Genomic DNA, 60,948 nt, shown 5'->3' on the forward strand with positions numbered 1-60,948 from the left:
GGTAATGTGCTCTAGAAATAAATGATACAAATGATTGAGATGTGGGCTTCTCCCCGCCCCCCGCTCGTCTCATCAGGATTTTTCTGCAGTAAACAGATGAATCCCCTTAGAATCTGTAAAGCCCCAAAATCTGTTAAAATTCTAAACCCACCCAGGAGCGCCATCATACATACAAGACAATGCCATCTGGATGTCGTGGAGGGGGGCGCCACCTAGTGGCCAAAATATCACATCATCCACATCTCACCCAGAGACACCAAGAGAGGCAGCGGATAGAAGTAGCGGGGATTTCGATTTGAAAACCGACTTGGCCCCCATTCACACCCCCACAGTGGTGACACCCAGCTTTACAAAGATCCTAAATAACCATTTAGTTTTTCGTCACCTGTTCCTGAAATACTCTGTGCTGCTGCAAACTTCTGTCCTGAAATACTTTGTGCTGCGGGGGATTCTTAACAGTCTTTTAGTCTGTGGACACTTTCTCCCATTGCCCTCCTAAAGTCAAGACACTCCATCTACCATATACAGTCCTGTCCTGAAATACTCTGCACTGCTGTGATTGTTTATGTCATTTACTAATCTGAAATACTCTGTGCTGCTGGAAATTCTCCCCCCCCCCTTTATCGTTTAGTCTGTAGACTCCCAATTGCTTTCCTCCTCAAAGCTTAAAACTTCTATCACATAAAGTAATCTCCTGAAATACTCTGCACTGCTGTGATCATATGATAATCTGAAATCCTCTGTGCTGCTGTGCGGACCCTACTCCTCCACTATTAGCCAGGACTGACAAGTTTCAGGCACCACTGACCTCCATGGTGAGAATGGAAGAGGTTGTAGCTTTTCTATCTTTGTGTATTTTGGGTTTAGTTGCTTTTTCCATGGAATGTTCAGGAAGTTTCCCGAAATGATATGGCGACGTCACATGTTTTCCCTGCCGCTATCTTGCGGCCCCCGAAGCGTTTGGCATTGCCCTGGGACCTCAGAGATGCAGTCACATCCCTGGAAACCATCAATGGGTAGAAAACATTGTAACAATCTATGTGCAGCACAAGGGTCTGTTCACACTGGACAGAAATGCTGCAGATTTGTATCTTAGTTTTAGAATTCTGAAAATTGCAACAAAACCTGTGAGCGTCCATAGAGCGATGTGTAAGCAGATCTTTGAGTATGTTCTTAGTAGCAGCAGGACTGTGATATATGGATTTATATTCCAGGATTGTACTGGGGGCGTGTCCTCACACTGCTGTGCTCTGTACTCTCTCCAGCCAGTGTTAGGTATAGTCCCTGGAGAGATGTGTAATCAGACCTTTATGTATGTTGTTAGTAGCAACAGGACTGTGAATGTGGATTTATATTCCAGTATTGTAGCATCTCCAGGTGTCCTCACACTGCTGTGCTCTCCCCTCTTTCTTCAAGCTATTTTATTCTTCTTCTTGAATGCTACAGCTGTCACTCCGAACAGTAAGGAAGGTCTGGGAAACAGAACAATACAGAGAGATACACACGGAAGCTACTTACATATAGAACGGTCTGATTACACATCTCTCCAGGGACAATTCCCTACCCTGGCTGCAGAGATCACAGAGCACAGCAGTGTTAGGACACACCCCCAGGACAATTCTGAAATATAAATTGATACATCACAGTCGTGCTGATACTAACGGCATACACACAGGTTTGATTACACATCTCTCCAAGGACAATTCCTAATCCTGGCTGCAGAGAACACAGAGCACAGCAGTGTGAGGACACTCCCCCAGGACAATCCTGAAATAGAAGTTGATATATCACAGTCCTGCTAATACTAACATCATACACAAAGTGCTGATTACACACCTCCAGGGACAATTCCTAACAATGGCTAAAGTGAACAAAGAGCACAGCAGTGTGAGGATACACACACATTAAATGTGGAAAAGCTACAGTCCTGCAATATAAATTCATATATCACAGTCCTGCTTTGTCTAACAACATACACAGCGGCGTGATTATATATGTTTCGGAGGACAATACCTAACACTGGCTGCAGAAAGCACAGAGCACAGCAGTGTGAGGATACACTACATGTGGAAAAGCTGCAGTCCCGGAATATAAATTCATATATCACGGTCCTGCTGTTTATAACAACATACACAGCAGTGTGATTATATATGACTTGGAGGTAAATACCTAACACTGGCTGCAGAGAGCACAGAGCACAGAAGTGTGAGGACACGCCCCCATGGCCAATCCTGAAATAGAAGTCGATACATCACAGTCCTGCTGCTACTAACAGCATACACAGAGGTCTGATTACACATCTCTCCAGGGACAATACATAACACTGGGTGCAGTCTGTATGGTCACACCTGCTGACAGGTTCCCTTATATTGTCATGATGATAATTAGAGAATAAGATACAATGTCTAATGATCAAACCCAGAGGTGAATAGGTTAAAATTTGCCTCCCCCACCCTGTATATCACTTCCATCTTTCTCATATATACAGAGACTTATGCAATAAATGACAATACGCAGAGATCACAGAGCGGCACATAACAAAGCGATAAACCAGCGCGCCTATACGAGCGCGGCCAGACGCGTTTTATGTCAGCCATCAGGGCTCAGACGTGACAGCGTAAAAATCTGAGAAGTTATAAGGATCCGGCGCGGCTGAGGTCATAGAATACCAGCGACAAGACGAGGAAACTTCAAAGAGGACAAGAAAGAGAAAGAAGAAGATAAGAGAACGGAGCCCGGAGAGATGGAGGAATCGTAAAGAGGGATTATTATCCGCAGCAGCAGGGAAATACAATATATGGACATCCCATCCCCCCGCTACACCCCGATATACTGCATATAACATCATCCACATGTAGTCATAAGCTTCTTATACATAGGGGCAGTATTATAGTAGTAATATTCTTGTACATAGGGGGCAGTATTATAGTAGTTATATTCTTGTACATAGGGGGCAGTATTATAGTAGTTATATTCCTGTACATAGGGGGCAGTATTATAGTAGTTATATTCTTGTACATAGGGGGCAGTATTATAGTAGTTATATTCTTGTACATAGGGAGCAGTATTATAGTAGTTATATTCCTGTACATAGGGGGCAGTATTATAGTAGTTATATTCCTGTACATAGGGGGCAGTATTATAGTAGTTATATTCCTGTACATAGGGGGCAGTATTATAGTAGTTATATTCTTGTACATAGGGGGCATTATTACAGTAGTTATATTCTTGTACATAGGGGGCAGTATTATAGTAGTTATATTCCTGTACATAGGGGGACAGTATTATAGTAGTTATATTCCTGTACATAGGGGGCAGTATTATAGTAGTTATATTCCTGTACATAGGGGGCAGTATTACAGTAGTTATATTCTTGTACATAGGGGGCAGTATTATAGTAGTTATTATCTTGTACATAGGGGGCGGTATTATAGTAGTTATATTCTTGTACATAGGGGCAGTATTATAGTAGTTATATTCTTGTACATAGGGGGCAGTATTATAGTAGTTATATTCTTGTACATAGGGGGCAGTATTATAGCAGTTATATTCTTGTACATAGGGGGCAGTATTATAGCAGTTATATTCTTGTAAATAGGGGGCAGTATTATAGTAGTTATATTCCTGTACATAGGTGGTAGTATTATAGTAGTTATATTCCTGTACATAGGGGGCAGTATTATAGTAGTTATATTCTTGTACATAAAGGGCAGTATTATAGTAGTTATATTCTTGTACATAGGGGGCAGTATTATAGTAGTTATATTCTTGTACATAGGGGCGGTATTATAGTAGTTATATTCTTGTACATAAGGGCAGTATTATAGTAGTTATAGTCTTGTACATAAGGGCAGTATTATAGTAGTTATATTCTTGTACATAGGGGGCAGTATTATAGTAGTTATATTCTTGTACATAAGGGCAGTATTATAGTAGTTATAGTCTTGTACATAAGGGCAGTATTATAGTAGTTATATTCTTGTACATAGGGGCAGTATAATAGTTATATTCTTGTACATAGGGGGCAGTATTATAGTAGTTATATTCTTGTACATAGAGGGCAGTATTATAGCAGTTATATTCTTGTACATAGGGGCAGTATTATAGTAGTTATATTCTTGTACATAAGGGCAGTATTATAGTAGTTTTATTCTTGTACATAGGGGGCAGTATTATAGCAGTTATATTCTTGTACATAGGGGCAGTATTATAGTAGTTATATTCTTGTACATAAGGGCAGTATTATAGTAGTTTTATTCTTGTACATAGGGGGCAGTATTATAGTAGTTTTATTCTTGTACATAGGGGGCAGTATTATAGTAGTTATAGTCTTGTACATAGGGGGCAGTATTATAGTAGTTATATTCTTGTACATAAGGGCAGTATTATAGTAGTTATATTCTTGTACATAAGGGCAGTATAATAGTAGTTATATTCTTGTACATAAAGGCAGTATTATAGTAGTTATATTCTTGTACATAGGGGCAGTATTATAGTAGTTATATTCTTGTACATAAGGGCAGTACTATAGTAGTTATAGTCTTGTACATAGGGGGCAGTATTATAGTAGTTATATTCTTGTACATAGGGGCAGTATTATAGTAGTTTTATTCTTGTACATAGGGGGCAGTATTATAGTAGTTATAGTCTTGTACATAGGGGGCAGTATTATAGTAGTTATATTCTTGTACATAGGGGGCAGTATTATAGTAGTTATATTCTTGTACATAGGGGCAGTATTATAGTAGTTATAGTCTTGTACATAGGGGGCAGTATTATAGTAGTTATATTCTTGTACATAGGGGCAGTATTATAGTAGTTATATTCTTGTACATAGGGGGCAGTATAATAGTAGTTTTATTCCTGTACATAGGTGGCAGTATTATAGTAGTTATATTCTTGTACATAGGGGCAGTATTATAGTAGTTTTATTCCTGTACATAGGAAGCAGCATTGTAGTAGTTATATTCTTGTACATAGGGGACAGTATTATAGTAGTTATATTCTTGTACATAGGGGGCATTATTATAGTAGTTATATTCTTGTACATAGGGGCAGAATTATAGTAGTTATATTCTTGTACATAGGGGGCAGTATTATAGTAGTTATATTCTTGTACATAGGGGGCAGTATTATAGTAGTTATATTCTTGTACATAGGGGGCAGTATTATAGTAGTTATATTCTTGTACACAGGGGGCAGTATTATAGTAGTTATATACTTATACATAGGGGGTAGTATTATAGTAGTTATATTCTTGTACATAGGGGGCAGAATTATAGTAGTTATATTCTTGTACATAGGGGGCAGTATTATAGTAGTTATATACTTATACATAGGGGGCAGTATTATAGTAGTTATATTCGTGTACACAGGGGACAGTATTATAGTAGTTATATTCTTGTACATAGGGGGCAGAATTATAGTAGTTATATTCTTGTACATAGGAGACAGTATTATAGTAGTTACATTCCTGTACATAGGAGACAGTATTATAGTAGATATATTCTTGTACATAGGGGGCAGTGTTATAGTAGTTATATTCCTGTACATAGTGGGCAGTATTATAGTAGTTATATTCTTGTACATAGGGGGCAGTATTATAGTAGTTATATTCTTGTACATAGGGGGCAGTATTATAGTAGTTATATTCTTGTACTTTGGGGGCAGTATTATAGTAGTTATATTCTTGTACATGGGGGCAGTATTTAGTAGTTATATTCTTGTATATAGGGGGCAGTATTATAAGAGTTATATTCTTGTACATAGGGGGCAGTGTTATAGTAGTTATATTCCTGTACATAGGGGGCAGTGTTATAGTAGTTATATTCTTGTACATAGGGGGCAGTATTATAGTAGTTATATTCCTGTACTTTGGGGGCAGTATTATAGTAGTTATATTCTTGTACATGGGGGCAGTATTATAGTAGATATATTCTTGTACATAGGGGGCAGTATTATAGTAGTTATATTCTTGTACTTTGGGGGCAGTATTATAGTAGTTATATTCTTGTACATGGGGGCAGTATTATAGTAGTTATATTCTTGTATATAGGGGGCAGTATTATAGTAGTTATATTCTTGTACATAGGGGACAGTGTTATAGTAGTTATATTCCTGTACATAGGGGGCAGTGTTATAGTAGTTATATTCCTGTACATAGGGGGCAGTGTTATAGTAGTTATATTCTTGTACATAGGGGGCAGTATTATAGTAGTTATATTCTTGTACATAGGGGACAGTATTATAGTAGTTATATTCTTGTACATAGGGGCAGTATTATAGTAGTTATATTCTTGTACATAGGGGGCAGTATTATAGTAGTTATATTCTTGTACATAGGGGGCAGTGTTATAGTAGTTATATTCTTGTACATAGGGGGCAGTATTATAGTAGTTATATTCTTGTACATAGGGGGCAGTATTATAGTAGTTATATTCTTGTACATAGGAGCAGTATTATAGTAGTTATATTCTTGTACATAGGGGCAGTATTATAGTAGTTATATTATTTTACATAGGGGCAGTATTATAGTAGTTATATTCTTGTACATAGGGGGCAGTATTATAGTAGTTATATCCTTGTACGTAGGAGGCAGTATTATAGTAGTTATATTCTTGTACATAGGGGGCAGTATTATATTAGTTATATTCTTGTACATAGGAGGCAGTATTATAGTAGTTATATTCTTGTACATAGGGGCAGTATTATAGTAGTTATATTATTTTACATAGGGGCAGTATTATAGTAGTTATATTCTTGTACATAGGGGGCAGTATTATAGTAGTTATATTCTTGTACATAGGGGGCAGTATTATAGTAGTTATATTGTTGTACTTTGGGGGCAGTATTATAGTAGTTATATTGTTGTACATGGGGGCAGTATTTAGTAGTTATATTCTTGTATATAGGGGGCAGTATTATAGTAGTTATATTCTTGTACATAGGGGGCAGTGTTATAGTAGTTATATTCCTGTACATAGGGGGCAGTGTTATAGTAGTTATATTCTTGTACATAGGGGGCAGTATTATAGTAGTTATATTCCTGTACTTTGGGGGCAGTATTATAGTAGTTATATTCTTGTACATGGGGGCAGTATTATAGTAGATATATTCTTGTACATAGGGGGCAGTATTATAGTAGTTATATTCTTGTACTTTGGGGGCAGTATTATAGTAGTTATATTCTTGTACATGGGGGCAGTATTATAGTAGTTATATTCTTGTATATAGGGGGCAGTATTATAGTAGTTATATTCTTGTACATAGGGGACAGTGTTATAGTAGTTATATTCCTGTACATAGGGGGCAGTGTTATAGTAGTTATATTCCTGTACATAGGGGGCAGTGTTATAGTAGTTATATTCTTGTACATAGGGGGCAGTATTATAGTAGTTATATTCTTGTACATAGGGGACAGTATTATAGTAGTTATATTCTTGTACATAGGGGCAGTATTATAGTAGTTATATTCTTGTACATAGGGGGCAGTATTATAGTAGTTATATTCTTGTACATAGGGGGCAGTGTTATAGTAGTTATATTCTTGTACATAGGGGGCAGTATTATAGTAGTTATATTCTTGTACATAGGGGGCAGTATTATAGTAGTTATATTCTTGTACATAGGAGCAGTATTATAGTAGTTATATTCTTGTACATAGGGGCAGTATTATAGTAGTTATATTATTTTACATAGGGGCAGTATTATAGTAGTTATATTCTTGTACATAGGGGGCAGTATTATAGTAGTTATATCCTTGTACGTAGGAGGCAGTATTATAGTAGTTATATTCTTGTACATAGGGGGCAGTATTATATTAGTTATATTCTTGTACATAGGAGGCAGTATTATAGTAGTTATATTCTTGTACATAGGGGCAGTATTATAGTAGTTATATTATTTTACATAGGGGCAGTATTATAGTAGTTATATTCTTGTACATAGGGGGCAGTATTATAGTAGTTATATTCTTGTACATAGGGGGCAGTATTATAGTAGTTATATTGTTGTACTTTGGGGGCAGTATTATAGTAGTTATATTGTTGTACATAGGGGGCAGTATTATAGTAGTTATATTCTTGTACATAGGGGGCAGTATTATAGTAGTTATATTCTTGTACATAGGGGGACAGTATTATAGTAGTTATATTCTTGTACATAGGGGGCAGTATTATAGTAGTTATATTCTTGTACATAGGGGGCAGTATTATAGTAGTTATATTCTTGTACATAGGGGCAGTATTATAGTAGTTATATTCCTGTACATAGGGGCAGTATTATCGTAGTTATATTCTTGTACATAGGGGGCAGTATTATAGTAGTTATATTCTTGTACATAGGGGGCAGTATTAAAGTAGTAATATTCTTGTACATAGGGGGCAGTATTATAGTAGTTATGTTCTTGTACATAGGAGCAGTATTATAGTAGTTATATTCTTGTACATAGGGGCAGTATTATAGTAGTTATATTATTTTACATAGGGGCAGTATTATAGTAGTTATATTCTTGTACATAGGGGGCAGTATTATAGTAGTTATATCCTTGTACGTAGGAGGCAGTATTATAGTAGTTATATTCTTGTACATAGGGGGCAGTATTATATTAGTTATATTCTTGTACATAGGAGGCAGTATTATAGTAGTTATATTCTTGTACATAGGGGGGAGTATTATTGTAGTTATATTCCTGTACATAGGGGCAGTATTATAGTAGTTATATTCTTGTACATAGGGGGCAGTATTATAGTAGTTATATTCTTGTACATAGGGGGCAGTACGTATTATAGTAGTTATATTCCTGTACATAGGGGGCAGCATTATAGTAGTTATATTCCTTTACATAGGGGGCAGCATTATAGTAGTTATATTCCTGTACATAGGGGGCAGTATTATAGTAGTTATATTCTTGTACATAGGGGGCAGTATTATAGTAGTTATATTCTTGTACTTTGGGGGCAGTATTATAGTAGTTATATTCTTGTACATGGGGGCAGTATTTAGTAGTTATATTCTTGTATATAGGGGGCAGTATTATAGTAGTTATATTCTTGTACATAGGGGGCAGTGTTATAGTAGTTATATTCCTGTACATAGGGGGCAGTGTTATAGTAGTTATATTCTTGTACATAGGGGGCAGTATTATAGTAGTTATATTCTTGTACATAGGGGGCAGTATTATAGTAGTTATATTCTTGTACTTTGGGGGCAGTATTATAGTAGTTATATTCTTGTACATGGGGGCAGTATTATAGTAGTTATATTCTTGTATATAGGGGGCAGTATTATAGTAGTTATATTCTTGTACATAGGGGACAGTGTTATAGTAGTTATATTCCTGTACATAGGGGGCAGTGTTATAGTAGTTATATTCCTGTACATAGGGGGCAGTGTTATAGTAGTTATATTCTTGTACATAGGGGGCAGTATTATAGTAGTTATATTCTTGTACATAGGGGGCCAATATTATAGTAGTTATATTCTTGTACATAGGGGCAGTATTATAGTAGTTATATTCTTGTACATAGGGGGCAGTATTATAGTAGTTATATTCTTGTACATAGGGGGCAGTGTTATAGTAGTTATATTCTTGTACATAGGGGGCAGTATTATAGTAGTTATATTCTTGTACATAGGGGGCAGTATTATAGTAGTTATATTCTTGTACATAGGAGCAGTATTATAGTAGTTATATTCTTGTACATAGGGGCAGTATTATAGTAGTTATATTATTTTACATAGGGGCAGTATTATAGTAGTTATATTCTTGTACATAGGGGGCAGTATTATAGTAGTTATATCCTTGTACGTAGGAGGCAGTATTATAGTAGTTATATTCTTGTACATAGGGGGCAGTATTATATTAGTTATATTCTTGTACATAGGAGGCAGTATTATAGTAGTTATATTCTTGTACATAGGGGCAGTATTATAGTAGTTATATTATTTTACATAGGGGCAGTATTATAGTAGTTATATTCTTGTACATAGGGGGCAGTATTATAGTAGTTATATTCTTGTACATAGGGGGCAGTATTATAGTAGTTATATTCTTGTACTTTGGGGGCAGTATTATAGTAGTTATATTGTTGTACATAGGGGGCAGTATTATAGTAGTTATATTCTTGTACATAGGGGGCAGTATTATAGTAGTTATATTCTTGTACATAGGGGGAAAGTATTATAGTAGTTATATTCTTGTACATAGGGGGCAGTATTATAGTAGTTACATTCTTGTACATAGGGGGCAGTATTATAGTAGTTATATTCCTGTACATAGGGGCAGTATTATCGTAGTTATATTCTTGTACATAGGGGGCAGTATTATAGTAGTTATATTCTTGTACATAGGGGGCAGTATTATAGTAGTTATATTCTTGTACATAGCGGGCAGTATTATAGTAGTTATGTTCTTGTACATAGGAGCAGTATTATAGTAGTTATATTCTTGTACATAGGGGCAGTATTATAGTAGTTATATTATTTTACATAGGGGCAGTATTATAGTAGTTATATTCTTGTACATAGGGGGCAGTATTATAGTAGTTATATCCTTGTACGTAGGAGGCAGTATTATAGTAGTTATATTCTTGTACATAGGGGGCAGTATTATATTAGTTATATTCTTGTACATAGGAGGCAGTATTATAGTAGTTATATTCTTGTACATAGGGGGGAGTATTATTGTAGTTATATTCCTGTACATAGGGGCAGTATTATAGTAGTTATATTCTTGTACATAGGGGGCAGTATTATAGTAGTTATATTCTTGTACATAGGGGGCAGTACGTATTATAGTAGTTATATTCCTGTACATAGGGGGCAGCATTATAGTAGTTATATTCCTGTACATAGGGGGCAGCATTATAGTAGTTATATTCCTGTACATAGGGGGCAGTATTATAGTAGTTATATTCTTGTACATAGGGGGCAGTATTATAGTAGTTATATTCTTGTACATAGGGGGCAGTATTATAGTAGTTATATTCTTGTACATAGGGAGCAGTATTATAGTAGTTGTATTCTTGTACATAGGGAGCAGTATTATAGTAGTTGTATTCTTGTACATAGGGGGCAGTATTATAGTAGTTATATTCTTGTACATAGGGGGCAGTATTATAGTAGTTATATTATTGTACATAGGGGGGGTAGTATTATAGTAGTTATATTCTTGTACATAGGGGGCATTATTATAGTAGTTATATTCTTGTACATATGTCTGGCCTATTGGTAGCATGTGATATAACAGCTCATCCCAATTTGAGCGATTGGAACTCACTTGCTGTACAATCCCAACACATAGACAATTCTAGACTTAAAAAGTGTTGTATTTCAATTCTAAACTCCTCCTCAGGTTTTGACTTGCTATATCCTGACTCTGTTTAAATCTGTTGACATTGTTTGGTTTCCCTGGTAGCAGTAATATCTCTTCTGTCTTTTACCTCATCAGTCAGACATTCCTGACCATAAAATGGCCGCAGATGGAGGGTCATTTGATTTGTAACTGTCCATGAGCAGTCGCCCTGCCAGGACCTTAATCTTATATTCATTCAGGGCGATTGTTCATGGACAGAGATCACATGACCCTCCATCTGCCGCCATTTTATGGTCAGGAATGTGCAACATCCCCCACCGGGGCCTAGCCTTTTCTTGGGGCCTGGAGACAGCCTGGGCCCGCAGTACCTGAGTGGCTGGCGGTTGCGGCCTAAGCACGCTTGTGTCACGGTGCTTGGTATGGGGAACCGGAGGGCTGTCCTACAGCCTGGCAGGTCTCCAGCAGGGTGGTGTTGGCAAGAAATGATGAGGGAGAGACTGCTATAGCGGATCTCCCTGGGGCAACCCTTTGGTGTCTAGAGTATGAGTCTCTGTGTGGTGGACAGGGTGCCCGTGATGGTGACAGCCGGAGTAGCAGGGACCAGACGGAGGCAGAGGTTGAACAGAAACACTTACAGTTCTTTATTGGAACCGACAGGAACATCAGCAACGTGCCTTTAACAAGATGGTGGATTGCTGGAGAGGTATTTGGAGGGAGCCACAGGATGTAGATCACCAGCCTGGATGCAATGGCAGGCTGGGAGGTAGCTGTGTCCTGGAAGGATGCTTCAGCTTGTCCTGGATTGCTTCAGGTATCACCCTTGAAGATAGGATGATACCCCTTTCCTCTCTCTCTCTGTCTAACTTGTTCAGACTCTCTGGTCTGACTGGAACTCCTCTAAGAGTCTTCTCTAGAACATTCCTGGCCAGGGGTTTTATTATCTCCCCTTGGTCAGGTGGTGGCTGCTCCTCCAATTACCTCTCAGCTCACAGAGACAGGATGCAATACATGTGATTGGCTGACACATATGACATCACATAAAACAATTAACTCCTGCCTTACCAGGCAGGATCTACCACTGCAATGTTCCCCTGTGTCCTATAAGGACTATGTAGTGTGATGTAGTGACATGCTGTGGGGCTGACTAGACCCTACACAGGCTGCAAGCTACATGGGGGGACATATTCGCAAACACAGCTCTGCCTTGCATCGGCGAGGGTGTTGCATACCCCCGGGGCAATTGAAAGAGCCGCCCTCGGCTCGACTACGGATGGATTGGGGTGCAGAGGAAGATAGGGGCACTTCTATGAAGTGCAGGCTACATGATATGTAGGGACAAACCGCCCATGGTCCTGGAGACAGGCACCTGGGTTGGTGTCGGACTAAGACACGGATATGTAAATGCTAAGTATGACAGTTGGTCGCTAACGCCATTAAACCAAACTGTACAGTAGGAAAGGTGTGGTGTCATGTACTGTAATCCACTCCTTGCACCAGGGCCTGTATATTTGTTATATAAACACTTCTTCCCTAGCGACAAATATATAGGGTGTATATGCATTACATTAGCATATGTGACACAATTAAACATTATACTACATAGAGACGGTCCGACACAGCCAAACTACAATCTGAAAAGCCTATCAAAGGTTAGTGCAATATAAAAATAAATAAAGCAACAACTTTTCCTTGAGGTTTGCAAAAGTCTCACAGAAGGTCTCTAAGATCAAAGTCCATCTTCTGGGTACAGCCCTTGAGGTGGGAAAAGTGCAATAAAGATGCAAAGGGTCTCCTCTAGGTGGAGAGGGACAAAGTCCTTTGAAGGAATCTCTGCTGTGGCAGAGGAAGAGGTGCTATCATAGCACATTACAATGGGCAGTTCAAGGAATGTCTCTTGACTGAAATAAATAAGGGTGAGAGTCCCAGGAAAGTCTCTGGCTCTATAGGGTTAGCGGGCACTCAGCCCAAATGGGAGTAGCAGAAATAAATATACATATGAACAATAAGCACAGTACCTGGTAAGGCTTTGAGCCCATCAGGAGTTACTCAGAATCTTCTTCGGTGGTAAGTACTTCGGTGTCAGAAAAGCGTACCTGCCTCCTCCTTCTGTGTGACACCAGTTGATACTCCTGCAGGTACGCAGGAGCTTTACCTTTTGTCTCCCTTTGAGACCTCCGAAGTTCCGGCTGGGAGAAGATAACAACCTCCTCATCGTCCTCCTCTGAGTCAGGCGCTGGAGTCGGAGTCTCAGCTGCCTCTGATGCTTCAGGGGTTGCAGACTCTGGAGCCGGATCATCCTCCACAGGCAGCAGTATTGGAGACTGCGGTGGGGATGATGGTCTCCCTGGGGTACCTCTTACTGGAGTGGAAACAACAAAACAGAGTTGAGGCACAGTCACAAGTTCTAAGAAACTGGGGGTAGGTGAACACAAGGAGGTCTGTAAGTTGGGGGTCGAGGTGAGAGGTGTGGACATAGGAGCAAAAGGACGAACACATCTCTTCAGCCGGTTCCTATGTACCCGGAGTGGTGGACGGTCTCCTCTTGAAATCTCGTAGACTTCAGGGGAGAGACTGTCCCTAACTAGGTATGGCTCACGCTCCCAACGCCCATCTAGCTTACTGGTAGGATGGTTGTTGCGCAGCCACACTCGATCTCCTGGGGCAAAAGGGTCAGCATAGGCATTACGATCGAAGTCCCTTTTTTGTTTCTCTCGGGCCTCTTCCAACCGCAGATCCACAACTTCTCTGGCATCCGCCAGGCGCCTCTGGTGTTCGTGAACCCAGTCAGTCTTGGGGAGTAAAGACTGGGAATCAGGGGACTCCATGTCCCAGGTCATATCCGCAGGGAGATGGCCGTGCCTCCCGAACATCAGATAATATGGGGTGTATCCTGTGGAGCAATGAGTGGTATTGTTGTACAGGTACACTAATTCGGGCAACAGTTTTGGCCAGTCAGCCCTTTTTGCAGGGGTCAGAGTCTTCAGCATATTGATTAGAGTCTGATTCATCTTTTCACAAAGCCCGTTGCCTTGGGGATGATAGGCTGTGGTCCTCAGCTTTTTGCAGCCGTATAGAGTGCACAGCTCCTGGAAGACTTGGGACTCAAATGCTGTTCCTTGGTCCGTAAGGATCTGGTCCGGACAGCCATAGGGGAGGATGAAGCTCTTCCACAGGGCCGCTGCGGTGGTCCTTGCAGACAGATCTCTGACAGGTACTGCAACCACAAATTTGGTATAGTGGTCGATGATCGTGAGAGCATAACTGTGACCGGATCTGCTGGGCTCCAACTTCACATGATCCAATGCCAGGATCTCTAAGGGCCATTGGCTCACAATGGGATGTAGAGGGGCCCTTTGATTGTGTCGCTCTCCTCGAGCGATGGCGCAGGCTGGGCATTCTCGACACCAGGCTTCGATGTCGGGCTTCATGTTGACCCAGTAGAAGCGCTTTCGGAGGGTGGCTTCAGTCTTCTGAGCGCCAAAGTGTCCGGACTGGTCATGGTACATGTCCAGTACTATCTTGGCGTCCCTCCTGGGAATCACAATCTGGTACAGCCGGTCATAAGTGATAGGGTCCAGAGTTCTTCTCTTTAACAGACCCTGATGCATGTTCAGAGTCTTTCTCTGGCGCCACAATTGAGACAGTTCTCCATCAGCTCTTCTGCGGCGGATTCTTTCAGGCACTCGCCCACTAGAGAGATAGTCCATTACTTCTCCTATGGCGCGGCTATCCGCCTTAAGACTTATCCAGAGGTCCTTTTCCGCAGGGGGCTCTGACTCTTCTTGGGGAGTAGCTGGCGCTGCCTCTGACGGTAAGGAGTAAACTCTCTGGGCATCTTGACGCACAAACCGGGCATAGAACGCTGGCATCTCGACATCTTCCCACTGAGCATCCGTGGAGGGTCCCTCCCACTGGTCAGGGAGACGGGACAGAGCGTCGGCGTTGTCATTGGTCTTACCAGCCCGGTACTTGATGGTAAAGTTGAAGTTGGCAAGTCTGGAGGCCCACCGTTGTTCCAGTGCTCCAAGACGAGCGGTGTTCAGATGCGCCAAGGGATTATTGTCTATGAAGACAGTGAAGAAGGATGCAGCCAGGTAGTCCTTGAACTTTTCGGTCACAGCCCAGACTAACGGTTCTCGGAGGGAACGGCTGGCGTAGGCTATGACCCTTTCAGTTCCGTTTTGGAGCTGGGATAGTACAGCCCCTAGGCCTTGCTTGCTGGCATCAGTGTATAGGGTGAAAGGCAGACTGTAGTCTGGATATCCCAACACCGGAGGCTCAGTCAACCGTTGTTTGAGCATCTGGAAGGCAGCTTCTCGTTCGGCTGTCCACTCAATGGATACTTGGGAACGTTGGCTCTCTTTTGGGAGGCCCCTTAGAAGTTCTTGCAGGGGAGCCGCCTGCTGGGCAAACTTCGGGATGAAACGCCTGTAATAACTGGCAAATCCCAGGAAGCTTTTGATGTCCCGTATGGTTGATGGGGTAGGCCAGTCGTGGACAGCTGCAATCTTCTCTGGATCTGGCTCAATTCCATGAGCGCTCACCACATGTCCCAGGTACTTGACGCTAGGTTGTAGCAGGTGGCACTTGGATGGCTTGACCTTCAACCCATGTTGGGTCAGGATTTGGAAGACTTCAGCCAGATGGTGGAGGTGGTCTTCATAAGTCTTGGAGTAGATGATGATGTCGTCCAAGTATAGTAGGACGGTCTCGAAGTTTTGATGACCCAAACATCTCTCCATCAGCCGTTGAAATGTGCCTGGGGCGTTGCATAGCCCGGGCGGCATGTTGTTGAACTCGAACAGGCCCATTGGGGTGGTGAAAGCCGTCTTCTCTCTGTCTTCCGGCGCCATGGCCACTTGCCAGTAGCCACTGGTCAGGTCCAGGGTAGAGAAGTAGGCAGCTGACCCTAGGGCTGCAAAGGATTCCTCGATTTGAGGCAGAGGATAGGCATCCTTGTGGGTGATATTGTTGATCTTCCTATAGTCAACACAGAATCGAAGGGTTCCATCCTTCTTTTTCACAAGGACCAGTGGGGCAGCCCATGGGCTGTGACTCTCCCGGATAACGTTGGCTGTCTTCATCTCTTGTACCAGCTTTTTCACCTCTTGGTAGCGGGCTGGAGGTATGGGCCGGTATCGTTCCTTGATAGGAGGATGAGAGCCAGTAGGGATGGTATGCTGGATCAGGGTAGTCTGCCCAAAATCCAGTGGGTGCTTGCTGAATGCCTGGTGGTGCTTCATCACGACATCTAGGACACCTTGAACTTGATCTGCAGGAGTAAAATCATCATCTCCAATATTGAGCTCAAGCCACCAGGATTGCTCGGCAGCCTCACCTTCAGCACTTTGCTTCACTTCCAACTGTTGGGAAGCAGACAGAGCGGTTTCCACTAAGTCTTCAGGATGGACGCTGAAGAGAGTGGCCACGGCTTGGTACTTTCTCAGATCCACTGGGGAGTCTCCCACATTTAGTAGTCGAATGGGTTCTTGTCCTCGGGATACAGTGACTAGGCTCCTGGCGGCTAGAATGGGCAGGTCTTCATCAGCTGGTAGAGGTTCTACTATCGCCTGGTAGTCTTGACCTTGGACGCCCATGCAGGCTCGACACCATACTAACGTCTCAGTCCCAGGTTGAAGGCGGACAGGTTGGGGATCCTTGATCCGGGCTCTGCAGATTTCACCATTAGGGCCAGCAAACTTCTGTTGCGCCGCTAGAACCTGCATAGTCTCCTGAATTACCTTTCGGGAACCGTTGGGCACTGTTGGCAGAGTGTCGTGGAGAGCCTTCAGCACTTCAGGGTAGCAGTTGCGGAGGACATTGGTACCCAGTACCAGTGGGAAGTTACCGTTTTCGGGCACTCGTGTCACCACTACGCCCTGTCTGGTTAACTCAGTGTCTCCAATGGTTAGTGTGGGCTCCCAGTAGCCGCGGATGGGTACGGGTTTTCCGTTTGTAGCAATAATGTTCAAATAAGCCCTGGGAGGCTGGACGAAGGATGCTCCTCCTCGGCATTTCTCGAAGGTAGCACTCCGGAGGGTGGTCACTTGAGAGCCGGTATCAATTAAGGCAGATAGGGTAACTCCGTTGATGGTTACATGAACCATGGGGCGAGTCCCCACGAACCTGGACATCCAGTTGGCATCTCGGGGACTTAGAGGTTCTTCCCTTGGGGGTCGTCCCTTAGCTTTAAGGGTTTGTCGTTTAACTGACGACATACATCCTCTTCATGCCCATATTTACGGCAGTAGCTGCACCGCTGGCGGGGTTCCTTCTGACTCCAGGTGCTTAACGACTTCGCTTCTCTTGGGCGCCGTTTGGCCGGGGAGTCACGAGGGGTAGCTGACCGTACAGAGTTCTCTGGAGGTTTCCTCCTCATGGCGGAGACAGTCACTTCCAACTGGGTCAACCGATCGAGTATTTTATGCAGGGTGTCCGCCAGATTAGGGACCTGTCCTGCTAAGCCAGCAACTTCCGTAGCCGCAGGAGTAGGTGATGTCGACTGCGTTGGATGGCAAGCTAGAGCAGATTCCTCCATTTCCACGGATTCAGGCTCTTTCTGCGGTCCAGTAGGCGGTCGGTCCCCTAATATGTCAATGGCAATTTCCTTAAACTCAAGAAAGGAGGCTTGGGCATGTTGAGAAGAGATGATCTTTAGTTGACACCTTTGATTTCTATCAACAAGTCCATTAATGAATTGTTCCCTCAGGGTCTGATCAGAGGTTTCAGCGTTTTTGGGTTCAAGACGGGTTATGGCCTTCCATGTCTCCTGTAGGGAGAGGGCAAAGTCTCGCAGGGACTCTTGGAGCTTCTGTCTTTTCCCGAAGAATTGCTGCTTCAACTCTGAGGCAGTACACTTGTCAAAGGTGTTGCGTAGCCTATCAAGAATTTGGACCACATTCTGACACTGTTCTCGGGGCCAAGACTTGACTTCCCGGAGAGCGGATCCTTTCAACTGCCCGGTTAGGATGCCCACTTTCTGTTCCTCTGTGAACGGGTACAGGGCAAAGGTGGCTAACAACTTGTCTCTGAATTCAGGGAGAGTGTGTGATTCTCCCTCGTAGTGGGGTAACCAGGGGGCCCCCGGATAGTATGGCATAGTCAGGGGCATAACGGTGGGAGTCCCAGGGACACTGGCTGTAGCAGGGCTGAAGGGACTCTCTGGAGGACTTAACATGCTCCGGTACCCTGAGGAGGGACCAGGGGACGGGACCTGCTCCAGCCCCGTATCTTCGTCCTGGGCAGACATGACTGGTCTAGCTGAGGGAAGTCTGTAGGGTTACACAATATCCGTTGCTATGGGCGATGGCTAGAATGGGACGTGGGCACTTTAAGACACAGTCACTATTCCCTGGGAGGTGAGCCAATAACCTAGCATCGGAAACAATCTCTACCCCCCTTTAAACTTCCCCAGCGGTACTCACTCAGGATCAGCCGCGGTGCACGAAGGACTCCGTTCCCGATGTCCGGCAGGCAGCAGGGGCACGGTGATGCTCAGCGGTGTTCTCCTCCAGTCGCAGGACACGTGCGCCGGAACTCCGGATGAGGCGCACGCTGCTGGCAGGCTTCAGGCGCGGCCTGCGCCGCAATCCAAGATGGTCGATTAACCCTCTTCGTTGCCGGCCGCACACGCTCCAGCTCCACGGTACTTCGCGCCACTCGCGCAGGGGGCGGAGCCTAGTGACGACTCTGGAGTTCCCGCCAGTGAGGATTTGGCGGGCTGGAAATACTTGCTGCGCCACACGCCTCTGAGGTAAAATGCTTCAGGCGCAGCAGCGCCGGATGTAGCAGAGCTGACAAAGTTCTTTGCAGGGTTTAACCTCTTGAGTGCTGGAGCGGTGCTCGACAGCACGTGGCAGCAGTAATACAGTTCAATGCAGAAACACACAATCACTTGGGCCTATACCCGAATGGCAGCAGGGTTAGGCAGCACAGTCTTTTTCAATAAAGGATAGTCTTTAATGCCGGAAAAAGGCACAGAAGTATCAATCCTGTTCGTGACGCCACTTGCAACATCCCCCACCGGGGCCTAGCCTTTTCTTGGGGCCTGGAGACAGCCGGGGCCCGCAGTACCTGAGTGGCTGGCGGTTGCGGCCTAAGCACGCTTGTGTCACGGTGCTTGGTATGGGGAACCGGAGGGCTGTCCTACAGCCTGGCAGGTCTCCAGCAGGGTGGTGTTGGCAAGAAATGATGAGGGAGAGACTGCTATAGCGGATCTCCCTGGGGCAACCCTTTGGTGTCTAGAGTATGAGTCTCTGTGTGGTGGACAGGGTGCCCGTGATGGTGACAGCCGGAGTAGCAGGGACCAGACGGAGGCAGAGGTTGAACAGAAACACTTACAGTTCTTTATTGGAACCGACAGGAACATCAGCAACGTGCCTTTAACAAGATGGTGGAGTGCTGGAGAGGTATTTGGAGGGAGCCACAGGATGTAGATCACCAGCCTGGATGCAATGGCAGGCTGGGAGGTAGCTGTGTCCTGGAAGGATGCTTCAGCTTGTCCTGGATTGCTTCAGGTATCACCCTTGAAGATAGGATGATACCCCTTTCCTCTCTCTCTCTCTGTCTAACTTGTTCAGACTCTCTGGTCTGACTGGAACTCCTCTAAGAGTCTTCTCTAGAACATTCCTGGCCAGGGGTTTTATTATCTCCCTTTGGTCAGGTGGTGGCTGCTCCTCCAATTACCTCTCAGCTCACAGAGACAGGATGCAATACATGTGATTGGCTGACACATATGACATCACATAAAACAATTAACTCCTGCCTTACCAGACAGGATCTACCACTGCAATGTTCCCCTGTGTCCTATAAGGACTATGTAGTGTGATGTAGTGACATGCTGTGGGGCTGACTAGACCCTACACAGGCTGCAAGCTACATGGGGGGACGTATTCGCCAACACAGCTCTGCCTTGCATCGGCGAGGGTGTTGCAAATGTCTGACTGATGAGGTAAAAGACATGAGGTAAAATGATGAGGTAAAAGACCAGAGGCTTCACTTTACATATCTGGAAAGTGGAGCAGAACTAGTAATAGATGTATATTGGTAAATTACCTCATATCCTGCCCCCTAGACTTACACACACATTACACAAACATGAGGTAAAGTGGCCAACCCCTTTAACTCTTCGCCTTTGTTACCAAATGGTTTTGAAATAGCGATTCCTCTCTCTCAGAGGGCGGCCATATTGGCTGTTATATCTGATTGATACAACCTGCGATGAGAGCGGGATATGTCAGAATGAGTCAAACCTTGGCACGTACACCCATCCAGACATCGTACATGACATCCCCCAGTATACACAACACATCCCCCGTAAATGATAGACACATGCCTGCAATTCAGGTTCATTACCGAGGTCCGGATCGCCCGCCTTCCCGCAGGGGAATAGGAAGCCATTAACCATAATTCTGACTGATCGGGCCGCAGATGACATAAATCAGCAGATGGAAGCGGATACTTCTGTGATTTGCAAAATTATAAAAAAAATCTTCATCAATCAACCGTAAAGCAAATGACATGTAAGAGGCTCGAGAGATAAAATTGGAAGCAGATTCTCCTCCTCCGTGGCTGGATACGATACAACACTCACACGTCAGGGGAGACAACATAGGGTTAAAATTTACATCCATTTACTATAGTCAAGAAATTGGGCCACAAACTTTTTTTTCCCCTTATCTTACAATATTTCAAAAAGCCAAAATAGTTATTGAAAACTGTAAATACCATGTTGTTACCTACTAGCATATTTAGGACCCTTAACCAACTACAGGACCTTATGGATTTGTGATTTAGGGTCGCAAATCGACCTTTTGTTAAGTTTTTATATGTGAAAAAATGAAAACAATGTGCATTGAAGCTGGGGTGTAATACTCCAGCTTTACTTGTTGGAACGCACAGGCACCGAGGTTAGTATAAAGGTCCCCGTCTAAAAATCAAACAGGGCTATTTGGGACACAAAACCACCAGTCCAATAGTCCCTCATAATAATAATAATAATTCTTTATTTATATAGCGCACACATATTACGCAGCGCTGCACAGGCATGTCAAATTGGTCCCTGTCCCCATGGGGCTCACAATCTAAACAACCTAACAGTATGTTTTTGAAGTGTGGGAGGAAACCGGAGTACCCGGAGGAAACCCACGCAAACACGGAGAGAACATACAAATGTTGACCTGGGTGGGATTCGAACCCAGGACCCCAGTGCTGCAAGGCAGATGTGCTACTCACTCAGCCACCGTGCCGCCCCTGATAGGTTCCTTGTCACCTGTCACCAGAATTTGTCTCATTCAACTACCACCCCCCTTCAGGTAGGGGATCAAATGTCCTCTCTAAATATCCCTTTATGTCAAATCTCCCCAAAAGTCATGTGGCAATCAGAAGAGAAGAGTCATATTTTACCTGACAAGAGTCAAGTTTACCGGCTGCTGGGGGAGAGTCACTTCAGATGCTTCTATTTTCAGATCTAATGCACCTAGAAATATTCTGCCGGTGTCATGTTAAATATACAAATCTCATTTTTTACATCAGGATTCTAGTAAACAGGGGATATAAACAGCATAGTTGGAAATGTGAGCTGCAGATAAAGATCCAGTTTCTACCTGCCTCTTTAACTGCCTGTGTCTCCATTTCTGTAACATAAGCCCGATGCGATCAGAAAGATGATATTTTTTTTTTTTATTAATTATGACACCAGAACCATGTTTCTAGGTGCTATAGAACCCAATTTAGAGGCTTCTGAAGTGACACTACCTCCGCAACCTATACTCAGCCTTGACTCATCTCAGGTAAAATATGTCCCGTCTCTTCTCACTGTCACATGACTTTGGAGGACGTTAAAGTAAACGTCAATAAAGAGGGAATTTTAGAACATTTTATCCTCTGCCTGAGGGGGCTAGGAGTGTAATGGAGTAAAATCTGCTGGCAGAGTCCATTTTACACCATAGACAGCTTTGTATGGTCAAAACTGCTGACAGATTCCCTTTAAGATCTCATCGAGTATTTGGCCTTCCATGTGCATCTGATTCATCTGCCCTGAACAGAGAAGCCTTTAAGAAAGTCTCTATGTTGCATTTGATGTTGTTGGTTTGGAATGGCAACTGGAGATCTGGTATTGAAGTTTTGTTTTTATTATGCTACTGAGGAAGAAGTTAAGTTACTTTGGAACGCGTCTAGCCTTGAACATCTTGAAGCACCAATTTTGCAACAGCTACGATGGGCCGGTCCAACATAAGAAGACCATAATATCGGGAACCTGCACAAAAAGTAAGGTTGTACTTACCGTATTTTTCAGACCATAAGGCACACGAAAAATCCTTTGATTTTCTCAGAATTTAAAGGTGCGCCTTATAGTCCAGTGCGCCTTATATATGAACCGTACTTACAGACAACAGCTGCCTTGTACTGTGTACAGGTCTGCCACCTGCTGCTCATTCATCCTTATAATCTGGTGCGCCTTATAATCCGGTGCGCCTTATATATGAACCTAGACGTAGGCATTTATTGACGGTGCGCCTTATAATCTGGTGCGCATTATAGTCTGAAAAATACGGTACCACCTGCATACAGGAACCAGGTTTTCTTATCCTTGTGGTGCGCCAAAAACATCCATTCTGCATGCGCGAACCTGCTGATACACGCAGGTACGCCGTCTTGTGAAAGGATCAGGTTCTCCACTAATGAAACGCCGGTGTATATCGTTATTTCGTCCTTTCCTTTACCCAGCGCCTAGATCATTGATGGCAAACCTTTTAGACGCCGAGTGCCCAAACTACAACAAAAACCCACATATTTTTCTCAAAGTGCCGATGCGACAATTTAAGCAGTAACTAATTACTCCCTGCTCTGTCACAGGTTTAAATTGTATAGGCACCTGAGGACACCAATACAGTAGAAAGAAGGAGAAGGCATTTGGATTATCATTGTAGCTTCCTTCTAGGGTCCTGGGCTGCCTGGATCTGCAAGAGGCCTCTAGTCCTGTCTGGCGAACTCTGCGTTGGGGTCATGGCTCAAATGCCCATAGAGAGGACTCTGAGTGCCACCGGTTCGCCACCACTGGCCTAGATGAACTAACTATGAGTAGGAACACGCAGTTCCACACAAAACTATAATCTTTTCCTTTATAAACATAAGTAGCTTCCAAAAAACGGATTTTTTTTCCCTTACGGGTTCACTCCATCCTAAACCGAATGTTTCTATATCCCTTCACAATACTGGAACTTATCCAAAAAAGTAACGGAAGCCTATATCTCTTCTGATTGGACGTTTTCAATCATCAGCAAAATTATAGGAGTACAAGTGCAAATGTGTATAGGATTCATTGATGTGATATATTGGTGATATATTTTCATTTATCAGAAATATTATAGCAGTACCAATATAAATGTGTATAGGGGTCATTGAAGCGATATATTTTATACCATTGCAGAGAAAGATACAACAGGAAATCCTTATTTATTAGTATTTGGGCATATTTTATATGCTCTCACCTATTGGATCACCTAGTCAGTTGCATTTTAGGAGTATAAATATACATTACTGGGAGATATATACATGCAAGTCACTCGTATAGGACAGTAGAGTTACAGCGGAGGAAATATATAGAAAATATATAAAAACAGCGTGGAAATCTGAGCTACAGATAAAGACCCATTTTTTACCTACTTCTTTAACTACCTGTGTCTCCATTTCTGTAACATAAGCCTGATGAGATTTTTTTATCTTGAATATGACACCAGAACCATGTTTCTAGGTGCTATAGAACCCAATATAGACGCTTCTGAAGTGACACTACCTCTGCAGCCTATAAACTTGACTCATCTCAGGTAAAATATGTCCCTTCTCTGCTCGCTGTCACATGACATGGAGGACGTTAAAGTAAACGGCAATAAAGAGGGAATTTTAGAACATTTTATCCTCTGCCTGCGGGGGCTATACTCCTAGTCAGTTACATTTTAGGAGTATAACTATACATTATTGGGAGATATATACATGCAAGTCACTCGTATAGTACAGTAGAGTTACAGCGGAGGAAATATATAACGACATCATTTATTTGTGTATTGTTTTATCCATTCAAAGGAGGGGTTTTTATGCATTAAATATTATTATTACAAACATATCTTTACTTGCGCCATTGTTCTATTTTCAAAAATGTTCTGTAAGATGCTCGACATAAATTACATAGAAAAGTGATCTTCTAGTTCTGTGGTCTTCTAAGAGAAGGTGCCCAGTAACCACTAAACCAGTGGTGGCGAACCTATGGCACGGGTGCCAGAGGTGGCACATGGAGCCCTGTCTGTGGGCACTCAGGCCATCACCAAAGAGAACACAAGGGATCTTCATGGATTCCCAGGAGGCCCAGGATTTTTTGTGCTCAGTGCTATCCCGAGACTACAGGAGGAATGGGAAGGGGTGGATAGATCTGGAATATTATTGAAGCTTCAGCTCCAGGCCCAAAAATTCTTCGTATTCAGGGGAACCTGAATTTGTCACTTTCTTTTGTACTGTGTTGGTGTTCTTAGGATACTGACACGATTGAAAGCTATAACGGCAAGAAGTTACTGTTTAAATAACTTTGGGATAAATAAGTGGATTTTGGTTGTAGTGTGGGCACTCCGTGCCTAAAAGGTTCGCCATCAGTGCACTAGACGATTTATAATGTAACGAAACATCCATCATCATGAAAACCTTGTCTAGATCTAGGGAGGATCTTGACCTACAGGTGGTCTTTTAAGAATTTTTGGACAACTATGTCTCATTTGTCATCGTTGATCAAAGTTCTTCAGCTCTCAAGTCATCACCCTTCATGTAGTCACCCAGGACAGGAAAACCCACCCAATATCCATAAAGCCTTCACCATTCACTTTCATTATAATTCAACATTTTTACTTTTACCTTCCAATTTGTTACGAGATTGTCTCGTTTTTTTTTTCTCCTTTGGGGACCAGAGGGGGGGGGGGGGTTAATGTGTTTCGGCGGTGACATGAAAAGCAGATGAGAATGTAACGAGGAAATGTTTTCTTCATGACATACAGATTGGGCCGTCTACAATCGCAGTTCCTGAGCAGCTGGGGCTGATAAGGGTTGTCACAATCTTTCAAGGATGAATTTAAAGCTGAGAAATTGGACGGAGAGAAAACAGAACGGATCGAGATGCCAGAATGATGGACAACGCCAAGGATTTTAATTGTTCGTTTAGGAAAGGGATTTGCATCGCTTTATTTTTCCCAAAAAAAATGATTGTTAAATTCAACTCGATTGAAAACCTGATCTGCTATTTTTGAAGGTAACACGGCCAGGCCCCGTTACTGATCAACCAGGGGCCACAATGGCTTAGGAGGAAGTGCTAAACCTGATCTGGCCCCATCACTCTCAGGTTCCTCAGGGTCAAGGCCCCAACAATCAAAAAACAATATCAGATTGTGACCCTCTACTACTTCATAAAATGCGAAGAAACCCATAAACTAGACAGATCTTCAAAGAACTTTTGTACAATTTTGGGCACCAGTGCATAAAAAGAACAAAACTAGTGGAGAGGAGAGTGACCAAGATAATCAAGGTTATGGGCGGTCAGGAGGGGCAGGGATGTCTGCAGTGTAATAATATCACATGTTATGGATGATACATGGTACAGGGTCAGGAGGGGCAGGGATGTCTGCAGTGTAATAATATCACATGTTATGGCTGATACATGGTACAGGGTCAGGAGGGGCCGGGATATCTGCAGTGTAATAATATCACATGTTATGGCTGATACATGGTGCAGGGTCAGGAGGGGCCGGGATATCTGCAGTGTAATAATATCACATGTTATGGATGATACATGGTGCAGGGTCAGGAGGGGCCGGGATGTCTGCAGTGTGATAATATCACATTATGGATGATACATGGTGCAGGGTCAGGAGGGGCCGGGATGTCTGCAGTGTAATAATATCACATGTTATGGATGATACATGGTGCAGGGTCAGGAGGGGCCGGGATGTCTGCAGTGTAATAATATCACATGTTATGGATGATACATGGTGCAGGGTCAGGAGGGGCCGGGATGTCTGCAGTGTGATAATATCACATTATGGATGATACATGGTGCAGGGTCAGGAGGGGCCGGGATGTCTGCAGTGTAATAATATCACATGTTATGGATGATACATGGTGCAGGGTCAGGAGGGGCCGGGATGTCTGCAGTGTGATAATATCACATTATGGATGATACATGGTACAGGGTCAGGAGGAGTTGGGATGTCTGCAGTGTGATAATATCACATGTTATGGATGATACATGGTGCAGGGTCAGGAGGGGCCGGGATGTCTGCAGTGTAGTAATATCACATGTTATGGATGATACATGGTGCAGGGTCAGGAGGGGCCGGGATGTCTGCAGTGTGATAATATCACGTTAAGGCTGATACATGGTACAGGGTCAGGAGGTGCAAAGTTTTTGCATGATCATTTAAATAAAAAAAAAAAAAATTAAAATATTTCACCACAGGTCAATACCTCAATCTTCATCTATTACTTTAGGACTGTGTTCACATGTTCCTTATATGTTGCAGAAGTAGGATATGTCTTCACTAACGATGAATTTGCCCCATTATCCATATTCTTGTATCAATAGGAAAAAGATTTTCAAAAACACTCCAAGATCACTACTGATGATTACGTTGTATAATAAAGTATAGGCAGTCCCCGGGTTACGGACAAGATAGGTTCTGTAAGTTTATTCTTAAGTTGAATTTGTATGTAAGTCGAAACTGTATACTTTATAATTGTAACCCCAAATTTTTTTGGTCTCTGTGACAATTGGTTTTTAAAAATGTTGGGTTGTCATAAAGCCAGGATTAATAATAAAGCTTCATTACAGACACCGGTGATTACTGTTATAGCTGATTGTAGCCTGGGGCCAAAATAGAGTAAGTTACCAACATCCAGAGGGCCGTTTGTAACTAGGGGTCGTCTGTAAGTTGAGTGTTTTTAAGTAGGGGACCGTCTGTATATATTATAAATCTTACAATGGGAGTGTCGGATCAGAAAAGTTTTGAAAGCTCCGTAGAAAATAAACCCAAGTGCAATATGTCTCAAATTCTATTTTTTCAAAAAGTTCCCGTAGAAGCAGAACTCCTGCACCTTCCATGGACAGAAATGAGACAAGCCGACCTCTAACTCCCGCTATAAATCTCCTCCGTGCCAGAATCCAACATTTGGTGTGGATTACTGCAAATATCCAGATGTTCAGTTATGACAATCGAAAAGGAATTTACCAAAAAAAACCCGTAAGAATCATAGACCACCTGCAACATCTCCAACAATAGCCGTTACTTGATGGAACCGGTTATGACCAAGACTCCGCTCAGTAATGACGTCTTCCGAGAATTATTCCGCCATCGTTCCCGTCCTGTAAAGGTTATTAAACCAACGATGGAATCATCCTGCCAATTCTTTCGGACTGTCATCACTACTAAACCCCCGACATGGGACTGTGAATACGCGCACATTTCTGTGTATCCGGTTACCCTGGTGGTAGAATACTGAACGTCTACAAAAGTCTTACTATGGGATCAGAAAGCAAAAAGTGCGTAACTGGATCAAGAACTGGCACAGGGAAGGGTCTCCAGAGGGTTGTGGTAAACGTGTCACACGGCAAGGGTGCCGGGTTATAAGACGAGGAGCCCGGACTGCAGAACCGAGACCGATATTACTAAACGGGTCTCTACACGATATACAAAGTGCGTAACTGGATCAAGAACTGGCACAGGGAAGGGTCTCCAGAGGGTTGTGGTAAACGAGTCACACGGCAAGGGTGCCGGGTTATAAGACGAGGAGCCCAGACTGCAGAACCGAGACCGATATTACTAAACGGGTCTCTACACGATATACAAAGTGCGTAACTGGATCAAGAACTGGCACAGGGAAGGGTCTCCAGAGGGTTGTGGTAAACGAGTCACACGGCAAGGGTGCCGGGTTATAAGACGAGGAGCCCGGACTGCAGAACCGAGACCAATATTACTAAACGGGTCTCTACACGATATACAAAGTGCGTAACTGGATCAAGAACTGGCACAGGGAAGGGTCTCCAGAGGGTTGTGGTAAACGAGTCACACGGCAAGGGTGCCGGGTTATAAGACGAGGAGCCCGGACTGCAGAACCGAGACCGATATTACTAAACGGGTCTGTATGTTTGGCCACCTACTTAGAGGAACGTCTACCAACTCTACCGGTTCCCATCCTTGGATACGCATCCTTTCCCATTGAAATTTTTTCTCTAGTCCCCACAGGTCCTGAATAGTCAAGAGTGGTCCCTTTGGCCCGAATTAGGCTAGTTTGAGGTGGTGTAGATTCTAGTTCCACCCACTTGACAATAGAGAGCATTAGAAAAGTGGGCACTAGTATAATAACAATAAATTTATACAGGCGGTCCCCTACTTAAGAACACTCGACTTAAATACGACCCCTAGTTACAAACGGACCTCTGGATGTTGGTAATTTACTGTACTTTAGTCCTGGGCTACAATGATCAGCTGTAACAGTTATCACAGGTGTCTGTAATGAAGATTTATTGTTAATCTTGATTCTTATGACAACCCAACATTTTTAAAATCCAATTGTCACAGAGACCAAAAAAGTTCTGGCTGGGATTACAATGATAAAATATACAGTTCCGACTTACATACAAATTCAACTTAAGAACAAACCTACAGACCCTATCTTGTATGTAATCCGGGGACTACCCGTATATATATATTTAGTTAGTATGTTGGCGTTATATAAATTAGGCTGAATTCACACGAAATTGATGAATAAACGCATTTGCGCCATTTTTTATGCAGTCTTGGATTTTACGGCTTTCACTGTACGCCCCCAAAAGATATTTCTATTTTATTCTTTGGGTCAGTCCGATTATGGGGATACCAACATTTGTATAGGTTTTATAATGTTTTTATACATTTACAAAAATTAAAACCTCCTGTACAAAAAAAAAATAAAATAAAATTCTTCACCTGCCGTCTTCTGGCGCTAATAACTTTTCATACTTCAGTGCACGGAGCTGTGGGTGGTGTCATTTTTTAGGCGATGATATAACGTTTTCAATGGTGTCGTTTTGAGGACTGTACGGCTTTTTAATCACTTTTTATCAAATTGTTTATATTTTGCAAAAAGGCAAAAAAAAGTGGCATTTTCGACTTTAGGCGCGATTTTGCATTACGGTTAAAACGCCTGGAATATCCGTTATTATATTTTGATAGATCAGACATTTGGGTACGCGGCGATACCTAAGATGTTTATTATTTTTACTGTATATTTATATCTATGGTTCTATGGAAAGAGGGGGGGGGGGTGATTTGAATTCTTATTTAATTTTTTTATTTATTTTTTGCACTATTTTTCGGACCCTCTAGTGTACTTTAACCCTAGGATGCCTGATTGATCCTACCACAGACGCCATAATACATCACACATTGTAATAGATAACCTAAAACATTAGAGCCTCGGGTCTTTGTATAATCCTAGTCCGTCATGGTAACAGATTGCCGCTCCCCAATGATGACGCTCTAAGCCAATAAGGCGGTGCCTACGTGATCGGTGCTGGTCGGTAAGGGGTTAAAAAACAACAACCTCCCTGACACGGCCCATTTTTGTCAAATCTGTGCCACTATAATTGGTTATAACTTTTGAACGCTTTACCATATCCAGGGGGTTTTGAAACGGTTTTCTTGTGACACATTGTACTTCATGTTAGTTAAAAAAAAAAAATTTAGGTGATATGTTTTGGCTTTAGTTAAAACTAAAAAAAAAAAAAAAAAAAAAAAAAATCAATATTTGGGAAAAATGTGGAATTATCCGACAGTCATAAAACCAAAAAAAAACTTTTATCAAATTTCTGCTTCATGTTGGAATAGTTTTTTTTTTAAGTGCCCTCTCATTTTTGTAGAATGTTATGAGGCTTAGAACTTTAGGTTTTTTTTTCTCGTGTTCACTAAAAACGCAGAAATCAGACTTGTGATGGACCTGCTCAGGTTTCTAGTGACTTTGAAAAGTCTAAATAATAGCAAAACCCCATAAATTACCCCATTATCGAATCTAAAGCCCTCAACATACGCAAAATAACTTTTATGAAGTTTGTTAACACGGTTACACAGGGGTTAAAACAAAATGGAGGTGCAATTTTGAAATTTTCTAGCTTAAATGAATGTATTTTTCAAATCTGGCCAAACTGTATCAGGGTTTATTTTTGCGGGGCGAGATGTTCCTCTACAAATACTTCATTTTAGGACATTAGCTTATTACTTATTGACAAGATTTCATTAACTCTTTAATGTGTGGAGGAAAAGAACAATTCAACAAGTTTCGTTTTTGGATTTTTCACTGCTACGTTACAAATCAGTAGACCTCTATTCTTGATACACTTTAACTTGCTGGAGGTTGCCATTCTGATATCCAATCATTTTTACAAAAACTATCATATACAATTCCCCCTTTCAAAACAAACAGTATTGTGCTGCTCCCCCTCATCGTTCCAGAGTTATGGCATTTTCCGCTCTGAGGCTACTTGTCAGAAATTCTCCTCAGCAGCAGTTGTCTTTGCCCTTAAGCGGAGTCAGTTATAAGTTGCCCTCACTTCCCGTGATGTTTTGTGTTCTCCCTTGAAGCAACTGCATTGAGAAGTAACTGAAGTCAGCAAATCCAGTCAGATTCCTACAAGTAAATCAACTGAGCTGTCCATATTGTGTATATTGCTTACGAGTTGAATACAGTGACTGGCCTTGCAGCTGTCATTACATAGAAGAACATGGAGCATGGAATAAGTATAAGAAACCAGCAGCAGTGAAATAGTTACTAAACACTATGGTCTAACAGCTTCCCTGCTGTATAGATAGTGTCCAAAAAGCAGGAACTTGGGGGGGGGGGGGTGCAGCACAGGAGTCTATGACACAAAGCTTTAGAAAATCACAGACTGGATGGAGGGACAGATATTGAAGAGAGAGCCCTTGTACCTCATGTGCCTCACATGACTTCCCCCTTGCTGCAAAGTTGTCTTACATCCCAAAAGCTATTTATTTATCGGGGAGAGTTGGGAGACTTCATGCACATTACGGTCAGTGTCTCAGGTGGTAGTTGTGGTTGAATACTATAGCTGTTACTTACAGAAGAGTGAAGGTGCTGTGGGGCAGTTCAACGCAGAGAGACAAGAGCTCAGCAGTGTGAGGACACAACCCCATTACACTTGGAACGGATTCAATGCTGAATTATAAAATCAATTTTCACAGTCCTGCTGCTACTAACAAGATATACACTGTAAAATCCATTTTTTTCCATGGTCATGCCTAAATGTAAAGCACTGCATGAGGAAACGGCTTAAGATGACTTCCTTTAAGGAAAACAAGTTTTATTTTTTTTTTCCCCCTTGACTTTTAGAAAAAACAATTTATAAAGTATAAAAATACAAACAGAAAATGACTTTGTACAGCTCAAACTTTTTTCCACTCTCTAGTAGTTCAGTAACTAAAAACATCGAACTCTGCCTACTAAAACATCATAAAGGGGACCCAAGATCTCTCCAAGTATCCTGCTCCAAGGTAACACATTTATATTTACCCATAAAACCTTTGGATACCCTTAAAGGTATATTAATATTTATTTTATACGTGTTCTCCATCACAATTTGAAGGTCAACTTAGGTCACAAAACTGAATGCCCAGGTCATTTTTTGGTGGACACTACTGCATAATTCATGTTCATCTAAGGCTAAAGTGCCAACGACCATATGAGAAAGTTCTGATGATCAATATTTGTATCATACTTCTTCCACAACTTCTGAATGTGGAGACAAGGAGTCAAACTTTGCGTCATTTGCGGCTACTTTCATGTACGTGTCCACCATAACATCCAAGTCATGTTTGGAGTCATAGCTTATATTGACCAGGGCCAGATGACCCGACCTTTGTTCCACCGGTGTGCTCTCCAAGTAGAACTTCAGCCGCTTTCGACTACTTTCGAATTTTTCGTTTTCGACTTTAAAAACGGGTAAAATACACAGAACCTTAAGAAGGGCATAAACATTCGGAAAGAATTTGATATCAGGCAGATGAAGCGATTCGAAGATGTTGGATGGGAGCTCCACATCTTTGCCTCTGTGTTTCCACTTGACCCGCCAACAGTGAAGTTCTGCCGAGAGAGTCTCCGGACTGGGGAGGTCGTACTTATATAGATCCGTATTATGCTCCTCACTGGTGCTGAATTTGAGCTGACCCATCACAGAGGGAACCAGCGATAAACATTTGAGGGCCTTAAGATGCTGTTCTGAAAACACGTCCTTCAGTCCTTGAATGATGTGTTGGATGGTTGGTACGCTAAGAGCTTCCTTATAAAAGTTTTCCGACGTCAGGTCGGCTTGCAAGTTCAAATGTTGCATCCTACTAAAGCGACCCGGAAGTTTTACAGGGATATCCATCAGCGCTGCCAAGTTAGTCGCCTCCTCGAACCAAAACTCGTGATAAACTTCAATGTTCTCCATGACCTCATTCAAAGTGTGCAAAACGGCTGTGAGGCTATTGGCGGCGGAAAAAATATCGGAGGTCAACCCTTGTAAGTTTTTTCCAAAGGCTCGAGTAAAGGAGAGGGCGTTCTTTAATATGACAATCGTGACGACAAAGTCGAAATCCGTCAAGGCACTGGACAGTATGAACGCTTGGCTGGTAATCCTGGTGTTCCACCTGAAGGAGTTATCACACGCTACTCTATCCAAGCACAGGACAAGCGGATGAAGAAGAGTCACTATAATCTCGAAAGTGTCGTGCCTACTTATCCACTCCGATTTTAGGATTTCCTTGAGTTCATTACCTTTCTCGATATTTTCCATATAAAGACCAGTGATTGTATTCTCCAGTTCTACCTCTAGGTTAGGAGACTTACTAAAAAATAAGTAAATGTCTTCCAATGTACCCAACACTACCGAAACTCCCGTGACTGGTATGGATTTTGCCAGCCATATATTCAAGGCACAAGAAGAACAGAGCGTATAAGTGGCTTGCGGACACTTCTGTAACAGTCGAGAAGCTACGATTTTCATTTTAGATGAAAGTCTACTGGAAGCGATGTACGACTGTCCCCGGCAATATTCCAGGTTTAACTTCCACTTTTCGGTGATGGCCATGATAAAATTCATGGCCATGAGTTCAGCGTCGTCATCGCAGGGAAGAAAACCAACAAACTCTTCGTGGAGGTTGTTGGCGTCGTCTATATGCCTGATAAAGATAGGCATGTGTTCTTCTCCGGCCATGTCCACTGCGTCTTCCACAATGATGGTAAAGAACTGGGAGTTGCGTACGTCTCTCATCAGCTCCTCCCGTACGCACCTTTCACAAACTTCCAAGATCTGTTCCTGCTGAAAGCGCGAGCAGTATTCCTGATTGACCGCCAGCATCTCAAATCTCCTCCTCAGAACTTCATCCCCAGAGTTGATGCGATACTCGAGAAGAGCTTGAAAGTTGTCCGGGGAGTAAACTCCATCGGGATCTTTTAAATTCCGTCCTTCCAACGAAACATTCTGCTTTCCCATCAGAAGCACGATCTCGAACAGAGACCTGAAGTAGTCCTTGTTGTAACGCTCTTCTTCAGTCATAGCTGAAATCTCCTCCGATTCATCAATTTCGATCTGGATTTCTACATCATTATTATTGGTTTGGTGGTTTTCTTGTAAGGGGGTGACGGCGTCCACTAAAAAAAATAGAACAGAGAAAATACATCATTTACTTTACATTACCACAAAACATTTGTCTGCTTTATAATTACCTTTTGATAACAAAATAATTTACAACTCAACATACTGGTCTAAAAGTTTTTGTATTTGACTTAAAGCAAACCTGTATGTTAAAACTAAACTGCTATTATACAACAGTACAACTATCCCTATATTGTTCTTCCCCATACCTGAAAAGTTTCACAGTCCATTTGTAAAATTTACTCTACATCTATGCAAATCCATGTTCTTCCAGCTCAGCCGTGTACAACAGTACAACTATCCCTATATTGTTCTTCCCCATTCCTGAAAAGTTTCACAGTCCATTTGTAAAATTTACTCTACATCTATGCAAATCCATGTTCTTCCAGCTCAGCCGTGTACAACTATCCCTATATTGTTCTTCCCCATACCTGAAAAGTTTCACAGTCCATTTGTAAGATTGACTCTACATCTATGCAAATCCATGTTCTTCCAGCTCAACCGTGTACAACAGTACAACTATCCCTATATTGTTCTTCCCCATGCCTGAAAAGTTTCACAGTCCATTTGTAAGATTGACTCTACATCTATGCAAATCCATGTTCTTCCAGCCCAGCCGCGCCTTCTGTTTGACAAGGGGTCGGCTTTCTCTTCAGCCCAGTCAACTCTGTTCTTCTACATCATTCACCCCTCCCTCCGAATAAGAAAGCATTGTGACTCGCTTAAGGGTGGGATGGAGTGAGGGAGTTGAGAGAGACTATGGCTGTATGTGACTGCCTGAAAAGAAAAAAACTCACCCCCCCTTTAGGAATTCTCTTCAGCGAGTCACACAGACATCTTTTTCATTCCTGGAGCTGGAGGCACGGCTGAGCAGGAAAGGCATGAATATCACAAACACAGCTCAGAGGAAAGAAAATGATCGGGCTTGGGTTAGTTTAAATGACAGGTTCCCTTTAAACGTATCTTAAATAAAAAAATATTAGGTAGAGTTGAGAATATACATTGCCTGGTGGATAAATGCTTATGGCATGTGGACCAGTGAGGACTGACTAGTAGATTAGTATCACTGCCCTAAATCTTATTGATCCTCTACCCAGAAATCAAATTTTGGTATACATTAGGACATGAGTGCCCAGCATATCTGGTGCTTTTTATCTCATCATCAATGGGACGCCATTGTCCTACTTGCCTCTACAATGGATGACAAGTCCCCAGACACGACCAAAGTCTAATGACTATCCCTAGGACCCAAAGTGGGTGGAACCATCACATCCATCAGCGATGGGACAACTCCATCCATGGTGCATCTTATATTTGGTGTAAGATTAATGGGTCATTGTGATCAAAAGCTCAATATTGTTGCATGTCTGCTACAAGAACATGCTGGAAATCTCATGATTGCTCCTCTAGAATTGTACACCCGGCCTGACCAGCAGCCATGAAGAACGCATGCGAAATGTGGTGGCCAGATGCTTCATAAATAAGGGCCAGATGCACTGGTCTCATAATGTACCCCCCGGAGAGTACAGACATTACAGGGGCTACAGACAATTGGTCCCTTGTTACTGGCGGAATAAAATTATTTACTTATCAGGCGTCTCCCTTTTAGAAAATTCAATAATAAGAAGGTCAGTAATCTACAGGTCTCCAGGTCAGTAGTCTTTCTAGCAGGTGTGGACTAGGGAATCCTAGGATGTCAGGTGCAAATATTCCAGTAGAAGCAGGTGTAATACCGAAAGGAAATCATCATGATAAACCAAGGACACAGATCCAGGCACCGTGACTGTGGTAATCATATGTATTATTCATTCTCTTCATCCTCCCAAAATTATGCTAATGAGGTCGAAGGGCTCCCAGGAGTGTAGCTTCACAGGCTGTTACCCTGTGTCCCCTTAGCCCCCTCTGCTACCTCAGTGCTGCCCCCTCCCTCTGCCTGCTGTACCACCCATCAGATCCCTTCCTACTCTTTAACATAATTCTAAAAGTTGAATTTAGAAGATAGGAGGCCATGGATAATAAATATAAGATTACTAGTGTCACAGTGCCTGGATCTAGGAGTAAGTGTCCCTGGTTTATCATGCTTAAAGGGAACCTCTCACGCCATTTTTCACAAATTCAGCTTGTGACAGGTTCCCATAGAGCCATATTAACTAACAATCACCCTTCAATTAGCTAAAAATTGTTTTCCTCAAAGCCCCATAAATCATCTATAACCTTGCCTTGCATATAGGGAAATCTAAAGTAGTACCAGGGGGTGTGGCTTCCTCGGGCTGAATCCAGCAGCTCCAGCCCATGCCTTATCATTAGCAATTGATGTCATGTGACCAGGTTCACATCATGTCAGGTCCTTTATCCTCCTAACATTAGCAAAACGTACCCCATGTATATATCTGATCACATGAAATCACAACGGCCTACATGGAATTCTACTCCTTCCCATTCATGGAGGCGGCTGTGATTTCATATAAATCAGATATATAAACGGGGTGCAGTTTTCAAATGTTAGGAGGCTAAAAGGACCTTACATGAAGTCACCATGGTCACAGGACATTACCTGAATACTGAAAAGGCATGGGGAGGAGTTTAAAGCTTTAAAATTTTAAAAAGAAAAAAAATATCGTTCTTTAACCATCACATACAAAAATTCGCTAAAAATGCCCTGGTCATGAGACCCTTATACCAGCCCGCATTACTAAGGGGTTAATAAATGTCTATTTGCTGCTCAGACTAATGGTCACTCCGTATGTGCTACAGCGATTATGAAAATTATTGTCACATTTTATGGCCGTAGACTGGAGAACCCTTGTTTTCTGTGACTTCCTGCGATGAGGTGGACACTTGCGCTAGAAGCCCAAACACTACGGTACTCATTGCAACAACATCTCAGGGACTAGAGCTGCTAGAAGGAAATGGAAGGGATTTTCAGAATCAGCAGCTCAAAAATACCCAGAATCCGGTGAATAACTTCAGGCACCACAAAAATAAAATTTTATTTGTCCCCCAAACTGAATAAATATGAATACATCTTAAGGTTCTGGTTCTCCTTGTGAAGATCCAAAGAGGGAAGCAATGTTTCCTGGGGGAAAAAATTCTAACTAAGAAGCAGTCTGCCTCTCTAGTGCCACCTATAGGTAGTGACTGTAAGCCATTGTGCAGCCAAAGGGTCAGCACACGGTCATACCTAGAGGTGGCGCTAGAGGCAGCCTTGTACATAATTGTGTCCTATTAAAAGCAAAATTATCCAGTCCAAAATGACGGCCAATCAAGAATAGCATAACAACGCGGGCTTTAGAGGCCTCAGCACATCACAATTATTCGTTTGGGAGGTAGGTTTTGTGTCTATATGTGCACATACACTAAAGAACCCCTAGAGGGAGACTCGTTAATAATCCGGGTAGCTTTATTGCTTCCACTATAGTAAAACAAGTCAACTTTATCGATAAAACCGCCTGAATATACCGTCTATTAACACGTAAAACTAAAGGCATGAGGTCTTCTCCATCTCCTCCTGTACAGGTTACCCAGTCATGTGATCATGTCCATCACTGGGTAACAGGAAATTAGAAATTTGAACGGACACAACTTCCTAAATTCCATCGCAGAACTCCTCCTACAGAGAAGGGAACGTTTATGAGCAGTTTCCCATCTTTTGAGGTCATTTCTGTTAGATGAGGTTTCTGGTTTCAGAGCCGCTGTGGAACTACATGACCCAGCAAACCTTCCTGATAAGTAACACAAGAGCCTTCCGTGTCATGTATCCTGCAGCGCATGAGCCGCTACATTGTTGCTGGATGAATCAGTGAAGTATATCGATAGGTATTTGATCTGTGTAATCAGACCTTTGTGTATGTTGTTAGTAGCAGCAGGACTGTGAAACATGGATTTATACTGCAGGAATGTAGTGCACAGAGAAATGTCCTTACACTGCTGTGCTCTGTGCCCTCTGCAGGTATTCTGTTAGGTATTGTCCCTTGAGAGATGTGTAATCAGACCTTTGTGTGTATTTTTAGTTGCAGCAGGACTGTGATATATACATTTCCAGGATCTCATCTTCCTCAAGTGCGCTGGGAGGGTATTCTCCCTGGAGAGTTGAGTAATCAGACCTTTGAGTTAGTCGCAGGAGGTATGAAACATGGATTTATATTCAAGCTTCACAGAATTCAATAGAAGCGCTTCCTCACACTGCTGCGCCATTTGCTCTCTGGAGTCAGCATTGTGTATTGTCCCAGGAGAGATGTGTGATTATACCTTTGTGTATGTTGTTTGTAGAAGCAGAACTGCGGAATATGGAATTCCATGATTTCAGCTTCTTCAACTGCACTGTAAGGATGTGCTCACACTGCTGTGCTCTCTGCACTCTGGAGCCAGTGATATTCAGAGTAGCCAGAGTAGAAGCAGGACTGTGATATATGGATTCATTTTACAGTATTGTTGCTTCACAGAGTGTTCTCGGCAGCCTGTTGGGTATAGTCTCTGAAGAGATGTTTAATATGTAGATGTTGTTAGTAGCAGCAGGACTGTGATATATGGATTTATATTCAAGGACTGTACTGTGGGGGTGTCCTCACACTGCTGTGCTCTCTGTATTGTGCTCTTTACCTCAGCTTGGCAGAAAAACTGTAGTAGGCTTTTGGAAGAATACAATATCTATCAGAGCATCTCAGTGCACATGGGGAAGGGCACAGCAGTGTGAGGAAACGCTCCGCTTGAACCGAGAGCATCTCCAATCCTAGAACATTGGATTCTTCATAGTCATGCTGGGATGTGTAGTCCCCAGTATAGACAGCACATGGACGGTCCATCAGGAGGACGTCTCGCCTCGTGTAGACATATGTGGCCGCAGCTGTGGGCTGATGGTCGGGGGGTGTCCTCGGGTATTCTCGATGTAACAGAAGATAAGTTTTGTGAGCTCCATTCTGAGACTTGCTTGGTGGCTGTCCGGCACTTGCGCCAGGTAAGGTACTAGACTCTGGGCAAAGTCCATGTGTGGGTCCTGGTCCTCATCCTCCGGTCCTTCCACACCGGGAGCCGTTCCCTCATGTTGGGGTTCCGGGTCTTGTGTGAAGGTCAGGGGTGAAGGCGGCTCCTCCTTGATATATACGACCTGTATGTCTTCCTCACCCATAGAAGACTCCAGGATGTTCCTAGAAGAAGCAGAATTCCGGATCATTCCCGAATCCCTTCCAGGACGTCCTAGAACCGCCACAGCTACGGCTCAACTTACTCGTCGCCCACCATGAGCGGCCGCAGGAAGAGCATCTCCTTATAGTGGGAGAAGACTGGGTTTCCGGGACTAAGCGGCGTTAACCCTTGCTGCGCCCGCCTTCTTAGTTCCTGCCGGAAATTCTCCTTCAGCGACTCCCACAGCGTCTGCGCTTCCCGCGCTGCAAGAATATGCAAATTATATTAATAGGAATATGCAAATAATCAAAATTCCGTTTCCCACAACACCCAGCGGCCTCTGTCTCGTACCCACCTCTCGTAGATCTCTGCTGCGGGCTCAGATCTGCCCAGTCCAGGAATATCTCGGAGGAGATCCGGTCCCATATCTTGCCTCTCCTGACCGCATTGTCGTAGGAGGGGTGCTGGGGGTCGTACAGCTCGGGGTGCAGGCGTACGAGTGCTATCAGCCCCTCCATGTCGAGGAATGATTTGGGTGCCGTGAGGAAACTGTGCTGTAATCCAAACCCCATTTCCGCGGCTGCGTAAACAGGAAATATGTGCGAGCGCGTCACAAAAACGCATCTTATTCAAGGCGCCGGATGCGTTTCAGTTGTGTGCGGATAATCGTTACTTTAATAAATTGTATCATTCCCTTTAATTAGAATTGGCGGAAAATGCTGGAGCACCGACGATAGGGTTAAATACTATTAAAGAGACTTTCTGTGACTATAACAATAAGAACACTACACAATAATATGCATTACAGATAGGAATATAATAGCAGATAACCTCATTACATCACTACTGACAATAGATGATGTCACAGCTTATCTCCTCCCCCTCCCTGTATAATGTCCTCTATATAGATAACACTGACCCATCATTACATCACTACTGACAATAGATGATGTCACAGCTCATCTCCTCCCCCTCCCTGTATAATGTCCTCTATATAGATAACACTGACCCATCATTACATCACTACTGACAATAGATGATGTCACAGCTTATCTCCTCCCCCTCCCTGTACAATGACCTCTATATAGATACCACTGACCCGTCATTACATCACTACTGACAATAGATGATGTCACAGCTTATCTCCTCCCCCTCCCTGTACAATGACCTCTATATAGATAACACTGACCCATCATTACATCACTACTGACAATAGATGATGTCACAGCTTATCTCCTCCTCCTCCCTGTACAATTACCTCTATATAGATAACACTGACCCATCATTACATCACTACTGACAATAGATGATGTCACAGCTTATCTCCTCCCCCTCCCTGTACAATGACCTCTATATAGATAACACTGACCCATCATTACATCACTACTGACAATAGATGATGTCACAGCTTATCTCCTCCCACTCCCTGTACAATGACCTCTATATAGATAACACTGACCCATCATTACATCACTACTGACAATAGATGATGTCACAGCTTATCTCCTCCCCCTCCCTGTACAATGACCTCTATATAGATAACACTGACCCATCATTACATCACTACTGACAATAGATGATGTCACAGCTTATCTCCTCCCCCTCCCTTTACAATGACCTCTATATAGATAACACTGACCCATCATTACATCACTACTGACAATAGATGATGTCACAGCTTATCTCCTCCCCCTCCCTGTACAATGACCTCTATATAGATAACACTGACCCATCATTACATCACTACTGACAATAGATGATGTCACAGCTTATCTCCTCCCACTCCCTGTACAATGACCTCTATATAGATAACACTGACCCATCATTACATCACTACTGACAATAGATGATGTCACAGCTTATCTCCTCCCCCTCCCTGTACAATGACCTCTATATAGATAACACTGACCCATCATTACATCACTACTGACAATAGATGATGTCACAGCTTATCTCCTCCCCCTCCCTTTACAATGACCTCTATATAGATAACACTGACCCATCATTACATCACTACTGACAATAGATGATGTCACAGCTTATCTCCTCCCCCTCCCTGTACAATGACCTCTATACAGATAACACTGACCCATCATTACATCACTACTGACAATAGATGATGTCACAGCTTATCTCCTCCCCCTCCCTGTATAATGTCCTCTATATAGATAACACTGACCCATCATTACATCACTACTGACAATAGATGATGTCACAGCTTATCTCCTCCTCCTCCCTGTACAATTACCTCTATATAGATAACACTGACCCATCATTACATCACTACTGACAATAGATGATGTCACAGCTTATCTCCTCCCCCTCCCTGTACAATGTCCTCTATATAGATAACACTGACCCATCATTACATCACTACTGACAATAGATGATGTCACAGCTTATCTCCTCCCCCTCCCTGTACAATGACCTCTATATAGATAACACTGACCCATCATTACATCACTACTGACAATAGATGATGTCACAGCTTATCTCCTCCCCCTCCCTGTACAATGACCTCTATATAGATAACACTGACCCATCATTACATCACTACTGACAATAGATGATGTCACAGCTTATCTCCTCCTCCTCCCTGTACAATGACCTCTATATAGATAACACTGACCCATCATTACATCACTACTGACAATAGATGATGTCACAGCTTATCTCCTCCCCCTCCCTTTACAATGACCTCTATATAGATAACACTGACCCATCATTACATCACTACTGACAATATATGATGTCACAGCTTATCTCCTCCCCCTCCCTTTACAATGACCTCTATATAGATAACACTGACCCATCATTACATCACTACTGACAATAGATGATGTCACAGCTCATCTCCTCCCCCTCCCTGTACAATGTCCTCTATATAGAGAACACTGACCCATCATTACATCACTACTGACAATAGATGATGTCACAGCTCATCTCCTCCCCCTCCCTGTACAATGTCCTCTATATAGATAACACTGACCCATCATTACATCACTACTGGCAATAGATGATGTCACAGCTTATCTCCTCCCCCTCCCTGTACAATGACCTCTATACAGATAACACTGACCCATCATTACATCACTACTGACAATAGATGATGTCACAGCTTATCTCCTCCCCCTCCCTGTACAATGTCCTCTATATAGATAACACTGACCCATCATTACATCACTACTGACAATAGATGATGTCACAGCTTATCTCCTCCTCCTCCCTGTACAATTACCTCTATATAGATAACACTGACCCATCATTACATCACTACTGACAATAGATGATGTCACAGCTTATCTCCTCCCACTCCCTGTACAATGACCTCTATATAGATAACACTGACCCATCATTACATCACTACTGACAATAGATGATGTCACAGCTTATCTCCTCCCCCTCCCTGTACAATTACCTCTATATAGATAACACTGACCCATCATTACATCACTACTGACAATAGATGATGTCACAGCTTATCTCCTCCCCCTCCCTTTACAATGACCTCTATATAGATAACACTGACCCATCATTACATCACTACTGACAATATATGATGTCACAGCTTATCTCCTCCCCCTCCCTTTACAATGACCTCTATATAGATAACACTGACCCATCATTACATCACTACTGACAATAGATGATGTCACAGCTTATCTCCTCCCCCTCCCTGTACAATGACCTCTATATAGAGAACACTGACCCATCATTACATCACTACTGACAATAGATGATGTCACAGCTCATCTCCTCCCCCTCCCTGTACAATGACTTCTATATCGATAACACTGACCTATCATTACATCACTACTGACAATAGATGATGTCACAGCTTATCTCCTCCCCCTCCCTTTACAATGACCTCTATATAGATAACACTGACCCATCATTACATCACTACTGACAATAGATGATGTCACAGCTTATCTCCTCCCCCTCCCTGTACAATGTCCTCTATATAGATAACACTGACCCATCATTACATCACTACTGACAATAGATGATGTCACAGCTTATCTCCTCCCCCTCCCTGTACAATGTCCTCTATATAGAGAACACTGACCCATCATTACATCACTACTGACAATAGATGATGTCACAGCTCATCTCCTCCCCCTCCCTGTACAATGTCCTCTATATAGATAACACTGACCCATCATTACATCACTACTGGCAATAGATGATGTCACAGCTTATCTCCTCCCCTTCCCTGTACAATGACCTCTATATAGATAACACTGACCCATCATTACATCACTACTGACAATAGATGATGTCACAGCTTATCTCTTCCCCTCCCTGTACAATGTCCTCTATATAGATAACACTGACCCATCATTATATCACTACTGACAATAGATGATGTCACAGCTTATCTCCTCCCCCTCCCTGTACAATGACCTCTATATAGATAACACTGACCCATCATTACATCACTACTGACAATAGATGATGTCACAGCTTATCTCCTCCCCCTCCCTGTACAATGACCTCTATATAGATAACACTGACCCATCATTACATCACTACTGGCAATAGATGATGTCACAGCTTATCTCCTCCCCTTCCCTGTACAATGACCTCTATATAGATAACACTGACCCATCATTACATCACTACTGGCAATAGATGATGTCACAGCTTATCTCCTCCCCTTCCCTGTACAATGACCTCTATATAGATAACACTGACCCATCATTACATCACTACGGACAATAGATGATGTCACAGCTTATCTCCTCCCCCTACCTGTACAATGACCTCTATATAGATAACACTGACCCATCATTACATCACTACTGACAATAGATGATGTCACAGCTTATCTCCTCCCCCTCCCTGCACAATGACCTCTATATAGATAACACTGACCCATCATTACATCACTACTGACAATAGATGATGTCACAGCTTATCTCTTCCCCTCCCTGTACAATGACCTCTATATAGATAACACTGACCCATCATTACATCACTACTGACAATAGATGATGTCACAGCTTATCTCCTCCCCCTCCTCCCTCCCTGCTTAACTCTCCATAGACTTCCATAGAGTACAGCTGTCCATGGCCATGAGGCTGCTCTAAAGCATATCCCTAAATGTTGTCAGTGAAGCTTAGGAAAGATGGCCACCCCAAAATTATGTAGAAAACACACAAGAGAAAAAAAATACATATAAATCAATAATAAATTAATTGGCAAAAAATGATTTTTGTACAAAATGTATATATATATTCCATTTAATACATCATTCTCGGGGACATCAGTTTGGGGAAATGTGACCTATAATCGATAATTTGTTGTTACATTTTCACTTCACCAGAAACACTCCTTGAGGTTTTTAGTACATGCAGGTTTTGAAAGCTTCGACATTTTTTCGCTCACATAATTGAAATAATATTTTTGGGGTTTTCTTGGCCAGACTTTCTCATGTAAATTAGTTTTTTTGTCACAGTATTTTCTAATATCTTATTTCTAATTTCTCTCTTTTTTTAATTCTACATTTTATTTATCATAATTTTGGCACACATCACTACCAAATACATTTCTAAGCAGTTTATCCTATTCATTATGCCCATGTTAATGGTGATGTGTATTTTTTGCTACTTACTACAAGTTGTACCCAAGATTTAATCATCCACAACAGGAAAACTATAGTTGACACTAATAAAAATTCCTGGGTGGTGTGAACACAGCTCTGCTTCATTCATCCCTCCACTCACACACACACAGCTCCGCTACATTCATCCCTCCACTCACACACACACACACACACACACACAGCTCCGCTTCATTCATCCCTCCACTCACACACACACACACAGCTCCGCTACATTCATCCCTCCACTCACACACACAGCTCCGCTTCATTCATCCCTCCACTCACACACACACAGCTCCGCTTCATTCATCCCTCCACTCACACACACACACACACACAGCTCCGCTACATTCATCCCTCCACACACACACACACACACCTCCGCTACATTCATCCCTCCACTCACACACACAGCTCCGCTTCATTCATCCCTCCACTCACAGACACACACACAGCTCCGCTTCATTCATCCCTCCACTCACACACACACAGCTCCGCTACATTCATCCCTCCACTCACACACACACAGCTCCGCTACATTCATCCCTCCACTCACACACACACAGCTCCGCTACATTCATCCCTCCACTCACACACACCTCCGCTACATTCATCCCTCCACTCACACACACACAGCTCCGCTTCATTCATTCCTCCACTCACACACACACAGCTCCGCTACATTCATCCCTCCACTCACACACAGCTCTGCTTCATTCATCCCTCCACACACACACACACACACACACACAGCTCCGCTTCATTCATCCCTCCACTCACACACACACAGCTCCGCTACATTCATCCCTCCACACACACACACAGCTCCGCTACATTCATCCCTCCACACACACACAGCTCCGCTACATTCATCCCTCCACACACACACAGCTCCGCTACATTCATCCCTCCACACACACACACAGCTCCGCTACATTCATCCCTCCACACACACACACAGCTCCACTACATTCATCCCTCCACTCATACACACACAGCTCCGCTACATTCATCCCTCCACTCACACACAGCTCTGCTTCATTCATCCCTCCACTCACACACAGCTCTGCTTCATTCATCCCTCCACTCACACACAGCTCTGCTTCATTCATCCCTCCACTCACACACAGCTCTGCTTCATTCATCCCTCCACACACACACAGCTCCGCTACATTCATCCCTCCACACATACACAGCTCCGCTACATTCATCCCTCCACTCATACACACACAGCTCCGCTACATTCATCCCTCCACTCATACACACACAGCTCCGCTACATTCATCCCTCCACTCATACACACACAGCTCCGCTACATTCATCCCTCCACTCATACACACACAGCTCCGCTACATTCATCCCTCCACTCATTATTCGTAGCATTGATTCTGGCTGGAACTTTTTCCTTATTACACTGCCCTAAGACAAGGAACCACCTGGCAGGGTCCCTTATGCCTTGTGTGTATCATCACTATATAATCCTTTATTGCGGAGACGTGTGTAGCGATCATATATAACACATTGTAGCACCACTATTACCATACATCAGATCCGGTCACGCCCGGAGTAATACATTACATAAGACAAGACGAGTCAACTTACATTTCCTTTCTTTTAACATCCGGATTTCCTCTTCTGTCTGCGGGAGAATCGGAATGTTATAAAGGAGGAGAATCAGAACGTCGCAACGTACAGTCCATGCAGCAACGATATAGGACCATCTGTCCTGTATCTACAATCCCTCCACAACAATCCAACAAGAGAAAGTGATCAGCTCACCAGCTCCTTTATCCTCTTCCGGCGTCTCCCCGGGTTACTGAGGTGGCTCGTTAGGTCGAATATGGTTGGGACCGCGTTTTCCCGAAGAACCGTCCTGTATGGACTCTGAAAATAAGAATAAGGACATATATGTTACTAACAGGAGGCCACAATCATCATACAATCACATGGACATCTACCACCAAGATAAAAGACGGTATGCAAATGAGCCTGAGGGGCTCCACGCTCCATAGGTGTTAATGGAGCCTGGAGCCCCTCAGGCTCATTTGCATACAGTCCATCTTGGTGAAGGACCTTTAAGAAGCAGAGGATTTACAGCATCAGGCACTGCAGAGGCTACACATGACTAATGCCGACTAACAGGCTCCTCCCCCATTACAGAAGCCCATTCCAGGGGCGTGTCCTCACACTGCTGTGCTCTGGGCAGCCAGCGTTATGTATGGTTCCTGAAAAGAAGTGTAATCAGTTGTTGGTAGCAGCAGGCCTGTGATATATGGATATTATATTACAGGATTATAGCTTCTCCAAGTGCACTGGAAGCGTGACCTCACACTGCTGTGCTCTCTGCAGGAAGTAATATGCATTGTTCCTGGAGAGATGTGTAATCATACTATAGTCCTGCAGCTACTAACATATAAGGATTTGTATTCCACAATTGTGGCTTCTCCAAATGCACTGGGAGCACATCCTCACACTGCTGTGCTCTTAACTCTCTGTAATGAACTAATCCCAGCCATTCACCACCATTATTTCATTTTGCAGCATTCAATCAAACACCTAGCACAGCTTTCACTCAGAGCAGAGGAAGACAACTAGTTCAATACACAGAGAACATTGCACAGCAGTGTTAGGACTTGCACCCAGATCCCCTTGGAGAAGCGACAACCTTGGAGAATACATCCACTTTTCACAATGGTTTAAACACAATCTAGGAAATACATCTCCCTATGTTGCTCTTACATATGGCAAGTATCAGGACTACAACTCCCAGCCTGAGCCCATGTTGGGGAGTTGTAGTTTTAGTATAATCAAAAGGTCGTGTGATTGTGTGCCCGGACACATTGAGAAGAAGACAAAATGTGAATATCCCAGCAGGCATCTGGTCCCCATCACTGCTGACCCCCACCCCCAACATGTCAATCATCTGCTCTGACTGATTTGGCTTCAATGATGATAATGAGAAATGTCTGCAGAGCATCTCGCCAATTAATAACTGAAAACAAAGGCGTAGTATGAGGGCAGATGCTCAGGCCTCCGAAATTAGAAGAGTGGTCCGCACCCGGGTCTTCAAACAAGACGTCTTCAAAGCTGGAATCTAAACGGCCCAAGGAGAAGTCATCATGAAGACAAGATACAGAAGGAGCAGATGTGAGGAAGAATCCGATCACAAGGCATCAATGAGCCTTCTGTGCATCCATGCTTTACACTGCAGCACTGCCTGGGCACAGCTATAATCACAAGCTGCCCAGCCCCCAGCTCAGAAGCTAGATGTCAATCACATATCCAGGCTGCTGATCTGGTGGGGGGGAGCGGCATGTTGTTAAAATACATGCTGAGACTTGTGGTGCTTAGGAGTCACACCCCTGCACATGCGGACACTCGCACCCCTGCACATGCGGACACTCGCACCCCTGCACATGCGGACACTCACACCCCTGCACATGCGGACACTCACACCCCTGCACATGCGGACACTCACACCCCTGCACATGCGGACACTCACACCCCTGCACATGCGGACACTCACACCCCTGCACATGCGGACACTCACACCCCTGCACATGCGGACACTCACACCCCTGCACATGCGGACACTCACACCCCTGCACATGCGGACACTCACACCCCTGCACATGCGGACACTCACACCCCTGCACATGCGGACACTCACACCCCTGCACATGCGGACACTCACACCCCTGCACATGCGGACACTCACACCCCTGCACATGCGGACACTCACACCCCTGCACATGCGGACACTCACACCCCTGCACATGCGGACACTCACACCCCTGCACATGCGGACACTCACACCCCTGCACATGCGGACACTCACACCCCTGCACATGCGGACACTCACACCCCTGCACATGCGGACACTCACACCCCTGCACAGCCGGAGACTTACACTCCTGCAGATCATGGAGTCCTCGAAGTGCTGGGCACACAACCTGTAGTGCTTGTTCAGCTGGTCGGGGGTCTTGTCTTCCAGGTCGTATCTCCGACAGTTCTCCACCCACTTCTGGCACCTGCAGAGTCCGGGGGGAGAGAAGAAGTTACTGGGCTGAAGCTCAGGATTACAGACCCTCCAGAACTCTCTTCATTACACCCCAATACACACAAGGAGGGGGTCTCACTGCTATGGATACACCCAATACACACAAGGAAGGGGTCTCACTGCTATGGATACACCCCAATACACACAAGGAAGGGGTCTCACTGCTATGGATACACCCCAATACACACAAGGAGGGGTCTCACTGCTATGGATACACTCAATACACACAAGGAGGGGGGGGTCTCACTGCTATGGATACACCCCAATACACACAAGGAGGGGGTCTCACCGCTATGGATACACCCCCATACACACAAGGAGGGGGTCTCACTGCTATGGATACACCCCCATACACACAAGGAGGGGGTCTCACTGCTATGGATACACCCCAATACACACAAGGAGGGGGTCTCACTGCTATGGATACACCCAATACACACAAGGAGGGGTCTCACTGCTATGGATACACCCAATACACACAAGGAGGGGGTCTCACTGCTATGGACACACCCCAATACACACAAGGAGGGGGTCTCACTGCTATGGATACACCCCAATACACACAAGGAGGGGGTCTCACTGCTATGGATACACCCCAATACACACAAGGAGGGAGTCTCACTGCTATGGATACACCCCAATACACACAAGGAGGGGGTCTCACTGCTATGGATACACCCCAATACACACAAGGAGGGGTCTCACTGCTATGGATACACTCAATACACACAAGGAAGGGGTCTCACTGCTATGGATACACTCAATACACACAAGGAGGGGGTCTCACTGCTATGGATACACCCCCATACACACAAGGAGGGGGTCTCACTACTATGGATACACCCCAATACACACAAGGAGGGGGTCTCACTGCTATGGATACACCCCCATACACACAAGGAGGGGGTCTCACTACTATGGATACACCCCAATACACACAAGGAGGGGTCTCACTGCTATGGATACACTCAATACACACAAGGAGGGGGTCTCACTGCTATGTATACACCCCCATACACACAAGGAGGGGGGCTCACTGCTATGGATACACCCAATACACACAAGGAGGGGGGCTCACTGCTATGGATACACCCAATACACACAAGGAGGGGTCTCACTGCTATGTATACACCCCAATACACACAAGGAAGGGGTCTCACTGCTATGGATACACCCCAATACACACAAGGAGGGGGTCTCACTGCTATGGATACACTCAATACACACAAGGAAGGGGTCTCACTGCTATGGATACACCCAATACACACAAGGAGGGGGTCTCACTGCTATGGATACACTCAATACACACAAGGAAGGGGTCTCACTGCTATGGATACACCCCCATACACACAAGGAGGGGGTCTCACTGCTATGGATACACCCCAATACACACAAGGAGGGGGGCTCACTGCTATGGATACACCCAATACACACAAGGAGGGGTCTCACTGCTATGGATACACCCAATACACACAGGGAAGGGGTCTCCCTGCTACGGATACACCCCAATACACACAAGGAGGGGGTCTCACTGCTATGGATACACCCCAATACACACAAGGAGGGGGTCTCACCGCTATGGATACACCCCCATACACACAAGGAGGGGTCTCACTGCTATGGATACACCCCAATACACACAAGGAGGGGGGCTCACTGCTATGGATACACCCCAATACACACAAGGAGGGGGTCTCACTGCTATGGACACACCCCAATACACACAAGGAGGGGGTCTCACTGCTATGGATACACCCCAATACACACAAGGAGGGGGTCTCACTGCTATGGATACACCCCAATACACACAAGGAGGGGGTCTCACTGCTATGGATACACCCCAATACACACAAGGAGGGGGTCTCCCTGCTACGGATACACCCCAATACACACAAGGAGGGGGGCTCACTGCTATGGATACACCCAATACACACAAGGAAGGGGTCTCACTGCTATGGATACACCCAATACACACAGGGAAGGGGTCTCCCTGCTACGGATACACCCCAATACACACAAGGAGGGGGGCTCACTGCTACGGATACACCCCAATACACACAAGGAGGGGGTCTCACTGCTATGGATACACCCAATACACACAAGGAAGGGGTCTCACTGCTATGGATACACCCAATACACACAAGGAAGGGGTCTCCCTGCTACGGATACACCCCAATACACACAAGGAGGGGTCTCACTGCTATGGATACACCCCCATACACACAAGGAGGGGGGCTCACTGCTATGGATACACCCAATACACACAAGGAAGGGGTCTCACTGCTATGGATACACCCAATACACACAGGGAAGGGGTCTCCCTGCTACGGATACACCCCAATACACACAAGGAGGGGGGCTCACTACTATGGATACACCCCAATACACACAAGGAGGGGGGCTCACTGCTACGGATACACCCCAATACACACAAGGAGGGGGCTCACTGCTATGGACACACCCCAATACACACAAGGAGGGGGTCTCACTGCTATGGACACACCCCAATACACACAAAGAGGGGGGCTCACTGCTATGGATACACCCCCATACACACAAGGAGGGGGTCTCACTGCTATGGATACACCCCAATACACACAAAGAGGGGGGCTCACTGCTATGTATACACCCAATACACACAAGGAGGGGGTCTCACTGCTATGGACACACCCCAATACACACAAAGAGGGGGGCTCACTGCTATGGATACACCCCCATACACACAAGGAGGGGGTCTCACTGCTATGGATACACCCCAATACACACAAAGAGGGGGGCTCACTGCTATGGATACACCCCCATACACACGAGGAGGGGGTCTCACTGCTATGGATACACCCCAATACACACAAAGAGGGGGGCTCACTGCTATGGATACACCCCCATACACACAAGGAGGGGGTCTCACTGCTATGGATACACCCCAATACACACAAAGAGGGGGGCTCACTGCTATGGATACACCCAATACACACAAGGAGGGGGTCTCACTGCTATGGACACACCCCAATACACACAAAGAGGGGGGCTCACTGCTATGGATACACCCCCATACACACAAGGAGGGGGTCTCACTGCTATGGATACACCCCCATACACACAAGGAGGGGGGCTCACTGCTATGGACACACCCCTATACACACAAGGAGGGGGTCTCACTGCTATGGATACACCCCAATACACACAAGGAGGGGGTCTCACTGCTATGGATACACCCCCATACACACAAGGAGGGGGTCTCACTGCTATGGATACACCCCCATACACACAAGGAGGGGTCTCACTGCTATGGATACACCCCAATACACACAAGGAGGGGGTCTCACTGCTATGGATACACCCCAATACACACAGGGACGGAGGGCTCACTGCTATGTATACACCCAATACACACAAGGAGGGGGTCTCACTGCTATGGATACACCCCCATACACACAAGGAGGGGGTCTCACTGCTATGGATACACCCCCATACACACAAGGAGGGGGGCTCACTGCTATGGACACACCCCTATACACACAAGGAGGGGGTCTCACTGCTATGGATACACCCCAATACACACAAGGAGGGGGTCTCACTGCTATGGATACACCCCCATACACACAAGGAGGGGGTCTCACTGCTATGGATACACCCCCATACACACAAGGAGGGGTCTCACTGCTATGGATACACCCCAATACACACAAGGAGGGGGTCTCACTGCTATGGACACACCCCAATACACACAAGGAGGGGGTCTCACTGCTATGGATACACCCCAATACACACAGGGACGGAGGGCTCACTGCTATGTATACACCCAATACACACAAGGAGGGGAGCCCCTCTCCATCATAATTAAGTGGGGGCTTCTTGCAAGACAGGGGGCACCCCAATACACAATGAGGGGGGCATCATCTCTGACATATGAAGGTGGGAGACCTTGCAGAGTACAGGGGTCCCCTCTGATACATGGTCCCCTTTGATGCGGTAGAGATATGGGGGCCCCCACCTATACAGTATATTATGGGGGCTCATATACACACATATATATATATATATATATATATATAGATAGATTGCCATAGTCACAGCTGTGGACCCGCCTACACGGAGCCCCCACCCCCCACACACTATGAGCCCCTCTATCCGCTCTCACCGGCCCGGGTCCCGGGGGAACCTGAAGAAAGCCAGGTCAGACTGCGTGCTCTTCCGGGTGCAGTTCGGGGCGGCGCAGAAATTCGGCATTTTCGTTATCTAACGGTTTTGATTTGTGGGGGGAGGGGAAGCACCGGGATGACCCCGAATCCTCCCCTCACCAGGGGGCGCGCTGACTACCGGGAGACAGACAGGCCACCGCGGCTCCACACTGCTGTGCGCGGCCTGGAGGAGTCACACACGCAGCCCAGCATGCCCAGCGCGGCCGCTCTACGCGCTCCCGCCTCTCTATGGCTCCCAGCAGAATCAGCGTGGTGCGAGCGACAGAAACCATAGAGATTACACTAGTGTGAGATAGAGCGGCGTGCTGGAGGACCTGCAATGCTTATAATAGGATTGCTTATAGTATGTAATCGCCAGGTGGAGAGGAAGATAATAATCCTATCATGTACCGCACCGGCTGCCGGGCTGTGTATCTAATCTTACCACGTGCGATACTGCCTGCTGAGCTGTGTATCTAATCCTATCCTGTGTGATACTGTCTGCTGAGCTGTGTATCTAATCCTATCCTGTGTGATACTGTCTGCTGAGCTGTGTATCTAATCCTATCCTCTGTGATACTGGCTGCTGAGCTGTGTATCTAATCCTATAATGTACCGCACTGGCTGCCGGGCTGTGTATCTAATCTTACCACGTGCGATACTGCCTGCTGAGCTGTGTATCTAATCTAATCCTATCCTGTGTGATACTGTCTGCTGAGCTGTGTATCTAATCTAATCCTATCCTGTGTGATACTGTCTGCTGAGCTGTGTATCTAATCTAATCCTATCCTGTGTGATACTGCCTGCTGAGCTGTGTATCTAATCCTATCCTGTGTGATACTGCCTGCTGAGCTGTGTATCTAATCCTATCCTGTGTGATACTGACTGCTGAGCTGTGTATCTAATCCTATCCTGTGTGATACTGCCTGCTGAGCTGTGAATCTAATCCTATCCTGTGTGATACTGCCTGCTGAGCTGTGTATCTAATCCTATCCTGTGAGATAATGCCTGCTGAGCTGTGTATCTAATCCTATCCTGTGTGATACTGCCTGCTGAGCTGTGTATCTAATCCTATCCTGTGTGATACTGCCTGCTGAGCTGTGTATCTAATCCTATCCTGTGTGATACTGCCTGCTGAGCTGTGTATCTAATCCTATCCTATGTGATACTGCCTGCTGAGCTGTGTATCTAATCCTATCCTGTGTGATACTGCCTGCTGAGCTGTGTATCTAATCCTATCCTGTGTGATACTGCCTGCTGAGCTGTGTATCTAATCCTATCCTATGTGATACTGCCTGCTGAGCTGTGTATCTAATCCTATCCTGTGTGATACTGCCTGCTGAGCTGTGAATCTCATCCTATCCTGTGTGATACTGCCTGCTGAGCTTTGTATCTCATCTCATCCGTCCGTGTATCTGATCCTATCCTGTGTGATACTGTCTGAGGAACCATGTATATGTATCCAGCCTATCTAAGCCTAAAGGGACAGTATGATTTTTCATTCATACATGTTACATTGCTTGCAGTAACAGGGGGTGAGAGCTATTGTGAAGATGGAGATAAATACAGGACAATCCTGCAGGAAATCCTGGTGGGGGCTGAAGAAGATCTGAAACAGGTTCTCCATCCAAGAACAATGACCCCCAGCAAGTGGCTTCATAAATGTTCTCAACTTAAAAGAATAGGGGAGCCTCTAGATGTATAGAGAAGAATGGGGGAACCTCCAGCCTCTAGATGTACAAAGAATAATGGGGGAACCTCTAGCTGTACAAAGAAGAATGGGGGAACCTCCAGCCTCTAGATGTACAAAGAATAATGGGGGAACCTCTAGCTGTACAAAGAAGAATGGGGGGAACCTCCAGCCTCTAGATGTACAAAGAAGAATGGGGTAACCTCCAGCCTCTAGATGTACAAAGAAGAATGGGGGAACCTCCAGCCTCTAGATGTACAAAGAAGAATGGGGAACCTCCAGCCTCTAGATGTACAGAGAAGAATGCTGGAACCTCCAGCCTCTAGATGTACAAAGAAGAATGTGGAACCTCCAGCCTCTAGATGTACAGAGAAGAATGGAGGAACCTCCAGCCTCTAGATGTACAGAGAAGAATGGGGGGAACCTCCAGCCTCTAGATGTACAAAGAAGAATGTGGAACCTCCAGCCTCTAGATGTACAAAGAAGAATGGGGGAACCTCCAGCCTCTAGATGTACAAATAAGAATGGGGGAACCTCCAGCCTCTAGATGTACAAAGAAGAATGGGGGAACCTCCAGCCTCTAGATGTACAGAGAAGAATGGGGAACCTCCAGCCTCTAGATGTACAAAGAAGAATGGGGGGAACCTCCAGCCCCTAGATGTACAAAGAAGAGTGGGGAACCTCCAGCCACTAGATGTACAGAGAAGAATGGGGGAACCTCCAGACTCTAGATGTACAAAGAAGAATGGGGGAACCTCTAGCTGTACAAAGAAGAATGGGGGGAACCTCCAGCCTCTAGATGTACAAAGAAGAATGGGGGGAACCTCCAGCCTCTAGATGTACAAAGAAGAGTGGGGAACCTCCAGCCACTAGATGTACAGAGAAGAATGGGGGAACCTCCAGTCTCTAGATGTACAGAGAAGAATGGGGGAACCTCCAGCCTCTAGATGTACAGAGAAGAATGGGGGAACCTCCAGCCTCTAGATGTACAAAGAAGAATGGGGGGACCTCCAGCCTCTAGATGTACAGAGAAGAATGGGGGAACCTCCAGACTCTAGATATACAAAGAAGAATGGGGGAACCTCCAGCCTCTAGATGTACAAAGAAGAATGGAGGAACCTCCAGCCTCTAGATGTACAGAGAAGAGTGGGGAACCTCCAGCCTCTAGATGTACAAAGAAGAATGGGGGAACCTCTAGCTGTACAAAGAAGAATGGGGGGAACCTCCAGCCTCTAGATGTACAGAGAAGAATGGGGGACCTCCAGCCTCTAGATGTACAAAGAAGAATGGAGGGAACCTCCAGCCTCTAGATGTACAAAGAAGAATGGGGGAACCTCCAGCCTCTGGATGTACAAAGAAGAATGGGGGAACCTCCAGCCTCTAGATGTACAAAGAAGAATGGAGGAACCTCCAGCCTCTAGATGTACAAAGAAGAATGGGAGGATCCTCCAGCCTCTAGATGTACAAAGAAGAATGGGGGAACCTCCAGCCACTAGATGTACAAAGAAGAATGGGGGAACCTCCAGCCTCTAGATGGACAAAGAAGAATGGGGGGAACCTCCAGCCTCTAGATGGACAAAGAAGAATGGAGGAACCTCCAGCCTCTAGATGGACAAAGAAGAATGGGGGGGACCTCCAATCTCTCCGATGATGATTCTGGTCTTCCAGCGATTCACTAAGGTTGTGCGTCCCACGTCCACCAGGTGTCGCTGCTGTCGCTTTGCCGAATTTGCCGCAAAACGGAAAAAGTCAGGAAACCTGACGAAAGTGCGGTTGTGGAGCCCTTAGTAAATGTGCCCCAATATGTAATTGTTCACTTTTTGGATATTGCATTTAGGTACCATCACATTATGTTATTTAACAGAAAAACTAAGAAAAATTACTTAAATTAGCCTTGTCCAAATCGTTAACATAATGATATAACTTTTTCATTTATATTAGATCAGAGCAGAGGCTTGCATGATATGTTCATTATAACCACTTGTATTTTATTCGGTCCCTTTCTATAACACTACTAATATGTGTAGTTACATGTATTCGTGCTTATACAGGTTTTTAAATTTGTACCATTTTCCATGACAGTGCAATGGGCAGACATGGAGTAGTTCCGTGTATTAGGAGTTAACACTCTGTAGGTGTGATCTCCTGGGGTACCGCCTACGTTGTGGTGTCATGGGCGGGTATTTTAAATTGTTACGTCAGACGATAAATGAGAGATCATGAGGAAGACGGAAAACATTAAAATTCATTGATCTTATGGCATCTGGCTGTTGTGTCGTGTGCTGGATGCCTGCATCTTTTCTACTATAATACTGCCCCCTATGTACAAGAATACAACTGCTATAATACTGCCCCCTATGTACAAGAATACAACTGCTATAATACTGCCCCCTATGTACAAGAATACAACTGCCATAATACTGCCCCCTATGTACAAGAATACAACTGCAATAATACTGCCCCCTATGTACAAGAATACAACTGCTATAATACTGCCCCCTGTGTACAAGAATACAACTGCTATAATACTGCCCCCTATGTACAAGAATACAACTGCTATAATACTGCCCCCTATGTACAAGAATACAACTGCTATAATACTGCCCCCTATGTACAAGTATACAACTGCTATAATACTGCCCCCATGTACAAGAATACAACTGCTATAATACTGCCCCCTATGTACAAGAATACCACTGCTATAATACTGCCCCCTATGTACAAGAATACAACTGCTATAATACTGCCCCCTATGTACAGGAATACAACTGCTATAATACTGCCCCCTATGTACAGGAATACAACTGCAATAATACTGCCCCCTATGTACAGGAATACAACTGCAATAATACTGCCCCCTATGTACAGGAATACAACTGCTATAATACTGCCCCCTATGTACAGGAATACAACTGCTATAATACTGCCCCCTATGTACAGGAATACAACTGCTATAATACTGCCCCCTATGTACAGGAATACAACTGCTATAATACTGCCCCCTATGTACAGGAATACAACTGCAATAATACTGCCCCCTATGTACAGGAATACAACTGCAATAATACTGCCCCCTATGTACAGGAATACAACTGCTATAATACCGCCCCCTATGCACAGGAATACAACTGCTATAATACCGCCCCCTATGCACAGGAATACAACTGCTATAATACCGCCCCCTATGCACAGGAATACAACTGCTATAATACCGCCCCCTATGCACAGGAATACAACTGCTATAATACCGCCCCCTATGCACAGGAATACAACTGCTATAATACCGCCCCCTATGCACAGGAATACAACTGCTATAATACCGCCCCCTATGCACAAGAATAGAACTATAATACCGCTCCCTATGTACAAGAATATAACTACTATAATATAATACTACCTTGTTGACATCACTCTGCCCCATGTACATCCTCTTTAGAGTGGTGGTGCAGTGCTATAACCTATATACGGTATATACAGCAGGGAGGTTGGTGTGGATGTATGTCATGTATTTCACTTGTTCTCCCGGTTTATAATTTCAATCCAGATGGCGGTAGAATAACACTGTGCAGTATAATGGTATTTCCAGGGTCTCACCTTTTCACCGCACTGATCCCACTTTTCCTCAATCTGCAGAATCGTAAATCACATGTTGTGTAGAGCGGCGTTACAATGTGTCAGTGGCTTAGGTCTCCAGCCCATGAGAGCTGTGCTATAATAAACACTCATTCAGACGCTCCAGGTCTGGGTCAGATACTGAGGTGAATAATATAGTGTGTAGGGAGCTCAGTATGGAGTCACCCAGCTTTCCTAGACTTCTGAACGACAATTTTTTCTATATAAGGTATATCAGTTCATTATACATATTTTAGATAGACTGCTAAAGGGACGGTGTTACCATGAAAGCCATTATTGGTCTGTCCTGAGAGAGATGTGGGCAGAAGGCTACCATCTCTAAAACCTAGGCCCATGTACATACTGTTAAGTCCACAATATTTGGGTGGGAGTTTACCTGTCAGCAGAACCACTACCACTATGTTGTCAAGCTGCTGAACACCTTGTAGATTATGTTTCTTTCATGAACCACTGTGGTGGCATCCTCCAGAAAATCTCCTTTGAAGTGAGACGTTGGTTGTATAAAGTCAAGGAGGTGGGGATTTTAACACTGAAGTCAAGCTCTCTTTTCCTGAGAAAGCCTCATTCACTGTAATTGATGGTTCTGAATCCAGAGAGCTCACCAACCAGATCTCCTGATGTCCGATTCACAATGTCAATCACATAGGAGGAGGTGTTCAGAGTTCCCCACCCTGACTTCAGTGTTAAATTCTCCGCCTCCATGACTTTATACAACCAATTTATTTCTCACTTCAAATTTGATTTTCTGGATCATGCCACCAAACTGGGCCATGAAAGAAACAAAAATTAGAAGGTGTTACATTGCTTGACTGGTAGGGGTTTATTAGGGTAATTGGTGATGACAGGTTTATGGATGGATGGAGGTGGTGACAGTTACTCTTTAATATACATTACTCTACTGAATTGAGTTGGAATTATGTCTGTTACTGAGCAATGTCATTATTTTTGCATCACTAATGTCAGATGGGCGGAGCCAAGCTGTCTACTTCAAAATGGGACCACCCATCTGACAGTAGATGGGATAGTAATTGGTAATGAAACTACTCATAAACTGTGTTAATTAGTCACTCTACTGTCAGGTGGGTGGTCGTAGGCTGGAGCAGGCAGTAACAGTATGGGGGGGTGGGGGCTAGGAAAAGAATTCCAAATACTTTAAAATCTGGAAGCAAAAAAGTTGGGATTGGTGGAAGTGGTGAAGATCTACTACAACTTTTCCGTTGGATTTGGTTCTCATGGATGCCCTCTTCCCCCTGCACCCTTCTCACTAATGCCACATTCCGTGACCGCTCCGTTACCATCTTCTATCATCCGTCTCAGTTCGTCTCCAACCCCCCAGGCCCCTTAAACCAGATGGAAAGCCGCGCTCGGCCGCTTTCTTGGCTGAACCCCTGCGAATGTCAGAAACAGCTGGACGTCTCGGTACCTGCAGACAAGCGGAAAAGTGTTGCTCGGGATTTACGACATTCCATTTTGGTGACATTCCCCCAAATGTTACAATTTTTATTGCCCAGGAAGCAGATTCTTATTGGATCTCACCTTGAGAGATGGTAAATGATTAGCAGACAGATTTCCGTCTGGGAGATCCAGAATTTTTTTTTTATTGAGGGTTTATTGAGAAAACACAATATGGGAGGAAAAAGATTGAGAATGTCGTATCCTGACAGCGAATGCCAAATGTTCCAGGCACTTCTTTATGGTTTACGAAGAGTCTGCAGATGATCGCTGCCCCAAGGACTAAGGGGAATTCTGGGTAATATCATGACTTGTCCATCATAGGTTCAAGATCTGCAACATCTGACCATGGATCATAGAACTGTCCAAAGTGTAAATGCCTCCGGCTACGATCATCATGAAGTGTTGTAGTCCCAGCAGGTGATTTGTCCGGGTGCAGGGAATCACATGCCAAATAATCAGATATTTTTTGACCTATGAATATCTAGTGATGGAAAACCGCTTTAAATGTAAGTTGATGCACAAGGGGCTAATAATCCACAGGCAACATATGTCCTTGTGGGAGTAAATCTGGGAGAGTCCCGTGTTGAGAGGGACCTAGGTGACTAGAAGTTCATAAATAACAGCACAATGGGGAACATTTATTTACCCGGAGGAGTTCCCCGAAAGTGCATTGTCCGACAACAATGCACTGTGCCGCGATTCACTATGATCGTGCTCCTGATCCTGCATGTGTCGCTTCGCCGCTCAGGTCCGCCCGAGTTCACCTTCTTCTTCCTGCAGTAAGTGCATTGTCTTGCTACACAATTTGAAAGTTAAATTCCACGGTTCGTCCGAATCCGTCAGATCGTCCGACGGCCCGCCCCCCCGATTTGTGTTGCATGAAAGCTGGCACGATTGCGCCAAAATCCGATGGCGTGCGACACAATCTCCTGCTAAATACCTGTCCCAGCGGTGCACTCCCCAAAAACGTCGGAAAACCTGACGGAAATGTGGCCGCCGGTCCCTCAGCTGCCTCTAAAGCGAGCAAGATCATGTCATGTATCAGAAGAGGTCTGGATTCTCAGGACAGGGATGTAATATTACCACTGTACAAGGCATTGGTTCGGCCTCACCTGGAATATGCTGTCCAGTTCTGGGCTCCGGTCCATAAAAAGGAGGCCCTGGAG

At 44.2% G+C, this 60,948-nt stretch overlaps 1 protein-coding gene across 1 annotated transcript; it reads right to left on the reverse strand.

Moving 5' to 3' along the window:
• Positions 1 to 30,264: 30,264 nt before the first annotated feature.
• On the reverse strand, positions 30,265 to 53,310 carry THAP12 (THAP domain containing 12). The gene is made up of 5 exons (XM_072133921.1): positions 52,965 to 53,310; positions 48,674 to 48,794; positions 46,543 to 46,647; positions 46,366 to 46,402; positions 30,265 to 34,030 (listed from the first exon to the last, which is right to left on the reverse strand). Exons 1-5 carry the CDS (start codon positions 53,051 to 53,053, stop codon positions 32,109 to 32,111), a joined length of 2,274 nt encoding a protein of 757 aa, XP_071990022.1. The 5' UTR covers positions 53,054 to 53,310; the 3' UTR covers positions 30,265 to 32,108.
• Positions 53,311 to 60,948: the final 7,638 nt, after the last annotated feature.

This window comes from Engystomops pustulosus, chromosome 2, assembly GCF_040894005.1.
Source record: "Engystomops pustulosus chromosome 2, aEngPut4.maternal, whole genome shotgun sequence".
Taxonomy (NCBI): Eukaryota; Metazoa; Chordata; class Amphibia; order Anura; family Leptodactylidae; genus Engystomops; species Engystomops pustulosus.

What these genes read in the sequence shown, in the direction of transcription:
- THAP12 (XM_072133921.1), bottom strand. Translation starts at nt 53,053, where the DNA reads ATGCCGAATTTCTGCGCCGCCCCGAACTGCACCCGGAAGAGCACGCAG. An exon ending in TTCCCCCGGGACCCGGGCCG is followed by an intron (nt 48,795 to 52,964) that starts GTGAGAGCGGAT and finishes CGGACTCTGCAG; the next exon opens with GTGCCAGAAGTGGGTGGAGA. An exon ending in GGAAGAGGATAAAGGAGCTG is followed by an intron (nt 46,403 to 46,542) that starts GTGAGCTGATCA and finishes ATTCTCCCGCAG; the next exon opens with ACAGAAGAGGAAATCCGGAT.